Source organism: Rhinolophus sinicus, chromosome 12 (assembly GCF_057876585.1).
Source record: "Rhinolophus sinicus isolate RSI-liver-muscle chromosome 12, RSI-T2T, whole genome shotgun sequence".
Taxonomy (NCBI): domain Eukaryota; kingdom Metazoa; phylum Chordata; class Mammalia; order Chiroptera; family Rhinolophidae; genus Rhinolophus; species Rhinolophus sinicus.
Window position 1 is genome coordinate 42,062,625 of NC_142512.1, and position 68,925 is coordinate 42,131,549.

Sequence of the window (68,925 nt, forward strand, 5' to 3'; positions counted from 1 at the left end):
TCTCACACCCGGTAGACCCGCGTTCCTTCCCCACTCTCTACGCCCCGCCTGTTTGCCCTATTAGCCAATCATCGGGCTAGTGCTTGCCAGTCTGGGCCAATCCCGGACACGTTTACTTTGAGCGGGAAAGGCTCAAAAGCTGCAGGAGAGCGAGGGCCGCTAACCGCCCATTCTTGGCCTTGTCTCTAGGAGGTAACAGGCCCTGGAGGCAGTTGCCCATTGGCTGGGCAGCGGGCCAATGAGGGGGTGCGAAGCGGGGGGCGGGCCTCACAAGAGGGGGCGGGGCGGGGCGGTGGCGAGTCGCGTGCCGGGGTTGGCATGTAACGGCCTGTCCCCCCCGCCCATCCTTCCCTTGCTTTGACCCCCCACTCCCCCGCCCACAGACCCGCTCCAGGCAGCGCCCGGGGCGGCGGCGGTGGCGGCAGCGGCGGGGTGCGGGCAGAGGGAGCCGGGCCTCGACGCCCCCCTCGCCCCCGTACCCCAGAAGCTGTACCTAGTCCCAGAGGGGCTAGGGGGCCCCATGGAGGTGAGAGTGGCAGACCTCTGGCCGCCCCTTCACCCCTCAGGCCTGAGGGAGGGACTTGAGGTAACCGGTGGGGACGGTCCGGGTCCGGGTGGCGGCCAGGCTTGGAGGATGGCGACGGTGAGGAGAGGCTGAGGAACGGGTGCATCCGCACATGGGGTTCTCTGAGGAGGCCGCGGCAGGGCGGGAGAGGGTAGGTCGCTGGTGAGGAGCCCCGACGGGGCGTCCGGGCCGTGCCGCCAGGACCTGCGCAGGAGCGAAGCGACAGGTCGGGTCGTAACTGGGGATCGCGGTGCGGGCTGACAGGACGGACCGGGTGGGACTAGGGACGCCCCGGCTGCCTCCGCCGCCGCCACAGCCGTCGCCTCCACGTCGGGCAGCGGCGGCGCTGAGGTGGTGGCCCGCAGGGTAGGCCTGTGTGGGCGGGTGAGGGCGGCGCCTCTGCGTCGACCCGCAGACAGCCTGAGGGCAGGGAATCCCAGCGACCGAAGCGCAGGCTCCAAATTAGCGTCGTCGGGGATTCCGAATTGTGCTAGGGGAACAGTCGAGGGGAACAGTCATCCGCCGGCCGTTTCGGCCGTGACTTCGCACTGCGTGATGTCTCTCTCTGGTTTCCTGTTCGTGCAGCCCAAGGTAGCGTTCCGTGGAGGTGCGAATCGCTGCTGGAACCTCAGTGCCGACGCCAGCAGATTAACGGATGTGTTCAACAGCGTGATGCTGACCGGCTCCACTTCCTTCTATGATTCCTACAAATCTCAGGTGCATTAATCAATTGCCCTGTGTTTGAGGATTTATTCTGAATCAGATCCGTTTACCCGAGCCGATTCATATTGGTGTTTAAATTGCTCCATTTAGAACCAAAAAGCCGTAACAGTTTGAATAGTTTTTACATAATACATGTTTTGCTTTAAAAATAATAAGCTTTTTCACTGATTCTTGCTTTCATCTTGTGTTCAGCATCACATGATGCCAGATATGTAAGAAAATCCATATTTTCTTACTGAGACCTTAAAATACTTTTTCCTTCAAACATTTATTGTTAAATACAAGATTTTTGTCCCTCCTTTATTATCTGTCTTTAACAATGTCTTACATTATGTGCTACCTTTTACCTCACCTAAAACATTTAATTTTGTTAGGCATGTTAAATTATTAGTCTTAGGGCAATGTAAGTCATTTTTACTTGAAATCATTTAAGCAGGACATCAATGTTGATATTGTTATTATATATTAACAATATCCTGAAATAAATTATTTAATACACACTACAATCTTGTATTGTGCTCACTGTACAGACTGAGAAACTGAGGCTCACAGAGCTTGTTTTGTGCTCTAAGTGACAAAGACCAAGTGGAACCCAGATTTTTCACAGCCAAGACCAGCATTCCACTGCTCTCTGTAATGTTAACATCGCTACTAAAATTTACTTGAATTTAATTTCAGTTGTTTTAAGTATATCAAGGATATAAGTGATGCATTTTGAAGTTACCCAGACTAATTAATATGCCAACCCCAAGTATTTGCATATTTAATTTCCATAAATGTTTTAACTGAAAAGGATCCAGGTATTTATGTTTGAATCCACCACATTACTTTAGTTGCTTGTTTTATCCTAGAACCTGAAATTTAAATCAATCTTTTAAAAGGATTCATTTTTTTATTGAAAACTTATTTTTAAATGTGAAATATATTTGAAAAAATACTCCCAATATATATTTAGTTTCCAACACTATTTACCTCCTTATTACATAATCTGAAAATGCTCCTTTTGTTTAAGCAAATATTTCAAGAAGATGAACAATTATTTATGTCGCTTTGGATACTTCACACCTAAAAAAGAGTCAAGGTGGGCCTATGATAAAAACTTCAGAATTAAAAGAAAAAATTATGAAAGGTTCTAAAGGTAAAAGCTTTTGTAAAAGTTCTAACATCTGGAAAGGTAGTTTTTAGTGGCACTCTTAGCAAAATTTCTTTTGTGCCTCAGTTTCCCCAGCTTTAGACTAGTCATCATAATATAAGCTATAAACAAGAAAGTTGTATAGTTCAAACAATCACCATAACCACAATTTAAGCAAATGGTTGTAAAATATTTGAGATTCTTGGAGATTGGATAATTGGAAGGTGTTAATTTTCATATTTTATTGCTATAGTATAAGCTCAGTGTCATATATTTTAAATGTTGTTTTTCAATTATGTCTATGAAGAACAAAAATTTAGGAATACTTTGATCTAAGTATGTCTTCTCTCAGTGTATAAATTTTGACCAATAATAAAAGCAATTAGAAAAATTTTTTAGCCAGTATTATATCTCTTCTGTATTTATAAGAAAATATAATTTCTACTGTGTTATGTTTGGATATTATCGTTATTACATCTCAGGTTTTAGTAGTTCCTATTTGCACAGTTAAAAATACTTTCAGACGTCTTTAAAGAAGCATTTTTCTAGAATAAAATACATCTAAACGCTTAATCTTTTTTATTTGTTGTTTATTAAATTCATTCTACTATTTAAAGTATTTTTAAATTTTTCAGTGTACCTCAATCCATTTTGTAAGGAGGCAGGATTTTAAATAATTCATTAAAATCTTAAAATTCAAATGTTTTACTGCATTTACTCAAAGTTCATTATAGAAGTGTCATAAGAAAAAAATGAACTAGTATTTTTCTTCTAATTGAAGTAATATCTTTAAAATTTCTGAAAAGATCATAACATTTTATATATCATCTCATTTTGCAATCTCTTGGAAACAGAGACTGAAAATTAAAGATACTGTTTTAAAAGGTCCTAGAGTAGAATTAAGAAGACCTTGAGTTTGGGTTTTAGTTTTGTTAGCTATTGGCTCACTAACTTATAGCCTCAGTTTTCTCACTTTTAAAATAGAATACCCGTATCACAAGGTTGACTGAATACAATAACATATATGGAATTTCTTTGAAATTCTATATAAATGTACATTAACTTTTTTAACAGATTGAATGCATTAAGACTGAGTTTTGTAAATGATTTATTAAAAGTAACATTGATAGTTTCCACATTATGCTCCTCTGTTCAAAAAATTAAAACTGCAAAAATTGTAGGTGTTTTATACTAGGGATAAGCAAGAAGTATCCCCCAAGGGCTACATCTGCCAAGAGCCTGTTTTTATAAACAAAATTTTATTGGAATACAACCCTGTCCATTTATTTACATATTGTCTGTAGTTGCTTTGGTGCTACAACAACAGAGTTGAAGAGTTTCAACAGAGACCGTAGCAGCCAGCAAACCCTAAAATATTTATCTGGCCCTTTACAGAAAAATTTGCCAACCCCTAGCGTAAAGTAAGCTTAAGTAAGTCTAGATTTGATTTTGTCTCCCAGCTCTTACGCATGTGTTATTTCCTCCTATTTTGTATTATATCACTAATATTCTGTAATAAATATAGTATTGATGTGTCTAATTTTTTTAAAATTTCAGAGTGAAGACAATGTTGACTTAAGGCAGACCTATACTCCACTTTCTTCATCTACAGAATATTCAAGTTCTGTAGATTCTTCACTTTTGTATGCACCATGGTCTACTTATGGAGATGATATTAAACAGCCTTCTAATTCTCAGATCAATGTAAAAAACAGGTAAATTAATAAATTATATTTCTCTGGCTAAGTAAAGTGTTTTTAGTTTGATTATATAGGATTAGCTCTTTGTTCCCTAGATCAGCATTTTAATTTTTATACTATGGCATTATAATGTTATGTTTATCAAACTTTTAGGAAACCCTCAACTGGGAAGTCATGTGTATATAATTGTTAGCTTATTACTTTTTTTTTATTCATTAGAGACAACCCTTAGTGAGTAAATCTTAAGTTCTCTTTTGAAAGATATATAAATGAGTCACAATTTTTAGATTTTTTTTCATCCAATTCTAAATTTTTTTCCTTCACACGTACACAATAAACAGGATTTTATCAAACATAAGATACTTTTAATTATTGTTCTGCTCAATTCCACCAATAATAAGGGCCTACTCGAATCAGATTCTCTCCTACTGGGAATATTAGCATTAACATGGCAAATATTATCCCTGCCTTTATAGATCTTACAATAATGATGATGATGATGACTTGCTAGGCACTGCAAGTATAGTGAGATTAAAAAGAGGAAGTATAAAATATTATGGGAGCCTATTGCAAAGAGAAGTCTAAGGGACTGACATCTACATTTATTTTAATTATACACAAGGGAGCAGTTGATAGAGGCTGATGTGTGTTTAGTATAAGCAGGAAATAATTCTTTTAAAAATCTTATTTAAAAATTGTTAAAATTTTTAATTTTTTTGTAAATTCTCTATAAAATAGTGATTTTAGAAAGACTAACATAATTTTATAAAAAGCAAAAGTATTTTTTAAGTTGATACATGTTCATTGAAAAATTAAGACTTTACAGAAATATATAAGGGAAAGTAGAAGTCTACCTTAACACTGCCTCCTCATCTCCCAGTAACAACTATTAATAGTTTAGTATATATTACATTGAATATTTTTCTAGATATATACTAATATGCTATTATACAGAAAAACTTTATATTGAATATTTGTGAGATAACATGTAGTAGAAAAAGCATTAGACTTGTTGGCAGACCATTTTGTTTAGCACGTATAAAGTTTGGCAAATCATACACCCTTGCAAAATACAAGTTTCTTAATATCATAAATGATCATTCATTCAACAGCTGAATGATTACTAATACTTGCCCTTCTTGTGTTATGAAATGTTTGAGTTTCGTGCAAATATAAGGTATTATTTCTAAAATCTTCTAATATTATGAAATGTTAGAAATAAAATATGAGAAAACAAGAAGTTACAATTTAAAACAACATATTACTTCTAGGAACAAATCACTCCAAATCCACAGGAGGTAAAAAGGCACCAATTTTCCATCATTTGCTTTTTACATTTTGTATTATTTAGACAGTATTAGTAAGTCACCAGGTAGAATTTCAGGTACATGGAACTCCAGTGATCTCTTTGGCAAAGATTTAGGGATAGCCCCCAAATATGTTACTTTTAAGGAACTGCAATATCACTGTAGTATTGACAATAACCATATCACATTTCACTTTTTAATCCAGCATTTAGTATAAAGAGACACAAAAAGAGAGCAATGGGTCCATCTGGTTTTCAAATCACAATGAAAAAAACTGAGCAACTGTTGATGGAATGATGTATAATAGAACCAGACATGCTCTCAAGAGCAGCCAAGGTACTAAGTATCATAGGTCAGAGATTTATATTTTGGTCACCTAAAATGAATAGCATGTGTTTTGGAAAAATAAGAGGTAAGCATACATTGTGAACTAGACATAGGATTTGAAATGAGGAGAAATATTTATGTAGCATAGACAGTATGCTAAAGGAGAAATTATTCTTGAGTTCTTGTTCCCTCTTTATTTGAAATGATGGTATAGATTCAATCCAAATATTTTATAGAAAAATAATGGTAGAATAACTCTGGAAATAAAAATCAATATATTGTATTTCATTGTGAGTAAAATAACTTACATGTAATATTTATTTGTAGGATTCAAACAGAAAGAAATGACTATGGCAGTGAAACAGACTTATATGGACTTGTGTCTAACATTTTGGAAGAACAAGATAAGTCACAGCCATATTTTGCTGATGGGTTAGTATATTATATAAGCTATATAGTGTACAGTAAACTTTCAAATTCACATATAGTAGATTACCCTATTAACTTTTATTTTTACTTAATAAAGGATCATCTGACAGTAGACATCTTAATTCAAATATCTGTTTTTTGGAGCCTTGATTTGTTAAGGTCCTTGCCATACAATTGAAAGTTTCAATCTAAGGTTTGATTTGCTATTAAGAACTTTCATTTGGAAAATTACTCTTGCATAATTCAGAGCTATTTCCCATGAGTTCATGAGCTAAAATTTGGCTTAAAGAGTATAAATTCCAAGGAGCTTTTATATCTATATCCCAAAGAATAAAACTATCGTTTCTGCTTTCCAGAAATCCATGTGGATTTTATTCACTGGTAAAAAATGTTTAAATATGCTTTAATTGTTTTATTTGGGTATGAAAGCCATATTACCCAAATGCCATATTTCATAAATAGGGAAATATGTAGCACACATGTAACCAATTAAAATATTTTAATTTCAATAATAGTTTGAGCAAAATACATCTTTTTTCATTGAAAAAATTGTGGTCAACACCACTTGTATTATGTTAATAACCTAATTAAAGGAAAAACTTGTTTTCTGCTTACAATAGATGAAAAATTTATGTAAGATCATGCAGTCATCAGCCTCAGGCCTTAGTTAGTGACTCTTGGCAAAGTATAGTGAAGACATGTTAAGATTAAAATACATCATTTATAGAGCAAATAGCACATTTCAAGTGATAGATAATTATTTGGATGTCAATTATTTGGTAGCTTATAAGGCAAGGTTGGAAAGGATTAGAGAATGGTGAGGGGGGTAACATAAATGTTTTTGAAAACCTTTCCTTCTCCACTGAGGAGATAAAGTCTTAAAACCTAAGTTGTAATTAAATATATTTACTTGTTCTAGGACCTGCTCCTCCAATTTAAAGTCAGTTTGGCCATTGAACACAAGCAGATATGCAGATCACCATGACCTCTTAACAGAAACCAAAAGGCCAATAGATACAGCCATCTCTCAGCAAGCTTTTTATAGTGGTGAAACTATGTCAGCAGTGGAAAAGCAATACCTGCATAATAGTAATCTCACACCACAACAAAAAATAGATGAACTTTATCATGGATTTACTGGTTTAGACCTTGAAGAACAATGGATGTACCCTTCACGAAGCGATCATTCTAACTATTACAATATTCAGACAAATGATACAGCTAAGACAACATTCCAAGAATATCCATTTATCAAAAACTGCTTCGCACCACAAGCTGGTCTGTCTGACATCATGAAAGAATCAGGAGTTGATACTTACCCTTACGGAAGAGAGAAAATGTGTGTTAAAAGTCTTGAAGCACCATTACAGCAGAAAAGGGCAGAAATCTTTCTTTCCCAATTTAATAGATACAATGAAAATGCAGATTATTGTAGATATCCAGAATATGCTCATCCTAATAAGGCTAAGCTTAATAAGTGTTCGAATTTTAGTGTCCAAGATAGTAAAAAATTAGCCAACGGCACACCTGAAACACCAACTGTAGAAACAGATACCTACACAAAGTTATTTCAGGTTAAACCAGCAGGTCAGAAAAAAATGGAGGAGACAATACCTGACCAACAGAATTTCACATTTCCAAAAACTACACCACACCTGGCAGAAAAACAGTTTGCAAAGGAAGCAGCATTCACTGCTGATTTTGGCTTAAAATCAGAATATGGACTAAAACCTCACACAGCTTGTCCAGCTAATAATGATTTTGCTAATGTCACAGAAAAGCAACAGTTTGCTAAACCTGACCCCCCAAATTCTGAGTATTTTAAATCAGTGAATTTATTGTCAAACTCAGCAACATCTGCAGCAGGTATCAACTTAAATAGACCAACTTGGATGAATATCCAAACAAAAAATAACACTCTTATTCCTTATCGAAATCAAGGTAACTTGATGAAATTAAGTAGTCATTTAAGTGCAGCTTCAAAAGGTTCTAACCATTCTTCAGATTTCCCCCAACTATCATCCACAAATTTAAACCCAACTAGCAATTTATTTCAGAAGTATTGCCAAGAAAACCCTTCGGCATTTACTAGTCTTGATTTTAATTATAATGGTGCAGAAAGAATTCAATCTGTCAATCACATGGAAGGACTGACAAAGACTGCAGAAGAAAACCTCTTTGAATCGGTTACTGATAAAAAACTAAAGCAACCAAATGGATTTTGTGATAACTATTCAGCTCAGCAGTATGGGATCACTGAAAATGTAAACAAACATAATTTTCAAGCCAAGCCCCAGAGTGCGCATTATGATCTTCAGGAAGGTCCAAAGCATTTAGATGGTTTATCTCAAAATACATACCAAGATCTGTTGGAGGCACAGGGTCATTTTAATAGCCACAGACAGGGAAGTGGAGACAACAATATTAATAGCCGTGTGAATCACACACAGGCGTCATGCTTTTCTAATTACATGATGGGAGATTTAAGGCATAATCAGAGTTTTCAACAACTTGGTTCAAGTGGGTTTCCCCTAAGATCCACCCACCCATTTGGCCATTCAGTTGTTCCACTGTTGGAGTCTTATGATTTGTTTCCTTATGATGACTTAAGCCATTTATATCCTTATTTTAATGATATGATGTATGGTGATAATTCCTTTTCTGGTTTCGTGCCAACTCTTGGACTTCAAAGACCAATTAAAACCCGTAGTGGACCAGCCAGTGAACTTCATATTCGTCTAGAAGAGTGCTATGAACAATGGCGAGCATTAGAAAAGGAGAGAAAAAAGGTAACACAAAGCTATCCATTTAGAAGTAACTTAAGAAGATAGGCAGCGTGTCCCTCTGCCTATCTTCATTTTGTTTACCTTAGTGTAGTTTGAGTACTTGCCTTATTTCCAAGCCGAATTCTCTAATAAGTAGTATTTGTTAAGTCCACGACTATAAGAAATTAATTAGGTGACTTAGACTAAGAAAGCTTGTGATTTAAAAAAAAAATTACTTATGTAAAGTTCATTTTGCCTATGAAGTAGACTTTTTCCTTAATGGGTTAAAAGTTAATTTCTTTGAATTTTTAAAGTATTAAACTGTTGGGAGTGTTCAAGTATTTTATTTATTAAGTATGACAGAAAAATACTGTGGGACTGTGGTTTGTATTTGCTGCCTTTTGATACCAAAACAGTTTTTAAGGGAGTAATTTTCAATTTATTGCTTAGGCCTATGAGAAATATTCACAATTGAATCATATTTGGAAAATTCAGCACCTAAAAATTATAATATTTTACAGACTGAATTGGCCCTTGCCAAGAATTACCCAGGAAAAAAAGTATCCAGTACTAACAATACTCCAATTCCAAGGCTGACTTCCAATCCATCTAGAGTTGATCGCTTAATTGTGGATGAACTTCGAGAACAAGCCAGGGTAAGCTATAAAAACATCCAATAGTGGATTTTTAAATTGCTTAATAAGATTTTAAAACATTTCAACAAGTCAGAGTTTTAAAGGATTTTTAAATCACATTTATCTGTAACTCTCTGAAATATATTCTTTTCCATGTTTGGTCCTAGAACTATGATTAATATTTAGGAAAGGGAAAATAGCCCCCCTCATTCATTTAAAAAGTAAGTTTAGTAACTTAAATGGTTCCCCTTCAAACCCAAATTGGCAGTGGAGCTAATCCTCAACAGAAAGAAATTTTTTAAAGCAAAAACCATTTTGAATATTATTTATAGGGAAAGTCCCATTTCTTTGTCACAAGCATTTGTTTTCTAGCTTGATGAGCAAGCTGTGCTTGCATTATAAAGATGATAAATTAACAGGGAATTACCATATTTAATTTTCTTAACCCTGCACTCATGTAATTCAACAAACATTAAGTATACACAGCAGTGTATTAAATACTGACAAACAAGTATGTAGGTATGCATAATTTTATAAAATAGCCTTGTTTTGGAAAAGTAGTATATCATTTCAAATCAAACGTAAAGAATCCTGACGTTAAGTCCTTTTGTAATTTAACGAATTATTATTCCTATTATCTCTTATAATTTCAGAATTTTCTAATCAACTATAATAAATTCTTTTTTCTTTTTTGACCTTCCTCTCTTAAAAAGTGAAACTATTTTCCAAAAAGAATCTGATGAAAATGTCTGAGAAAAAGCATGCAGTGAAATATAATGCTTCTGTGATTGAATAATTTTTGGAATTATAAAAATCAACATAACAGTCTATTTTATTGAACATCAGTTTCTTACTTTTACCATACTGTCTTTAAAATATAGATATGAACTACTTCAGTGGAAAAAGATTGATTTTACCTAGCTTTCAGCCTTAGGTGGGATTCTTTTATCAAATTTGTAAATTTGTACAGTGGAATTTATCAATGGTATAGTCAGATACTGATATGGGTTACAACCAGATGTTATGTTAATAAAAACTTCAGTCTTTTATGATTTTTTCTTAAAACTGTTCCAAGTTAAAATTCCTTTTTCTTAATAATACATTTCTCAGCAATAAATTAAAGGATTGAAAACTGTGGATATTGGATTAGAAAGTGCAAATTAGTAGACACAATATAGTTATGGGGATATAAAATACAGTATGGGGAATATAATCAACAATGTTGTAAAGATTATGAGTATGTAAGGTGCCAGATGGGCACTGGACTTATCAAGGGGATCACTTCATGGACTGTACAGATGCATGACCAATGTGCTGTATACCTGAAGCTAAAGTAGAATAATATTGTATGTCAACTATAAATACATATGGTCACGGGAGGTGGAGTATATATAAGATAGTCAATGGTATTGTTAACAGTTATGTAAGATGTCACTGGGGTAGCAGCTTGAGGGAGGGGGGTTATCACTTTGTGAGGGGTGTAAATGTCTATTATGTTGCTTTGTATACCTGAAACTAATAAAAAGACTGTGGATGTTAAGAAATACACTTTTACCAGCTTTGGTTATGCATCCCATCAATTTAGGTTATGTTTATAGCTGTTACAATAATTTTGTTTTATGTATATTTAGCAACATTAGATCAATAATACAGAGGGCAAAAATATTTTCATATGTACTACTCTCTAGGTTGCTAGTTAAAAAATATTTTTAAAGTTTATTAAAAATCACCAGTGCAAATTTCTTTATACTGATCAGTTATTCAAAATGATTATTTTAAAAATATGTAATTGATAGTTCACTGGAGTTATTTTTAATATCTTTTTTTTCTTTTGTTGTTTTGTTATCCCTTCAAGGATCTAGGTGGTTGTACAGTTGGGAGCAAAATATTTAATACTTGTACACTTTTGTTTTCTCCATGGGCCTGAACCAGCATATACTTATTCCAAAGAAACTTAATATGTATGAGTGTGAGGGTAGAGGTGTTCATTCAGGTGCCTTTAGCTTCTTAATAGAGAGGTATTTTCCTAGTCTCTTCAATCACTAAACACCAAGTGCTTATGCGAATTTTAAATCATTTAGTTCCCAAAGGAAATTATTCAAAAAGTTCTTTCCTCTACCTTTCAAGATTAGAATTTGAAACAAGTTAGGTATATACAACTATGAAACATTCTCCTTACTGATCTAATATATCAGTGCCCTTTTTAAAGCTTAATTAACCAGAAGATTGAGAGACTTCCTAATTTTTCTTAGTTCTGATAATCGTAGGATTCATTCTGTATTATTTCAACATAAATTTAAAAAAGTATTTTCTGGATTAGGGATGCCTTAAAACTACAACTAGGCAATATCATTATCTGAATATTTGTGATTTCCAAAAAGAAAACATTGGAGGCCAAGAGAAGACTTGCTGAGGTCAGGATTAATCAGTGTAGGACTTCTCCCCTTTAGCTTAATTTTTTTTCCCTTTAGATTATAATACCTCCTCACAACACTATTTGCAGGCTACTCTGCCAAAAACAGTGTCGGATCTATATTTGCATTTACTGTTAATGACATAGGAATGTTTGAATGTTTGACTTTTTCATTGTTGCTTTTTCTCATTAATTGGTTACCTGAAAGATTTTAGAATTAATATACAAGTAGGTACTGAAGACTGACTTTCCATCTTTGTTTCCTCCAGCATGATATCAGGACACAGTATTGAAGATATGTTTTTACCTAAGTTAATGACAAGGCTATGTGGTTACATGCCCTTATCAAAATTTAAAATGTTTCCCTCAGGTTGTGACTTTACTAGGCAAAATGGAACGTCTTCGAAGCTCTCCCCTTCATGCCAATATCTCTACTGCTCTTGATAGACACTTGGAGTCCATTCACATTGTACAGTCACGTAGAAAGGATGAAATTGTTAATGCTTCAAATCGACAAAGGCAAGGAGTTCCTAGATGCCAAGATGACAGAGGTACAAATATTAATGCAAATTCTTCTGATAAGGCAATGAGATAGTTTGAATGTTAATAAAATCAGATTCTAAGGTTAAAAGGTTAGAGTGCTATAATTTACACTTATCTAAAGAATAAATTGGTAAATGCTGCCGACATAATCTACTCCAAAAGTACCTTGATCTATCCATTTAATTATAGTAACTCTGTCAAAGTCTGTGTTCTACCCAAAGCATAGTTGTCATACAAGTCAGAAATAAAGTATTAACACTTTTAAATATTACGTCAAGTACTTTGGTTAGCTCAGTCAATACCCATCCTTCGTTTATAAAAATAATGTTTGATCATTTAGTAGCACAGCACTGGGTCTTAAGAATTAAGGGTTACTTAAATGGTATCTAATGTGAACTGGCCCTGAATGTTTCTTTTATAGATGTTTTTGCCCTTGCTTCAGCAATTAAAGAGATGTGTGTGGCTACTCGGAAAGCACGCACTACCCTGTGGTGTGCACTGCAGATGACCTTGCCAAAAACAGCCAGTACAGCTGGCCAAACAGATGTGGAGAAGTCTTTACAAGATATAGTAAACTGTGAAGATAAAGTCCATGAAAGCATAAATAGTAGCAATCCAGTGAACCAGAGAGGTGACGCAAACAAACATTAAGGAAATGAAATGCCAGCAGAAAGACTAAAAAGCTGATAAGTAAATGTATCAAGACATGCTAAAAAACTTTAATGAACTTGTCAAACTTGAAAATTTCAGTACATTAATTTTCTTTCAGATTTAAAGTTAGTACCTTAATGAAGTCTAACTTCTATTTAAAAACCTTCTGTTTGGAATGAATCAGATACAGTTTAAAGTGAACTCAAAGGTAAACTTGACTACGAGTTCTGAGTAGTCAAAGATAAGTTTAAGTAAATATTTCCTAACAGCTAAAATATTGCTTAAACCCATTCTGCAGTGCAGGTAAATGCAAAAGTGAAATTCTTCTAGAAGATAAGTTTCATTTAGGTCTGCCTTAGTAAGTATAATTCCAAATAATGACTCTAAATGACTGTAACCCAATTATGGCTACAGTCTAGTAAGCAAGACAAGTTTCGATTGTGATATAAAAGTGTTTTCCTTATATAACTTGATAATACCTAGGAAACAAAGGAAAACAAAGATGAACCCAATATTCATGTAAAATTTTAATATTTAAAATACTACCATATTTATAAATTTGAAATCTTAGTGCCTAAATATATGGAGGGAAATGCAGCTGATTCTCCTAAATTAGTGATAAAAGTGCCAGTGTAAAAACCATGCAAGTTACTGAATATAAAACCTGTTCAAATCATTTGTGTACATTCTTAAAATTTAATTACACTATCAATTATTAAATAATTCCAATTTTAAAGTATTTAAATTGAATCAAAACATTTCCTTTTTCGGGATCTTTTAGACTTGATGCACAGTAACTAAAATAATGACTTGTTTCAGTACCCTTAGTTTGCTGCCTTTTATGAGGGTATCACGAAGTTCTAAAATGTATTTTTTTAAGGTTAATCTTTAGTTTGCAATTGGTTAGTGTATATTTTATGTAGTTGTGTTCATTAGTTTGCTTCTGTATTTTTTTAAAAGAGCTCTTGTAAGCTTGGCTTTTTCTGTTTCTCATCACTTAATAATATCTTTGTATGGAACCCGAGTAATTTATTCATTAATATGAAATGTTGGTATTATGTGACTCAGAAGATCTTGGGTTTTAACATTTCTAGCATGAGTTAAACTATAATATAATGTACTGATGAAATTTATTTGAACTATCCTTGACTAGAAACACTGATGTTTTAAATGTTGGTGTTTTTCCTAGTTTTAGAAATCCTGGTATTAAAAAAAAAAAAAAAAAAGTGTAATCACACCACATAAATTTTCTTTAGATGATGTGCAGAAGAAACTGATTGAGAATGCAGGAGTAACTGTAGGGAGAAACATTTTGATCACTGATATACCTTAGAACTACCCAAATGAATTACATTGAGGGTAGTCAAATAAAATAGATCACCCCACCAGTCACTGCATAGAAAGTGGTTAAGTTTGACATAAGACATGTTGGATGTTATGAAAACAAATATTGTACTGAATTTAGTCTCTCAGGAAAAAAAATAAATTACTTTGTTGAAAATATTTGGTTTCCATTTTTTGCATGTTTGTATTATTTCTAACCTTAAGATTCATTCATGTCAGAAAGCCAGACAAATTTCACGTAACTGATAAGAACTGGTGCTAAGTTTTAAATTTCATTACTAATTAACATGTAAGTAATAATGTTGGTAAAGCAATGCCATTCAGATATGCTTGGATCTAACCTTACCTCCTTCAAAGATGAAATTTTTGCTCTGCCTTTATGCTAATCCAGGCAAACCAGGATGAAAATTCAGAAATGAAACACTAGTCCATGAACAAAAACCAAACACAAAAATTCCTTGAAATTTTGTTAATCACATCACCCTGTAGATAATTCTCAAATTGGTTCATTGTCCCTTTCTATGGTATACCCTCTAATGGATGGTTTCTTATGTACTCGTATTTCTGAATTACATAAAAGCATTATAAAATTAACATCACACAAGATTTGTGGTAGAACTGATAAAACTACTGCTCTCATCATTTCTAATCCAAAAGAATTTGGCATACTCCCATTTTTTTAAATAGTAAAAGCACTTTATATAAACGTGGTTGAAAATTACCTTGAATTATATCAGTGTCCTTTTCACTCGAATAATCTTTTACTATGAAGTTTTAGAGTTGAATAATGCTATGAATAATGCAGTGAATAATGTTATGACTGAAATCCCAATCTGGCTTAAAGTCATCATACCATAGATGATGTGGTTGTTTAAAATTTGCCCTTTGCAATACTGAACATTTTAGACATAAAGGATTTATTAGCACCTAAGTTACCTAATGAGTTGATCCTTTTTTTCTGTTTAAACATTAGTTCAAGTGTACACTTAACTACAACATACAGGATAGAGTCCCAGAAGAAAGAATTGACTACTGTTACAGCAGATTGAAGTACCCTTCAGAGGTCCATGGATATAACCTGACTGTTTCAAAGACCCAAATAAAGAAAACAAAAATCCAAAATCAGGGGTTAGTAAATTAAAATAGGCTCTCTCGTACACTATCATAGTCACAGCCTGTTGCCACTGTCACATAAAGAACTAAGTAAGACTCCAACAGTACTTCAAAGAACTTCAAAGCAAATTTACTGACTACGCAAAAAACAAGGTAATCTTTCTGATCTCCTAATACCCAACCTCACAGGCAGAGAATTGATAGATTTCAGGAAGAGGTTCTACTAGTAAAAGATTAGGGCTAATCAAAACAAAGCATAAAGTAAAATTTAACACATTCCTAAGAGACTATCCACACACAATTCATTTCTATGGATAGCTGGAAGGAATCAGAATAAATCAGAAGACACTGATTTAAATAAAGTTTATTTTTTAAAAAGGTGGTTTTAAAAAATTTTTTGCAATGCCACGGTTATAGGAGTGTTGATAAAGGTAACACATCTTTTCCTTAACCATGCTTCTGTTTACCTTCTGCACAAAGGTAAAATCTCTAATGGTATAAAACAGACGTCGGCAAGCTTTTTCTCTGAAGGGCCAGATAGTAAATATTTTAGGCTTTATAAGCAACATAAGGTCTCTGTCATATTCTTTCTTTCACAATCCTTTAAAAATGTAAAATCCATTGTTAGCTCGCACCACACAGAAACAGACTGAGCCAAATGTGACTTGCAGGCAGTAATTTGCTAACCCCTGGTATACAGTATCTACTTTGTCTTGTCAGAGAAATTGCTCTCTGTAGGCTTCTTGAAAGACTGTTGCCTAAAGTAGAGAAAGGACTTATTTAAAATTGAATGTGACAGAAAGTAGAAATGGAGAGTTCCTGCTCACTTTTGACTCTCCCAAGCAATTTTCCCATTTACTTAGTCAATTATATTGTTGAGCTCCTACTATGTACACTCTTAAATATCTTTGTGTTAGCAGAGATTTCCAGTGTTTCTTCCTTAAAAGGGTGGTTCCTCTAGTTTCTCTAAACCTGTAATTATCAGGTCTTTATACTCATATGCTTTAGGGCCAACCAGCATTCAAATCTCCACTAGCAATTGAGGATTCATGATTATAAAAAATGAATCTAGCTAACAATGATATCCTTGCACACAATACTGACACACATCCTTAAACTCACAACCTAGACGAGGAAAAATGTAACTATCTCCACTTAAAAAGATACTTCTTTTCCTCCCATAAGCTGAACTTTAAAAATTTTTTTTCTCAAGTCTAGAACATCCATCAAATAATTTCTTCTCATTTTCCTAGTTTGTTGCCATGTAACATAAAATCTGGATCCAGGTAGGGCTCTCCATTAGCTTTCCATTCCAGCTGTAAAATAACACATTTAGGGGTGAATATTACTTCTGAAGCAATTTACACTCCCACATTTCATTTCAGGGAAGGAGTGGTCATGATTCTGCTCCTTTAGGATAGAAACTGTAACTTAGCTTTCTGAATATTCCTGCTGTTTATCCAAGGTGAGGGAAGACTTTTGAAAGTGGCCAAAAGTTGCACAGGATTTCAGTACTAAAATATATAAAGGTTGCCCCCATTCCAGATCTTCGGAACAGGCATCAACAATAACCTGATTACCCACACCACAAGAGACATGGCACAGTTTGTAATTAGAAGTGTTTGTCATTTTCCTTTTGACCATGTAAACAAAAGTGTAAATGCCTCGGGAAATCACTCTGCAATGTTCTCTCATTTCTCTTAAATAACGCATGTGCACAACCAGCTCTCCCTTTGATCAGTTCATGAGGAGAAAGGATAGAGTGGACTGAGGTTATCGCTTTCGCTCCCCTCTTTGTGTCCTTTTCTTTTCCTTTTCCTTGCGCTCCTGCTTGGCTAGTTTGTCCTTCTCCCTCTGTAGCTTGTCCTGTTCCTTCTTCCTTTGGGACTCATCCCGAAGCGAGTCTCGCTCCAGCTTTCGGGCATTGAGGACATCTTCCACATTGGTGTTTCGGAACAGAGCTACAGTGAGTTAAGGGATGAGGGCAGAGGTCACCCAGGTCCCAGCTACTGCTCTCTTTCCTCATTCTTGCTGTCCCCTCTACGTGCTGAGTGTTGAATACTCTCTACCTACTCCTAGTTTGTTTTTGTTTTTTAAATCCTTACATTTATCTTTGGTCTAATGGGAAATCCTAAAACTACCATTACAAAAGTTTAAAACTAACCCCCAGGATAAAAATCTCATTCAGACTTATCTAAACATTTTATGAAAATGAAATTTCATTCCAGAATAAGTGCTTACATCATTCCATGGCAGACTATTGTTGGAGTATCTAAGCTAGTTTTAGTGAATAGAATATTAATATAACTGGCAAAACTTTTATGTAATAGGCACGGTTAAAATGCCTGAAGAGTAAAATAAGTTGTTTAACGTTACTAAACTTTATTTCAATTTGTTTTCCTACACCTCTAAAGCTTAAGTGAAAACCATGTTCTGACAAACACAAACTCTGAATTTATAAAAGATATAAAATAGTAAGTTTAGTCAGTTAGAAAACTACCTAGCCAAAAACTTTACCCTTCATTTCTTACAACTTTAAAAACAACCTGTTAAGCTCCTCTCTACTCTTAAAACATCTTATTTCTGCTTCAGTCCTTTAAAAATAACGATGTCTCCCTAAAATTACCATCCCTCTTCTCTGATAATCTACCACACTTCTCACCTTTATGGAGGTGGATTTCTAAATCCACTTTCTCTGGGAAGCTTCTCATAAGTGACTTTGCTCAGCTCATGTTTCAATCTGTCCATATTTTTAGCTTCAAAATATTTGGTTTGTGTTCTCTTTCCAACAAATTATAAGGTCTTTGAGGACAAAGACCAAAACTGCAATATTATTTTAATTGCTTCCACAGTGCTGGGAAAGCCAGGGCTATCCACGGAGAATACAGATTCCTACTTCCCTGAGCAATCCTTCCTCTAAGCTAACCTTTTCACAATACATGTTAATGTGCTTTCTTTGGGGAAAGTTCTTGCTAAATTGACTAGTTAGGGCTGTCCTAGAAATGGGGCTCACAATACCGGCCTGACATGAATTCCTGAAAGTACAGGGAGCCCCCAGCAATGACAGCAAAGTAAAAAGTGATCCTGAAGAGGATTCTACAAAGAAACACATGGGGATGGACACAAAGAAGGATACACTTGTGAGAACCAATGTTCAGAGTGGTGGCCCCTGAATCATCCTTCTCATCTGCTTCGGTGAGTGATGTTAAGGAAAGTCAGATGAAAAACAAAGGTTAGCATATCCCAACCCGGTATCAGAAAACATTCACTAAACTGATGGGTCAGACAAGCGCAGTGAATGGAAGGACTCTGCTAGGGGCGTGGTAGTAAAGCCAAGAATCATCTTTAGAAGTCTCAACTTGAGGAAGATTGTTCAGAGCTTCTGTAAAATCCTTTTCTCTTGGAGGCTGAAAAGAAACTTAAGCTGGTCTGGGCAGACTGCCACATTACCTGGAAGCCAGCGGACAGTGAAATGACCTGTGAAACAGTGGTTCTCAAAGTGTGGTTCCCAGAACTCCCTGAGAACTTACTAGAAATGCACATTCTTGGGTGTCACCCTGGACCTAATAAATCAGAAACTCTGGGAGGTAGAGCCTGGCAATCTGTGTTTCTACAAGTCCTCCAGAGAACCACTGCTTAACATACTCTTTTCTAGCCTGAGAAATGAGATTTTGTAATTGGAACCATAGCTATGCCAACCCTGGCAAGAAAAATCATGAGGGAAAACTATAAGAGAAGTTGGTCCAAAAGAGCCTAAGAATTCTTTCCTAAACTAGTGCTTAGACAGCTGACATTTCTGGTATGATGTCCACGCCATTCAAGTGGGCTCAGGAAACGAAGCATTTCCTAAAGAAACGTCAATGTCACAGGGAAGTAAACCTACTTCTAGCAACACTTTTCTTTTTACACAGTCCTCACTCAAATTCCAGATTTCTGGTGTTGCTTGGGGGTCCAGTCTCACTTTTAATTATGTGGTCACCAGAGTATTTAAAAAAAAAGAAGATTCAAATGAAACTGCTTCAAATTTGGGAATCCTTCACCCCAAAATTTCGAGGTTCTAGTTCTGATTTTGCCACGAATTCTATGAATGTCTCTGGTCACCCATTCATCTCTTTGTGCCTTAGTTCTTTATCAACTGAGAAAGAATATAAAGATGGTTGTACGCAACACGGTACTGCATAGAATGGTCAAGAATCACAGCTCTATCTTGTTTTCTGAAAATATAAATGGTCCATTACTAAGGCATTGTTTGTTTTACACTTAAGTTTTCAGGAACATTCTGATTACTTGCACATGTTGAAAATGTTAGTCTAGTATCAACTCTTCCAACATTATTCCTCATACCCATGAAGGGCCACAGATCACTGCCGTTTTAGAAGAGAAAATCAAAGCTCACTGTAAAGCAGTAAACAGTTTTGGCTTGAGCCTCTGGGAATGGTGCCGAGACTCCGAAAAGGATATTCCTCTTCATCTGTCACGTCAGCATACTGGGCCAGGAGGGCAGCTTTTCTCTGCTTCTCCTCTTCTGATACCATCTTGGGCTTCACCACAATCTGTGCCTGTTTCTCAATTAAAGTGGCAATGGCCTGTACCTCATCTGGGAGGTGGTGGAAAGGGAGGGAGGGACAACAAGGTTGTATGAGAAAAAACAAGCTCACCACATCACTAGTCCACCTAGACAGTGCTCGAAGTAAAAGAAAGGGCATCTGCTGACTCCTTAGAGCCCTGGGGTTCAAAGGAGGTACCTCGAGGGCCAATGAGAAAGGCAAGGAAAGGCCATGCAGGCCAGGCTTTAGGTCTTGTATCATCTTCAATCAGAGGAGCTCTGCTTTTACTTGTTTTACATATTGAAGTTCTGCTCTTAAAAACAAAAAAAGGTGAAAAGCACTGCATTACAACTGTAGGAAATTAAGCCTCCAAACATGCAACTGTCTTCTCGCTCAACCCAGAAACCTAAAAAGGAATCTAGAATCAACTTAAGCTGGTCCCTTTCATGTTGCTAATTGTACCAGGTGAAATCTTAAGATTATTTTAAAATAAAATCAACTATTAAGTTCTCCATTCTCCCAGAAAAGACGCAATAGTGTCAAGTAGCAGGTCTCTTGCCTGGCTGCACATTAGCATCATCTTGGGGAGCATCTAACATAATACCAATACTTGGGCCCCCACCCCAAAGATGTTTATATAATTGGCTCATGGTGTGGCTCAGGGACTGGCATTTTTAAAAGTACATCAAGTGACTCTAATGTACAGTCAAGACTGAGAACTATCAGTGTAGAATAAATTTTATTAATGTTTGTTTTTCATGATTTGAGTTTTCTGCATCCGAATGGTGAGTATATTCACTCACTTCTCTTTCATTTTAAAGGGTGACGGCTTTAGCTGAATAAAGGAAAAGACCAATCATAATTTGTGTTGTGAAACGAGAATATGAAAAAGGTCAGAGGTGGGAAAATATAGTTGACCGTTCCCCCCCCCCCGCCCCCACACCTACAATGCAACTCTACAAGGGGCAGTGGGAAAAGGATGAAAAAGAAAAAAGCAAAACCACAGTGAAAATAACTGTGGTCAGCTGAAGTGGAAAAGGGGAAAAGGAAACTAATATTCAGTTGAAAAGTTAAAGTAAGCTGCTGGGTGTTTGCCAGTTTAAACTATCTTAGGGAAAATGAGTATCCGACTGAGAAAACTAAAAACTGTCACCCTGACAGCTGTAAAGTAAAGGTTGTTGGAAAAGGCACTGGAGGTTAGACATCAAAACTCCAACTCTACCTTCTTTTTTCACTTTGGTAACAACATTCTGAGTCTCTGTCCATCGTTCCACAATCTCCTTGCAGATGTTAAGGAGGGAATCTTCTTCCTAGTTGGAAAAGTAGACTAATTAATTTCCTGAGAGGGCCCTCAATTTGAACCAAACCTATGCAGAGGGCACAGCTCTCCCTGCTGGTGAGAAGAAATCACCAGAGGGTTTGGGAGCCACGGAATAGAGTATGTCTCTCTTCTGAGGCTCTGGTTGCAGAAATAATCCTGTGTGAGATTCCCAGAATCCATCCTGGCAAGCTTCAGGGAAAGGATTCCCACCAAGTCAGGGCAGTCTTCCTCACTCTTTTGGAGCAAAAATCTGTTACCTGAGTCCAAACCCTCCTCTGTGAAATCTTCCTCTGCCGATATACTCAACTTACTACATTCTCCAAGGTTGATCACTTTCATGCTAAGAAACTATTAATAGGGTCCAGCCAGGTGGCCCAGGTGGTTGGAGCACTGTGCTTCTAATGCCGAGATTGCCAGTTTGATTCCCACATGGGCCAGTGAGCTGCGCCCTCTACAGCTAAGATTGTGAACAACAGCTCAACATGGAGCTGGGCTGTGGTGAGCAGCCGGTGGCCAGCAGCCAGTGTGAGCGGCTGTCAGCCAGCGTGAGCGGAGGGCAGCCGAGAGCTGCTGTGAGCTGCTGTGAGCAGCCAACTGACCCCCTCAGCCGTGGAGCGCAAGACTCATAATACCAGCATGGGCCAGGGAGCTGTGTCCTACACAACTAGACAGAAACAATGGCTTGAACCAGAGTTGGGGGAAGGAGGAGGCGGAAGAAAGGGGAGGAAAAAAGAAACTTAATAGTTTAAGGCAAAATTCATGCCTGCCTTTATCAGCAGGCATACAGCTCCAAATAATGACACCATGAAAATAATAGATCAGGGAACTGGTACCGATGGGTACCAAAATTACTTCAACCTTTTTTTTTCATAGAGTATTTAGAAACTTCTCAGTTGGAAATAAAAACTAATGTAAATTGCTTGCCTCCAACTCTTTCTCCCTATAACCTGCAATGTCAGGGTCCAAGAAAATAATGTATGCCACTGGGTTGTATTTCTACTGAAGTTATGAGCTGCATCACAAGCTGTGTTAAAGTTTTCCCAATATAGGTCAATCTCACCAGAGCAGGCTCTGGGACAAAAAGGGGTCCCTTACCAGTAGGTCCTGGGACACCTGTCCTAGTGTTATATTTCAACCATGTGCCCAATCAATAAACACCTAGTGTTAGTGGAGATGAAGGCAGAAGAAATGATCAGGAAAAGTGGACAATTTGGTGACACAGCTCAAAGTACACATTTCTGAATTCCTGAATCTGGCTTTAAGAGGCTAAGTGTCAAGATTATCTCTCTTCTTTAAAAACTGATCTCTTATTCCTACATCTACTCCCCCCACAACACACACAACAATGGTCACTGCATTTCTAAATAATATAAAGGATAAAGCACAATATTTGCTTCTGTTCTGCCTAAGCATCACAAGACCTCTACCGCAAGCTTACCTTTTTGGACACCTACCTCCAAAATAGGAACCGAGAGGGTACTTCCTGCAGGCTTTAGACATGGGACAGCCCTGGGCATTGCTCTTGAAAGGCACAGACATCCTAGAACGCTTTATTCCCCTCCTTCCCCAACCCCGCCGCCATGAACAGTGTCAATGGATGGGAATGAAATTGGTCGTTAGACGTTTATGATAAAACTCTCATTTAGACATTTCAACGCCTTTAGAAGAATACTCACCCACGGGCATGAGAGAGGGCCTTGACCCCCGAAATAAGGGAAAGCCCTTTCTTTCTATGCACCTGCACATTCCGGCTTCCCAAAACCCTGGATGGGGAGCAACTCTCTTCCCCCGCGGCCCAGAGCTCAGAAGAGTATCCTTCTCCCAGGTGAGACCACTAATCTTCTGGGGCACCGGGTAGAGGAAAGGGGATACAAAGTACTGACAGGAGCTGGCAAGAGGCTAAAGGAATGAGTTTGGGCTTACCAGGAAAGCAGAGAGGATACTCTGCAGAGCGTCCAGCTTCTCTTCTTCCTCCTCCTCCTGCAGAATACCCAGGATGTAGGAGCCGTAAACGGCTCGGTCCACTCCCAGCGCCTCCAACCGTCCGTCCAGCCAGGATCCAAAGCCGCTGCCCCCGCCATCGCCTTCGCCCGAGGAAGCCGCGTCCACTTCACTGGGCGCCGCCATCTTGGGGTCAGGGTCCTGCCAGCCTCTAGGGCGCCTACCGCAGTGCCTGACGGGCCGCGCCACGGGCCAACTGCGCATGCTCAGAGAGAGAACCCAGGCCGGGACGCTTCTGGCTTGAGCCGGGTGAAACTCTACTGAGTGCCCTTGGCGTTTTTGACCTTGCGAATAGAGTGCGTCGTGGCTTGCGCACCGTCAAGTGGTCTCTCAGGGACACTGACGGGTGACTGTTCGTAACAGAATCTTTTTTACAGTTGGGGAAGTTCTGACAGCTTTAGTAAACTTGGCGAAAGTCACGCGGCTGATAACTAAACAGTACTGGAACTCAACTTCGATTCCAGCGCTTCGGCCCACTTCGTCGAGCTGCCCTTACGCGCACCCTCGTGTGATACTAAGCCACCCACTCGCACACAGCTTTCAAGCAGGGACCTGCTGACTCTGTCCAGAGTACCCACCGTTGCTATCGCCTTTCCAAACTCCTCCCCTATCAAAACTCAAACTTCAGAAAACCTTCCTTGATTCTCCACCACTAAGGTGTGCTGCAGTTGCTTCTGTTCGCTTAGCATGATGTACTTAACGCAATACCGGACACATGATAGGTGTTCAATAAATGCACAGGCAACCTCAAGTCATTTCTTTCATTCATTCTTTCAACATTTACACAGGAATATCTTTGAGGCGCCTTCTTTATCTTTTGCCAGGCCCTGTACTAAGAGCTTTTGATGCTTTGTCTCTTGTAACCCTTCCAACAATCCTGTGAGGAGATGCTTTTATTGTCCCTTTATTGAAGATAAGGAAACTGAGACCCAGAGTCACACAACAACAGAGAGCCTAACCAGAGGCAAGAGCTGGTACACAACAGCCAGCGCTTCAGCTGACTTTCCAAAACACTGGGCTGAAATGAATTACCTAAGAACCTGGGTTGGCTTTCCCTGAACTGCAGAGGAGGGTGGCAGGTCACTGGCCTGACTCCTTCCTTCATTCACTAAATATTGAGTACCTACAGCGTGGCATTGCTCTTAAACACTGAAGATACAAAAATGTATGTCACAAAATCTCTGCCCTCAAAGGGTCTTCAGTCCAGTGAGAACAGACATGTTTAAAAATAATAACATGAAATAAATGTGATAATGGAGCTTTGGCTAATGGAGGTTGCAGAAGGATGCCTAGAAGATTAAATTAACGTTGGAGTGGGGTTGGAAGCTGTGGAGATGGGGGACTCAGAAAGTCTTCTGAAGGGAGATGATGCTTACACTTTTTTGAAGAATAAATAAGAATTCTTAAGGCAAAAAGACTGGAAGAGAAAGGGAGCAGATCCAGATGGAAACTATGTGCAAAGTTTTGGTAGGGGCCCTCCAGAGAATCGTGTTTAGCTTGGGCAACAGAGTTCAGATGGAAGATATTCAGGTGATGGCCACAAAAAGAAGGGGAAAGCCTTGTCTACCTTGCAAAGGGCCTTTTTCGAGAGTTCTCTACCCTTATTATCGTTGAGATAATAATGTAAATGAGTGGACATGGACTACTATAAAGCTCAGTAGAAATACAGGATAGTGTGAATACTCGCCCCATGACTTCTGTGTTCTCACTGAATTAGAATGTGACAGTAATGGAGCCAGAAGCCAGAGTCAGCCCCCAAAGACTTGCCCCAGTTTCAAATCCTCAGATGTATCTATTAAACCAGTGGCTGTCTTGCAGGTGGGGGCTTGTCAGTTGAGAGAAGTGGGAGCCATCATAACTCAAGAATCATAGTTTGAGGTCAGTGCAGTGGCCCCACAACCAGAAAAGTTGTACTAAATTATGTTAGGGTTTTTTTGTTTGTTTTATTCTTTTACTTTTTATTTTGAAATAATTACAGGCTCACTGGACGTTGCAAAAATAGTGCATAGAGACCTGTGCACCTTCACCCAGTTCCCCCCAATGGTAACATCTTACATAACTATAGTATAATATCGAAATCAGGAAATAGACACTAGTACAATTCACAAAAGTTTTTTGAAGGAATCGCAAGCTTCTCACAAAACAGTGAAGCCTCTTCAGACCCTGCATTAAAAAAAATATCCTCATTGGCTACTTTGTTACAAAAGTAATCTCTCATGGTTCAAAACAGCATTCATACTACTAGACAAATGACAGCTTACAGAAAAAAATCAAAATGGCTTTTTACACTACAAAAAGATGCTGTAGCATTTGTAATTGTAAAAATATGCAAATTAAACTTGTGATAAGATACCATGTTTGCTTCTCAGGTCAAAAAGTCTGACAATACACTGTGTTGAGCTGTGATTGGGTAACAGGCACTGGAAAATGTTGGAGCAGGAAGTAAATCGGTACAATCTTGTTGCAGGGCAATTTGAAAAGACCCAGCATTTCTACTTCTAGGAATTTATTATAATGCATAGTCTATGCAGAATGACATATTTATAAGGATATTCGTTGCAGTGATGTTTATTGTAGTGAAAGGATGGTAATAGTCTACATCTATAGGAGACTGGCTCAAAAACGCTACAGAAAGAAGTATTGTGCAGCTGTAAAAATGGAGGAAACTCCTTATGTACTGATGTGTGACAAAATTCAAGATATGTTTAAAAAGTAAGCTCAGAACAATATGTAATGTTTGCTACCATTTGTATTTAAAAAGAAGATGGGCAGGAGGGATTACATATAGATACATGTCCTTGCATGTGCATGATATATCTCTGGAAAGATACACAGGGATGTGAGGATGGTTGTTACTGAGCAGGAAAACTCAGGGAAATTAGTTTTAAAGCATCTTGTTTTAAAGGTATGAGTTATTTGTTATATTTATCTATCTTCCATCTTTTCTTTTCTTTTTTAAAGAAATAAAGCCTACTTGAAACATTTACTCCAGTCTCATTTTCCTCCCTCTGTCCCCAGAGGTAACCACTATTCCTGGATTTGGTGTTTATCTTCCTCTTGAATGTTTTGAAACATAGTACTTATTGCTACATATGTAATACATATTACGATATATGTGTGTATGTATCCATCCATATGTATGTATCCATAAACAATATATAACTTTTTTTGCATGTTGGACTTTTTGTGCTTTTTTCACTTTTTTGTGTGTTCTCTTTTCACTTAAGATTGTTTAAAATATTTACCCATGTTGATACATGTAGCTCTTATCCATTCATTTAAACCACTGTATAGTATTCCATTGCTTGAATATGCCCCAGTTGGTACTTTCCTCTGCTGATGGACGTTTAATTTTTTTCCAGATTTCTGAACAGTGCTTCAATTCACATTCTTATATATGTCTCCTTGCCCACCTTTGGGAAAGTTTCTCTAGGCCAGTGAGCATCAGATATATTTTTGCCACATACTCTTAGCAGTAAAAATATTTTCACCATGCACCCCTAATGTATGAGTATATATTTATTTATAAATTAAATATGTGAACCAATATATCAAATTAGTATGTCCATCATAAGATGTACAAAAAGACAACGATAAAAAGTAAAGTAAATAATATATAGCAAATATTTATTTATTTGTTTTATAAAAATCCTTAGTGAAAATAATGTGGTTGAATATGTTTTATTACTTTCCCCCCTCCTTATATATTATTTTTAATGGTGGTAAAATGCACATGACATAAAATTTACCATTTTAACCATTTTTAAGCATACACTTCAGTAGTGTCAAGGATTCATTACTGGCAAGGGTTTTTCTTGAACTTCAGTGATTTTTTCACTGTCGGCTAGCCGACTCCCTCTGGATGCTGATTGGATTTTCATTGAACCTGAGAGTTTGTACCTGGAGTGTTCACCTGGGTATGAGTCATTAGGATTCTTTGTAATCTTAATGTTGCTTCTTTGAAGGAATTTTGTTAAACCCTAGTTCACTTTGGGAGGCATTAGGAAAATCCAGATAGCATAACCTGTAAATGCATTTATCTGGGCATATGTAAATTGCATAGAACACTGAAAAATAAGCACACCATGGAGCACAGAAAGAAAACACAGACACAACCCCTCCAAATAGGAAGCCCCCCTTGCCCCTTACCCAGATAACTAATTTACTACGTAATCCAGGATGTCTGACAGGAGAGACCCACGGAGGGCGCCAGTATCAATCTGCTTACTAAAGATTAGTCAAGTTTACTTGGTTTTCTTGTAGAGAAAAACAAATTTAAATTCTAATACTTCCTTTTAGCACTTTGGTCATTATACTGTGCCTGAGGGATGCACACCTCTTTGGAGACCAGAACATCCCTAGAAACAGAATTGCTGGGTTGAAGGGAATGTACTGAATATCATCAAATGGCTCTCCCAAGCACTTTGCTCCAGTTTACATTCCCACCCTTTTCTTCAAACTTTTATTGAAACTTGGTTTTAATATACTTTATTTTTTTGCCAGCCAAAAGGGTGGGAAATGACATCTAATTGTTGTTTAATTTGCGTCTTCCTAATTACTAGTGAGTATGAGCATTTTTTATGTTTATTAGCCATTAAAATGTCCTCAATTTGGGATTGCCTGTTTATATCTCTTGTGGATTTTTCTTTTGGGTTATTTGTCTTTTCCATACTGATTTGTAGGAGTATACTTTTACTTTTTTTCTATTTTATTAATTTCTATTTATATTGCTGACTATCTGCAATTTGGGGTACACTTTGTTCATTTTCTAATTTCTCTAGGTGAACACTTAGCTGATTCATTTTCGATCTGTCTTGTTTTCTAATATAGAGTATACGCTTAAGGTCATATTTACCTCTAGGTATTTTAGCTGGATGTTATTTTTTAAAAAGGAATCTCACAACTTTTGATATGTAGTTTTTCATTGTTGCATTTCTAAATATATTACAATTTCCATTGTTTTATTCTCCTATTATGAATTCTTTAGAAGTATGGTTTTAAATTTCCATAAGTATGCATTTTGTTTTATTCCTTTTTTGAAAAAAAATATCTTCTTCTTATTGAGTTCTAACTTCATTATATTCTGGTCATAGGATATGTTCTGTATGATATTGATTCTTTGATACTTTAGTGGCCTGGTGTAAGTCAAATTTTATAATGTTCCATATGTACTTGAAAATAATATTTGTTTTCTAATATTTGTATATTGAAGTTTGTTAGTTATATCACTTAATCTTTTATATGTTACTGATTTTGTTTTATGTTTGTTCCCTCTGTCATACTTTTTAGGGGAAAAGTATATTAAAATGTCTCACTATATTTGTACATTTTTCAGCCTTCCCTTGTATTTCTGCTTTAAATATTTTGATGCTTTGTTGTTAAATTCATATAAATACTAGGTTATTATAGTTCTTGGTGAATTGTTTATCATCAAGCAATGACACCTGTATCCCTTAAAGTCTGTTTTGTCAGATTTTAAAATCCCTGTATCAATTTTCTTTCTCCATTTTGCCTTAAATTGGGAGGCAGCAGAGAGCAATGTTAAGAGCATGGCCTTGGAAGTCAGACTGCCTGGGTTCGAATCCCAGTGCTAATACACCCTGGCAGTGTGACTTCAAGCAAGATATAACCTCAGTATTCCCACGTGTAAAATGGACGTAGTTATTACCTACCTCCTAGGATTGTTCTGGGGATTACACTCATTACTATTTTTAAAGCACTTTGAACATCATAGAAAGCACTCCATCTGTATTTGTAAAATAAAATAAATACATCTGCATCCCTTTTCTGTGTCATTATTTCACAGGTATAAACACCATACGGCCAGTAGATACTGAAATGCTGCAGTAGATACCTTTATTACATAAGTCATATCACATATGTGTGAGTATATCTGCAGAATAACAATTAGACATGGGGTTGCTGGGTGGAAAAATATGTACATTTGTAATTTTGCTAGATAGCGCCAAATTGCCTTATACAGGAGGCTGTACTAGCAAAATTGATCTTTTCCAGTCTGTTAAGTGAAAAATGGTATTTTGGTATAGATTTAATTTGCATTTCTATTACTTTAAATGAGGTTGAGCATATTTGAATGCTCTTTGTATTTCCTTGTCTGTGAATGTTCTCTTTCGCTTACCCATTTTCATTTGGGTTGTTGGTCTTTTCTGTATCTCTCTGTACAAATTTTTAAGGAAATTAGCCCTTGTTCTGTGCTATGAGCTGGATTTTCTTTTCTTTTTTTTTTTTTTTTTTTAAATTCTAAGCACTTCCCTTCAGGAATCAAGAAATATGGTGAGAAAGAAAATTTTGAATTATTATCTCAAAATATTTTCTGCCACATAGTAAAAGCTGCCTTTTTCTGGTCGTTGACTTTGTGCTAAACACATCTTTAATCTTTAAAACCTCACTACTTGGTAGAAAATATTATCTTCATTTTACAAATAAAAAACTGAAGATCCAAGAAATTCATTCATTCATTCAACAAATAATCATCAAGCACCTACTCTGTTCTTTACTTTAGGGATATAACAGTGAGTAAAACAGAAAAGGTCTTTGTTCTTATAGGCTTACATTGCCGGGGGGAAGGGGGAATATGGAGATTAAACAAGTAAACAAATAAGATATGTTCTGATAGTGGGAAGTGCTGGGAAGGAAATAAACCGGAGTGGTGTACCTGGCAAGGAATGGGGGAGCCACTGTTAGGTTGAGTGGTCTCAGAAGTCCTATCTGAAAAAGTGAGATTTGATCTGATGCCTAAAAGGAAACAGAAGATCTGGGAAGTGGAACTGTTAGTGCAAAGGCCCTGAGGCAGGAAAGAGCTAGGCTTGTTCAACACAGAGAAGTTTGGTCTGAGGAACAAACAGGGAAAGCCACCAGGAGTTTTTGAAAAGAAAGGTAATTTGATCCGATTATATTTGCATCAGTCAGGATAGGCTAGGTTAGCAATTCTGAAAGTTTTGGTTTCAGGCCCTTTTCCATTTTTAAAAATTGAGGATCCCAAACAGCTTTTTTGTTTATGTATTAATTATCTGTTGTTGTGTACAAGTCACCCCCAAATTGAATGACTTAACACAACAATAATCATTTATTTTTCTCTGGATTCCTGTGGACCTGGAATTTGGGAGCAGCTTGGCTGGGATTTTCCGACTTGGGATCTCATGAGGTTGCAGTCATCTGAAAGCTTGACTAGGGTTGCAGGATCTGCTTGCAAGATGCCTCAATTACTCGAGCGCTGGCTGTTAACAGGAAGCCTCAGTTTGTCTGTACGGTGAACTTATTCACAGTGTGTTCATGTCATGAATGCTGGCTTCCCCCGTAACTGGCCATCCAGGAAACAGCAATACAAATGTTGAAATATCTTTTATGACCCAGCCTCAGAAACCGTACATTGTCATTTCCTCCTTATTCTATCGGTCCATAGCCCTATTTGATGTGGGCATGAATGCCAAGAATCCAGGATCATTCCAGACCCTCTTGGACACTGGCCACCACAATGTGGGTACATGTATTCTTAAATTTATATTTATACAAATATATGGTGATGGAAGGAGAACTGACTCTGGGTGGTGAACACACAATGTGATATATAGATGATATAATACAGAATTGTACACTTAAGCCTATGTAACTTTACTAACAATTGCCACCCCAAAAAACTTAAAAAAAAAAAAAAATCACTAAAACTAATCCCAAACTTGCGGAAGGATTCGCTGAAGTAATATTGTCCTTCTAGGGCTCCCGTAGGGCAGTCCTGCGACTATTATATTGTTTTAGGGGCGGAGCCCACAGGAAATTTAAACCGTAGCCGCGACCGAGGGCGCCTAGAGAATGATGTTATAGTTGCAGAGCAACAGCCAGCGCTCCGGAGTCTGAAAATGCTCTTGGCGTCCGCGAATGTAATACGGCGGCCTTGAAAAACGAGTACGGAGGCCGAGAAAGAGCCGAGAATTTGGGGGAGCCGCGAAAGGGTACGGATGCCGGGAAGGGGAATAAGGAGTGAGAAGGAAAGCGGAAAAGGGTCCTAAGAGTTGTAGAGAGGATAACGGGGTCGGGTAGTAGGCACAGGAATTGGAGAGTGGGTAGGTGCAGAAGGTGGGGAGGTCAGAGGGGCCAGGAAGCGTCGCAGTTGAGATCTGAGGGTGCAGAGGGACTGAGGGGACAGGAGCCTGGAGGGAGGCACGGGCTTTGAAATGTACAAGGGGTGGCCAGGAGGCCCCGGGAGTTGAGGAAGGAGTCTGAAAGGAGGAGGAGGGACTGAGGGACAATTGCCTGGAAAGTAGCGCGGGAGTTGAGATGGGTTGTGGGTAGGGGTGTACTTACGTCTTGCTGTTGCTGGTAGCCGCGTTGGGGACTGTGCGGGATTTGGGGGGCGAGGGAGGAGATGGTGGAAGGTCGAAGGCCAGGGAAGGTGGTTCAGCTGCTGTTTTGTCCATTTTCAGGCGACGATTGCCTTGAGCTGGAGAATTCAATGGCTGAGAGTAGGCTCCGGCCTCCGGACCTAGGTAGGTAACAGATCAAAACTAGTGATGCGAGGTTCAAGTTGTTACTCCTGCCCCAGAGCCTCTTGGGAGGAAAAGGCCGAGAAATGTTAGCCTTGTTGGGGTATTCTTAGTGGATTTGTGTGTGTGGTTATGTTGAGGGATGTCATTGATCATTTAGGAATTCACGGTAAAGGTCAAACAAGAGCTTTCTGTCTGATATTACGAACAAGATTAGCAGACAGATGGGCAGTCAGTGTAGAGCTTATTAAAGCCCTATTCATGGTTATTTTTACCGTAAAATTCTTAACTTTATCAATAAACTTAAACACCCCTATCCAATTATGTAAGTATTTTAGTCACTTCCCTGGATACTTTCCCCCTCCCCCTCCCAGTATCATCTAGCTTTAGTTCTGGATTATTACAGATACACCATTTGGTTGTTGCCCTTTAAACAGTAGTATCCTTTACTAAGTTACTTACTCTTCCTTCCCATGTCTTGTTGCTTTCTTCTGGATCTATCTCTCTTTTTGCTGGAGAACTTTCTCCCAAAGTGTTTTCAACAGGGGGCTTTCGGAGGCTTGTATGCCTGAGAATATCTTTATTTCACCTTGTATTTAAATTCTTGGGTCAAAGTGTTTTTCCTTCAACACATTAAAAAACTACAGTAATTTCTTCTTGCAAAAAGTAGATGCTGTTGAGAATTGATGTCAGTCTGATTCTTGTTTCTTTGTACCTGCTTTTCACTTTAGAAAGTTTAGATTATTCTCTTTATATTTGTTCTGAAAATTCAGTATGACTATGTGTGGATTTTAGAAGGTTTTAGTAGTTTTGTATTTACATTATTATGATTATGTAAAGGTTATTCACAGCTGAGCCATATAGTAAACTATGAAATATGCTCTGTTTTCTTTGTATGGATCACTAATTCACGTCCAAACTCTTTACCAGAAGCCTTTTTTTTTTTTAACCAGAATCTTTTCTCAATACTTTCAAATTCATCAGAGAATCTGTCAGTTTCTTCTTTGTCTGGGAGACATACCTTCTGAGACCATTTGTCTTAGTACTCAGGTCTCCTCCAGCTGTGCACTAGACCTGTCCCACTGATTTCATCCTAGGATCTCCCTTCATCATTCTATGGAATTCCCTTTGCTTCTTTTCTATGTAGATTCCCTATATGCTAAACTCCATACTTTCTTCTCTTTACTTCCTGTTTTGGATAGAGTACATCTTCCAGTATACTTTCCTGAGGAAGGGTACATTCAAGGACATTTTTTGACATCTTGCAAGTCTGACAGTTCTATGCTATTTACATTCAAATAATAATTCACCTAGGTGAAGAGTTCTAGGTAGGAAATAGTTTTCCCTCAGAGTTTTGAAGACACATTCCATCTTCTCTTAGCTTCCATTGTGCCATAGTAAAAAGTCTGATGGTGTAAATATTTTCTAGCCTCCTGAATACTCCAAGGGCCTAGACTTGCCCTATCTCTGACCCACCCCTCCCCTCATCTAGCATTATTGATCTCTGGCAACAATCTTATTATTACTGACTATCTTTCTAACTTCCAAATTACTCATTATTATTATTGGTTTATATGGTCAGTGGTTGTTTAGATTTATACATATTTTTACCAGTTTTTTTGGCATTTCACTCCTTCCTGCTAGGTTCTGTTTCCTTCTTTCCAAAGTACACCTTTTGAAGTCTTTTAGTAATAATTGGTTGGTGATAAACTGTCTGGAGTTTTGTTTATTTGAAAAATGTATTTTATCCCCATTCTTGAATAGTTGCTTAGTCGGATATAAAATTCTAAGTTGACATTTATTTTCTCACAGCATTTTAAATACTTATTTTAATAAAATTATTTACTAATGTAAATACTTTATAGTCTATAGCTGATCATTCTTTTTGGCGCTCTCAGGGATCTAATCTGGCTGTCTCTTATCTCTGGTGATTCTTATCCATGGAGGCTTGTTTCCTTCGTGTATTTTATAGTGTTAAAGAGTGAGCTAATGTTTGATGATGCTTTTATCTGAGGAACTTCTGGGAACTCTGACTGAGCTGTCCACCCCTAGAGTTGTTTTGCTTTTGATTCTTAGAAGTATGCCCAAAGTGTTATTAGCTGGGATTACTTTTTACATTAATTTCTGTTTGGTGGTGGTGGTCGTAGGTTCTTAGACCAACCACATAAGTGGTATGAATTTGAATTCCAAACTCTTGGGAGGCCTGTGGTTTTGAGCTCTCAGGGAGACTTTCCTTTCACGCAGAGCCCAGGCTAAAATAGATAATATTCCTTTTTGTCTCTTCTGGTAGATGGATTATTTTCTGTTTTACCTTTTCTCCTAGATTCATGCAAGAGTTCTCAATACTTTTCTTTACCTGCTATTCCGGTTTTTATGATTCTAGTATCCTCCCTTGCTTTTTTTGAGGATATTTATCATCCTTTAAAATTCTTTTTCTGTCTGGTCCATTGCTTACAACAGATAGATAACCTATACCAAGGAAAGCATCTTTCATAGTACTTGCTTTCTTTCGTTGCCTCATATTTTCTTAAAAGCTAATGTTCGTTCACTTGAGACTATTAGCTACACTGATTGGTAATGTGCTCCTGGAAGGAAGATCCAAAGGCTTAGACCCAGTCTTATGCCCCTCCAGTGAGTTTAGGGACTGGGGGTTGGATAGAGGAGGAAAACCAGCCCATGGCAGGAACACTAACCTCACATTTGTCTTTGTATGCCCAGGGCCTAGCCGGGTGCACACCACACACAGGCTGTTGGTGAGGGTGCTTGACTTGTAGGACTCCGTCTTACCTTAAGTTTCTCACTTTGTTCCTCTTTGTTGTTTTCTAGGGGCTCAGCTAAGAGTTTCCAGTTGTCTGGGAAAATGCCAGAAAAGCTCACCAGATGCTGGGAGGCGGCAACCCTTTTCTGGAAAGTCCTTTTACTTGGATTTGCCTGCTGGCAAGAATCTCCAGTTTTTGACGGGGGCCATCCAGCAGCTGGGTGGGGTATGTAACCTGCTTCTCTCCTGTGGTACCATGTGCCTTGGCAGGTTGTAGGGTAGGAGCTGGAGATGGATTATTATCTGTGTCTTCCAGATATGAAAAGTGGTATCACTACATTTTCCAAAGCAATTTTCCGTATAAACCATTTTTTTTAAATAAAGTTAATTTGTTTGCTAATGAAAAAAATATATAATATCTGTTCATTCTTGAAATTTTGGAAAATATGGATCTGCTCCAAGTGCCAACAATTATTTTGATGTATTTATTTTCTTCTGGACTCTCTTCTCTTCTCCCTTTTCTCTTTCTTTCTTTCTTTCTTTCTTTTTCTCTCTCTTTTTTTCTTTCACGGCTTTACTGAGATAAAATTCACATACCATACAATTCACACATTTAAACTATATAATTCACTGGTTTTTAGTATATTCACAGAGATGTGCAGGTGCGATTACACAGTCAATTTTAGAACATTTTTATCACCCCAAAAAAGAAACCCATACCCATTGTCAGTTACTCCTCATTTCCTCTCAACATCCCAACCCTGGGTAACCACTTATCTACTTCAGTCTTTTTTTCCTGTGTTTTTTTTTTTAATGCTTATTTTCTGTGTAGCTATGATCATGAATACATTTTTAATTACCAGCGTTTTGCCCATAACCTTACAACATTAGCACTTTCCTATTATTATTGCCCCTCATATGCATTATTTGTATTGAGAATATAATATTCTTTTGAGTGGATTATTAATTTACTTAACTTACCCTATGGACATTTAGATTATTTCTAAATTCTAGCTCTTATAAATAACACCGGTGAACAAGTTTGGGTAAAAAGCATTTGCTGTATTTGAGTCCTTTAAAATATTTTTAAAGCAGAGTTATGTCATGTGATACTTTTAGTAAAGGGTTGACAGGGATGTCTCTTGTGTTTAGGAAATAGGATGACAGTGCTTGGTCCAAAGCGGGCAGGTAACTGGGGAAACTGCCCGAATAGGCTTGGGATGCAGAGGCTCTTTGGTTGTCAAACTAACAGAAACTCAAGGATGTAGAGACTCAGCAGTGGGGATGGACTGAATGACAATTATATACACAAACTGGCCCCAAATTACAGTTTGAACTTTTAATCTCTTCTGTCATTTAGCCTTTGCTGTATAAAAAGCCACCCTGGAATTTGGGCTTAAAACAAATGATTATTTCTTACTGTTCTGTGGATTGGCTGGATGGTTTCACTGCTGGTTTCATCAGGGCCTCACTCCTGCAGCTGCATTTGGCTGCAGGGTCAGCTGGGCTGGAAGGGCCTCACTCACGTATCTGATAGTTGGTTCCGTCTGCCTCTGTGGCTTCTCATACTCATACATTGCATGAGAAGCTTCTTTTATGCACTGTATGAATTCTATTGTGTGGATACAGTAAGTGAGACCAGCCAACATACACAGTGGTCTCAGGGCAGCCTTCCCTCCAGGGAGGTGAAGGGAGAAGCTACAAGGCCTCTTGAGGCCTAGGCTTTAGAACTCACACCCATTACTTTGCCATGTTGGGCTCTCGAAATACAAAGATGAATCAGACCCCGTCAGTGCCCATGAGGGGCTTATAGGTAAGGTGAGCAACACCTATGCAGCTGAATAGTAGCCAAACCCTTTCTGGTTTCATATTTTAGGTTTCTTTTGGTAGTGCAGTCAAGTTTACAGGTGTGGTGTCTGGATGTCCCAGTGTATCTTCATGGAAAAACCATGGCTTACCCAAGCTACCCTTTAATCCTGTCCAGCCCCTTCAGTGTGCTGTCGTTCTGTACAAACTTGAACTGGTCAAATAACTGAAAGCCTATGGCCTGGAGCATAGGCAGTTCTGGAGACAAAAACCTGTATTATATTATATTATATATAATCCCTATTATATCTCAGGATGATGTCTCCTTGGGGGCCCAGCGCAGAACTGCATTTGGTCTATTTAAAGACATTGATTCTAGAACTTCTGGCAGCCAAGATTTCCTTCCCCAAGCTCTCAGTATTGATGATTCCACATCTGCCCTTTGGTTTTCAGCCACCTCTGTGATCTGGTTTCAGGTAATTGAGGGTTTTCTGAGCAAAGAAGTAAGTTACATCGTGTCTAGCCGCAGGGAGGCGAAGACAGAGAGCAGTGGGATGAGCCACAGAGGGTGCTCCAGCCCCAGCGACGTCAGAGTGGAAATGTCGTCCATGACCGATGCCAAAGGCAGCCACAACAGGCCTTCACAGAAACCCGTAGACTCGGTAAGAACCTCATGGAGCAGGAAAGGTGTGTTCTATACACAAAGAAAGGAAGCCTCGGTGAGCCCTTTGAAGCAGTCTCTGGTTTTAGTTTCATCCAGTTTAATTGAATTTCTCATTTGAATTCTGGGGCTAAAAATATTTTATCACAACTCTGGATCTAAACACTTCACAACATGCTCCCTCCATGGTATTTCTTTTATGATGTATTGTCATCTTTTATGGGACTGCAGAGTCAGGTTCAAAAATAACACCCTGTTTCCCTGAAAATAAGACCTAGCTGGACAATCAGTTCTAATGCATCTTTTGGAGCAAAAATTAATATAAGACCTGTTATTACATTATATTATATCACATCATGTCATATCATATCATATCATATCATATCATATCATATCATATCACATTATAAGAGCATGCCTCATTGCTCTTCTCTTCCCATCAGGTGCCTATGAGCAGAGGGAAAGAGCTTCTACAGAAGGCCATCAGAAACCAGGTGAGCTGAGGGAGACAGGTGGAGGTGAATGTCTCTGACACACGGAGGGTGAAGTGGCAGGAGGAGGAGTTACGGAGATCTTGTGAGAAGAGTCATTAAAGTGACATCAAGATGGGTGCATTGGCTGTGATGAGAGAAGATGACTTGTTAGACGTGGGCTGCAGGGCGGGAAAAGTCTGCAGCCAGCATAGCTCCCTGCTCCACCGTGGTGATGGGTATTTATTGCTGCATGCTGAGAGCTTTCCTCAGAGGACCTTCCAACAGACAGCTCTCTTCTAAGCTGGTGTTCCTTCCTAGTTACAAAGTGGCCGGAGCAGAGCGCGCATGTGGATAGACCAGCAGTCCATCACCGCCTGACGTGGCCTGTGTGGAGGGTGGGGGTCTCCCTGGGGGTGGGGGTAGACTCTTCCACAACATCCCTCCATGTGGATGACCCAGAGCTCCCAGACAGGACAACCTGTCTCTGTAGTGTTCAGGTTTTGTGACGTGTCATTCTCCTACCTGACGGCTTTGTCTTTTCCAGGGAAGCAGCAGCGGAGGAGGCAGTGGGAGCAGCAGCAGCCTCCTGACCAATGCCCGCTCCTGGGGAGTGAGGATTCTGCATGTGGATGGTACCGTTTCTGCCCGGGGTTCCTGTGGAGGGGAGAGTTGGTGACTGACAGGGAACGTCCGCTTTTAGAGGGATCACAGTTGTGGAAGCTGGCTGGAAGCTAGGTGGACTAGGTTACTATGTCGATCCACAAAGGTGGGAGGGTGTGGAGACCAGCAGTAATGAGAGCAGAGTGTCAGTACTGGAAGGTGCCATTCCGTTTAACCTGCTCAACAGCATTTCCGCAAGCTGGTGTCATGATCTGGTTTTACAAATAGGGAAATAATCCTAATATCCACTAATGACCACTTATCAGGTATTTACTCTGTGCTAAGAGTTACCTCATTTAATCCTCACCGCAGCCCTCTGCCTAGCATACAAAGGAGGAAATTGAGCCTGAGAGGGATTAAGTAAATTATCCACGGGCTCACCAGGAGTGAGTATTGTGGCCCAACCTGGTTTGGCCCAACTGAAATCCACATTCTTTCTTTTCTATAGGGTTGCCTCACACTGTCACCACCTGTCTGCAGGTTGTAATAAATTTACACTAGAATAGCTGTCCTGAATCGGCTGGCAATGACTGGCCCCCCAACTCCAGTTTGAGTCTGCGGGTTTTCTCTGATCCATGAAGGGGGCTGGTCCAGATCCAGCTTGCGATCTTCCAGTGGTTAGAGAACTATGTGGGAAGGTGCAGGTCTGGGGTGTGTGGGGGTTCCATCGTCACTGGAAAATCAGCCATGTCTGACTTGAAGTAGTTTCCTGCCTTCCTGTGTGTTAGAGAAGCTCCAGCATGTATAACCCCTGTTGGGTCTTCCCTCCTAAGGATACATCTGAGTAACTCAGATGGCTTGGCCTGCCCCACAGAAACAGCTCTTTAGTGGTACCTTAAAGCCCTTTGTGAGCCATAAGGCACCTCGAGTTGTATTCAGTGCTACAAAAGAGTGTGGAGCCAGTTCAGGTCCTTTCCCAGAGATGGAGGACCCAGCCCTTTCTTTTATTATCAGCAAGTGCAGAAGTGCCACATAGCCAGAAGGTGGCAGGCCAGGCTGGTGTGATCCAATGTGGCAGGCCGGGTGAGACTTTTGAGTCCCCCAGCCCCAGGAAGGGCCTTTGCTGGGGAAATGAGCGGGAGCCTTTCGCCACAGCCCTCTGTTTTCTCCACAGAAATGATGATGCACGTGCAGCAACTCTCTCTAGATGCTTTCTGTGTGAAGAAACAAGGGCCAAAGAAGCCAGAGGTAGGTCATCCTGCCGAACCGAAGGGAAATAAATGGATGGTTTGCAAACTGTGAAGTCTGTTACTACTTTACTAAATCTATGACTGCCCCCTCCTCCCGCCGATGGCCATCCTGGAAAGAGAAAGAGGAATGTAGCCTCTTAGTTAGCTCACCCCTGGTGTCCACAACCTGGCCTCTCTCCCCCGCCCCACCCACCCCCGTGCTACCTGCAATCTTCCCGTGATGCACTGAGGCATTCACTGCAGCCAGGGTCATGGACTGCCTGTGGGTAGTCCTGGCCTAGATAAGACGTAAATGCGCATGGCCTGCTGGCCAGGCTGCCTTTCTGGGGACAACTCTTGGCCTGGGAATGAGCCTGCAGATAGCATGGGTGGGGGCAGGGGTGTGCAGTCTGAAAGAGCTGCCATATTCCAAATTCTGGTTTGGCTTTTCCTTCCTTTGCTGGAGTCAGAACTGTGTGTACCACATCAAGAGAGCCTGGGCTAATTTAAAGCCACAGTGCCTTCACCCAGCCTGACTCTGAGGAAGGACTAAGCCCTGCTGGTTCACCCAGGGCCTGGCACCCAGGAGCAGGACCAACAGCAGTAGCAGAGCACATCCATACCTGATGAAGCGCGTGGCCTCGGTGCCCCTCGCTTCACACCGTATGGTCTGGGGGTCTTTTGCTGCTGCTAAATAGATTTGCGTGGTCACAGTTGGAAAAGGTAATACAGTGAAAGTTTCTGCCCTCTACCTTCTGTTCCGCAGCCGTCACGCTCCCTCCCTGAGATAACAGTGTGAGTAGTTCCTCAGGTATCCTTCCAGGACTCATGCATTTACAAGATGTGTCAAAAATTCCCCCTTTTATGCAAATGCACGGTATTTTCACTTTGCATTGTTCACTTAATCTATTTTGTAGATAATTGGGAGTCTTGGAGTGAGTTCTGGGTGCAGTCGGCTCATTGGAGAGGGGATGTGGAAGGCTTCTTTGGGTTGTCTTGCCCTGGACGTGTGGCCTGGAGGAGGGCTAGCCGTCCCGTGGGCTCACTGGATCACGCATCCCGCCCCCAGCCCCCAACTCTGATTTCTTCATTTTCTACCATTTAGTTTTTAGTATTAGCTTTGTTTGACCTTGGCCTGAATGTTGGTTTTCACCAACAGTCAGGTTACACAAGATAGGGCACAGGAAAGCAAAAGGCATTGTCTTCACGCTTGTCCTGTACACTGACCTGGAATGGCCTTGTATTTACAAGCTACCATTCAGTGAGCACCTGCTCCGTGTTAGGTCCATTAGCTGCTTTTAATTTCATTTGCACCACATCCGATGAGGTGGTGAGTGCTCCTCACATCACAGGCCGTGCAGCTCCAGTTCCCGCCCAGGCCTGTGGGTGCCACAGTTCTTGCTGTTGCTCCGCCCTGCATTCCCTGCACAAAGTCAGCTTGAGATTCACACGCAATGCGCACCCCTCATCATGTCCCTGGAGAAGCGGAGGGAGCCATTGTGCTCAGGTCTGCTCTAGCTCAGGGCCCAGCCGACAGGAGGAAGCCAAGTGGGGCAGACTCACAGCCACTCAGCTCACCAGCCCGGCTCCTCGACCCCCCGGGCTCCCTCACGTCCCTAACCTATTTTCCCTTTCCATTTAGGGAACATGTCCAGCAGAGTCAAGAACGCGGAAAGGTCAGTGTAGTAGCTGTTCCTCATCTAATTGCAATCCCTCCCTCCCTAAATGCTTCCCTGTGACTCCTTCTGTGGCAGCATCTGCTCACTTTTCTGCGGCAGGAAGTGAGTCCAGGTTGTGTTGCCCAGTTTGGGCTTTGGAAAGGAGAGCAGTGGGGGAGGGGCACCCATGAGCCAGTCTCGAGCTGCTGGGCTGGGGTTCTCCTTAGATCCAAGACCCCATGCGGTCACTCTGGCTCCTGTGTCCTCTGGCTATTTCTGGCCATCGATTGAAGTTCTGAATCCTTTTTCCTCTGATTCAGGAGCAGTTTGGGGTGGGCAGTTTGACAGCTGCCTACCACTTTCAGAAATGCCAAACTCCCTGAAATTGACAAACAGGCAGATTGATGGGCCCAGCTCCCGGCTTTTCTTGGACAGCAGGAGAGTTTCTCCCCCTGGATGTTTCTCCCAAAGATGCTCTTTAAGTAGCATTTATTCGTGCACAAACAGGAGCTAAGAAAAGTCACTTGGCACCTCTTGTGTTTGAAATCTGTGGGGAAATTGATTTTAATAACTGTCTCTGTTAATTAGAGAAGGAATTGCCCCCAAAAAAGTAATTAAAGGGAGCTGCTGCCGTGCAAGGAGAAAGGCTGCTAATTTTTGTTTGGGGACTGGTGGCTACCTCGAGTGGACTGGAAGCTGTGAGGTGCCAGCCTCTGTGGAGATTTGGTGGCTGTTAGTTCTGCCCAGGCTTCCAGCCCCTTTGACAGGACTTCTGGTCACCATGGGAAGGTAGAAGTGGTTCTCAATGCTTAAGAGATTTTGTACATTGTGCAAATAACTAGCTAGTAGCAGAGAATGAGTCTCTTGATTAATTGACTCCAAGTGTGTCTTCCCAGAACCCCTTTGCCCTTTTTTGTTTCCAGAATCAGATTTCACCTTTGATATTTTTTTTGTTTGTTTTTTTGCTATCCTTCTGCTAAGATCTCTAAACACTCTTCAGCTCTCTTTCTCTCTGCTCCTCCCTCCAAAAAACCCCCAGGGTCCTCAAGGAGAATTCTGCCTGGGAGTGTTTGCAGGCCCCTCAGGATTCTGAGACACCAGGAGTAAAGGTCTGGGAAGGAGCTGAGGCTTTTAGCAGAAATGGGCAGGGGCTGGGGTTTTCCCCCCAGCTAGGTTCCCAATGGTTGGTTGGCAGCCTGCAGAACCCACATGCAGAAGGGTCCTCCGTCCTGCTGAGGGATGGCACGCCTTGGAGTCCCTGCAACCTCTCCCCACAAGAGTAGAACTCTTTCTCCCAGGGTAGAGGCTAGATGAGATGGGAGTGGGTGCCTCCCCTCTGCCAAATGGAAAGGCACACCTTGGGGCAGCGTGTGTTCCAGCTCTGAGGCTCTTAGGCTTTGGCAGGGCCTTGCCTCTCTGAACATTTCCTGTGTGTGCAGTGCAGGCTCTGTGCCGGAGCAGACAGATGCTAATGTGTGCACTCTTCCTTTCCAGTGGCCAGACTGAAAGCACCATTCCTCAAAATCGAAGATGAGAGCAGGTGAGTGGGGCCTCCTCCTTCTCCCCTCACCCTGACCAGGCCCACGTGGAGGAGAGGTCCCAAGCTGAGATGCTGTCAGCCCTGCACCTTTGTCTTCCCAGAAGCTGGTTTCTCCCTGTGTCATAGAGAAGTCTCACACAGACCAAGAGGAGCCTCTGAGGCGTGCGCAGCCGGCACTCCTCTTGGTCATGAGTCAGACAGAGGTTAATGACCCTCTGTGTGAATTGCCTCCTCCGAATGCTCGGCTTTTACGAGCTCATCATGTCCCATCCAAGCTCATTATTTCTTTGCATTTTCTGCTAGGTGAATGCTGACACTTACTATCGAATCATGGCTGGGCCCAGTGCAGTCATCTTGGCTGATGTGAGGGCGCTAGGAGTGGTACTGGGATTCCCTTTACACCTGATGAAGCCTCTTGGTTTTGCTGTGCAGAACCCTTGATATGTCACGGTATCTCGTGACAACCCTGGGTGGAAAATAGCATGTGGAGAGTCCATCCTCTTTCTAGTGGGGAAACTGAGGTCAGAGAAATTAGGGACTTGTACGTTATTAATGAATCTTAGCTGAGGCTGGAATCCAGTGTCCTGACTGTCCTGCCTGGCGCTCTCGCCACTCTGCCCTGTCCACCATTAGGGCCTTTTCTTATCTAGAGCAGGAGGGTCACGTTGATGATAATCTGATGAGCCATTAGCCACCTGGGTTAGCACTGACTCTATAATAAATACCGTGTTTCCCCGGAAATAAGACCTAGCCAGACAATCGGCTCTAATGCGTCTAATGCGACCGGGTCTTATTTTACTGTAATATGAGACCAGGTCTTATGTTAATGTTTGCTCCCAAAGACACATTAGAGCTGATTGTCCGGCTAGGTCTTATTTCCGGGGAAACACGGTACTAAAGCAAAAGTCCATGTGAATCTATAATTATTTCAAAACAAAAAGTTTTTTAAAAGAGAAAAAGCCCATGTGTGCCCAGCAGAGACTCCTGGGACCAGAGTTTTCTGGGTCCCTCAACCATAGGCAGAACAGCTACAGACCCAGCCCTGGGAGCCTGGCATGCCTGCCCATCCTCCAGAGGGGCTTGGGTGCCCTTCTGGCCCCTGCACATGGTATAGAGTTGGCTTTGGGGGCCCAAAGTGAGTGGAAAGAACACGGATGGCAAGAGGTGCTGTCCTCTCCAGTTCCAGTAGGATGTAGTACACGTCCGTTATTCCCAGCCCCTTCACAACCACATAAATACAAGTAGTCACAACTCGAATGCAGTGGATGAGAGATACCGCCAGTGCCGCAGCATCTCTCATTGCACATGGCAAGCACCGGTGATGTCACTGTCACTTACGTGCCCCTAGCATCATAGGCAACGGGATATCCAAGTGGAGCTGAGGTTTCTCGTGGTTCTTTTTATGTGCTGTTCTGAAGCAGGTGCTCTTCGAAGTCCGATAGCCTTGCTATCAACTTTCCAGCCTCCTAAGCAGAAACAAAACAACACTGAAAAGAAAGACAGCGGGTACCAGGGCTGTGGAGAGCATCCCCTTCTCCTTAAGGGTCTAAGAAGCCTCATTGTTAATTTCAGTCCTGGGGCCACAGGGCTCTCACCACGCCCCCCAGGAATGCCTGACGCTGCCAGGAGCACAGGCCATGGTACCAAACATGGGGTGCCCACAGTTTATGAGCAGGGTTTGCTGAGTGTCCACACCACCAGATCTGGCTCTGAAAGTCTCTTGAATGTGAGCAACTTGAGGCAGACCACCAAAACTACTCAGTATGGATCTGACTACCAGAACCTGCACTGCGCCTCTTTTCCATTCAGAACCACCCCTCAGATGGCGCAGGGGAGCCAAAGTGTTCCTTTTCATGGAGCAGGAAAGTCATAGCTCTAGTGTAAACATCCTTGCCTTTAGATTCTGCTCAAGTCCTCAATGGTTGTTTAGGGTCAAGAAACAAAATGGAAAGGTGGGAAGAACTAGACGTGCCTTCCAGTGGCCACTCACTGGGCCACTCACTAGGTCTTGGGTGAGTCCCAAAACCCTTTGGGCTTCGTTTCCTCCACTTGTTGCACTCGGGGTGGCTATAGGATTTAGCTGAGGCTTGAAAAATCGACGGGGAGAACATAAGTATTCATTTAAACCTAGCAAGGGTGATGCGTTTGAGATCCTAAAAGATGTGTGGGTGAGCCCACTTTATCAGGATTGGGACTCTAGGGGTTGGGCTGCTCCCCCTCCCATCCTTTCCCTTCCCCTCTGTAGTCAAAGTGGAAGTTTTCTGTGTTTCAGGAAGTTTCGTCCTTTCCACCATCAGTTTAAATCCTTTCCTGAAATTTCTTTTCTGGGACCCAAAGCTGCAAGTCCCTTTGAGGCTCCGACGACCACGGGCAGCTCGCACCGTACCAGGTGGGTCTTTCTGGTTCCTGAACAACAAGGGCTGGTTACAGGCCAAATTCCACTTGGGGGCCTGCTGGTCAGATTTGGGAATGGCCATGTGTTAGCTCCTTAGGCGAAGTCTATTCTGGGAACTTCGCCCAGGGAAGAGAGACATGAGGAGTGTAAGAGTGTTCATCCATCTTATTCAGTGTTCTCCGTTCCTACTGAAGAATTTGACTTGTGTCCAGAGGACAATCGGCTGGTTTCTAAAACTCCGAGCTGTAACCACCTTCATCAGAATCCCCTGGGGTCCCATTAAAAATGCAGGTTCCTGGACTCCACTCCACACCTACAGAATCACAGTCTCTGCTGATGGAACCCCAAAAGCTGCATCCTCCCAAACTCCCCGGGTGATGTGATACACATCAAAATTTGAGGCCTTTGGGCTAACCGTGAGGAATAGCTAAGGTTATTAGTTATCTGGGGACCTCCTGCATTGTGTGGCCCAAAGTGGCTTGTAGGCTTGTTGGTATTCCTACTTGTCAGATCTGTGAGAATGTGAGCTTTTACTGACCAAAGTGCAGAAGAAACACCGCTCGGGTGATAACCTACGTGCCTTCTCAGACCTTCTTGAACTTCTGGGCCACAGGGTTAGTTCATAAAGCAGGAGAATAGGACAGGACAGACTCTCAGCCTGAGAGTTCCCAGGGCCAAGGAGGGCCTGCGGGTTCCACCCGCAGACAGAGGTGGCGGGGTCAGAAAATAGTGCAAATGGGAGGAAAAACAGAAGGGAATGTGGCAGTAGATGGGGAAGGGAGGAAGGAGACAATTGGCAGAGGTGAAGTCCGAGTGCCCTTCACCTTTCCCCAGAGGCACAGGGGATACCATAGAATGCCAGCCAAGGGGCAGGGGGCTCGGGGCTAGGAGATGGTGCTAGGCCTGGGGTGGCTTCAGGATCGCAGAGGAGCGAGAGGTTGTAAAGGGAAGCTGAAGCAATGAAGCTTGGTGTCTACACATGAGGAGCATGGAGATGTGTGGTGTGTGTGTGTGTGTGTGTGTGTGTGTGTGTGTGTGTGTGTGTGTGTGTAGAAAATCTGTGGGAGAGAATGTTTAATTTTTTTAAATTTTAAAATTATTATTTTGGTTCAAAATTCAAGTGTTACAAAGGGCTTGAAGTGGAAAGTCTATATCCCCCACCCACCCTCTAATCTTCAGCTCGTGGGTCTGTCTCCAGAGACTGTGCACTTCTGTGCGCAGAAGTACGTCGTGTACCTCTCGTTCCTCTTGTTACATAAAGAGAAGCTTAACATTCACTGTGCTGGATCTTGCTTTTCCCTTACTACATCCTACATTCATTTCCTATTAGTACCTAAAAAGCATCGTCATTCCTTTCTATGGCTGCAGGGTATTCCACTGCCTGGATTTTTTATTTAACCAGTCTCTTACTGATGGATGCTTAGATTATTTCCAGTTTTTTTGCTACTATAAACAATGCTGCAGTGAATAGTCACGTTCAGAGAAAATTTGATTGTTCAAGTACATTTGTGAAATAAATTCCTAAAAGTGGAAATGCTGGGTCAGAGGGCGCCTGCACTTACAATTTTGATAAACGTGGCCAAACTGCTTTTCACGGAGGGGGTGCTGGTGAACACTCTGACCCGCCTGTTTCCCCACCCCCTTGGCTCGTGCTGTCAGCTGTCAGAATTGGTGACTCCTGCCAATCTGATAGGTTACAAACCATATCTCAGTGTGATTCTAATTTTGATTCCTTATTATGAACGAGGTTAAGTATGTTTTCATATGTTTTTGGATCATATGACTCTCTTTGTGTACACCTTCTGCATACTGTTTACCCATTCCTCTATTTGGTTATTGATCATTTCTTAGGGATCTGTCAGGGGCCCTTCATGTAGTAGGGAAATGAGCCCTTTGCTGTGTTATTAGTTATAAATGTTACCGCCCCCACACCTAGTTTGTAGTTGGTCTTTTAACTTTGCTTATGTTTTCTGTCATGCGTTTTTTAAAACTGCGTGTAGTTGAAGTGATCAGCTCTTTTGGGTTTTGTGTCATACTTAGAAAGTCCTTAAAGGGGAATGTTTTGGATTTGTTGAGTTGGTTGGGACAGCCAAATATTAATAGCAATGCCCTATAGGCCATTAGAAGACATAGGAACTGAAATTCAGACGAGAAGTCAGGTTTGAGAAAAAGATGTGAAAGTCTTCAGTGAACATGGCAGCTGTGCAAGGGACAAGTAGTAAGCAGAAGGGAGAAGCCAGACTGAACCAAGGGAAGGGGACATCGACAGTGGAGGGGGTCAAAGGCAGGACAGTCCCCCCTGCTGTTGATGCCTTTTCCCTTTCATTTCACACATCAAGTGAACGTGGGCTTCGGTATGAGCACAGAGCTGCACTTGTCCTTCTAAGGATTCTTGCTGCTGCCACCCCCATTCCCACCTGTGGTTTGAGATGTGTGGGTAGGGAAAGGACAGAGCTAGGACAGGGTGCCCGCGGGGAGGTCTCATCTTCCTTCTTGCCTCTCCTGCCACCTTTGGACGAGTGGTGCTGAGTGGAGCAGGCCTGCCTGTGCCTGCTCAGCTCTGTCCATTGCCCCCTGGCCTGGGCCCCAGGCCCTGGAGCAGCAGTTCCTGCTCTGAGAGCCCCAGCAGTGACCACTTTGTCCCACCTTGTGCCCTCCCCAGAGAACCCAAGGACCGAGAACCAAGCCCACAATCAGTGGCTCGCACCATGCCCAGGAGGAAGAAAGGCTACTGCGAGTGCTGCCAAGAGGCCTTTGAGGAGCTCCATGGGGTGAGCCCCTTCCCCGCTAAGCAGCTTCTCCCCGGGCTGTTTTGAGCGAGCCTTTCCCGCCTAGTCTCTCCACCCTGGTGTGGCTGGGAGGTCTGCGGGCACCCTGCCCTGGCCGTCTAATGCCCTGTGCCTCCTCTCACCCCCGGACAGCATCTCCAGAGTGCCCAGCACCAGGGCTTTGCCCTAGAAGCCCACCCGTATGCACAAGTCGATCGGATCATTGCCCAGCTCAGCCACAGCTTTGCAGACATCCCTTTCCAGGCCAGCCGCCCCAGGTGAGCGCCGCGGTGCAGCCCTGCCAGGGGTGACAAGCACAGCTGCAGTCACTTTTCTGTTACCACCCTCTCCAGGTGGGAAGGAACCTCAGGTTGGTGACAGCATGGACCAAGCTATGGTATTTTTCTCTTTCCTCCCCTTTCTGTTATGTTTGATTTAGAGATAAAGTCAGAGGGTGGGGAGAGACCTCTGTTTGTGGCTTTAGCCGATTGGGACTGGGCCCAGACCAGAGCGTGGCTACCTTCCTCACACATGGGCATTGCCACAGTTATGGGGGCTGAGGAAGCAGCTCGGCATACCTCTGGTCATGTGCCTGTCTGGCCTTCTCAAGTGGGGAGAGGGGTTCCTGGGTCCCTCCCAGGTGAGTGAAGAGCGAGGTCTTTCTGCCTCTCTAGAAATTACTCCCAGAAAGGATTGCAGGGGTTTCAGTGGAATTCCAGGGCTCAGTGAGCTTCCCGCTGCTGCCCACCAAGGAGCTGTAGCTTTACCTCTCACCCCAAGTCTGTACCTTGGGGTGACTCCCTGGGCTCAGCTTGGACAGCCAGGCTCCGTGCTACTTCCTGCAGCCGCCAAAGAGCACAGCTTCCTCTCTGAACTTACTCAATGGAACAGCCTCTAACCTGTCCCTCTGGCAAGCCCCGACCACAGGCCACAGAGAGGCTCAAACAGTGCTGGCCACTACTGCAGGATCATACCCCAAAATCAGGCCTTTCACAGGGCCCCAGAGTGGGCAGCTCTCTTCAGCAACCGAAAACCCAGAAAGGTAGTACCATGCATGCTCCACCACCTCCCCACCTTGCCCTCAGCCTGCTGGGGAGGATCCCAGCTTGCCCCCTGCTCTGGAGTTGAGGCCTATGACATACAGTATATTTCTGTCCTCACAGGCAGCCAGGCTCGCCGGCTTCGGATCATGACCCTCTGTGTCCTGAGACTGTGCCTCGCAGCCAGCCCTCCGATGCCGGGGCATCATCTTCCAGGATGAGGGAGAAAGACGACCACCAGGCCCCAGGCATCCTGGAACAGGATGGGATAGTGGGTGGCATGAAGGCACCAGCTGAACACATGGGGGCTGGCAAGACACCTGGACCAGCAGCAAGCTGCCAAGAGCTGGGGGGGTCGGTTGGTACCACTGTGGACCCCCCAGGGACACCGGTGTCCAATAGCCCTGCTTGCCATTGCCTCCTGACCAACTCCAGTTTTGCGGACCTCTCCTCTGACACAGACCTGGCACGTGTTGGCCACAAAAGGAAGGTTCAGTTCTCTAGTGGCAATGCCGAAAAGAGGCCAGGGGTGCCCTGGCCACAGGCCTCATTCTTTGCCCCAAGAGGCCCCCGTCCCTGTGGCACCGGGCCAACCAATAGCAGACATCTTTCTTTTCCCCTTCCAGGCCATGAACCCAAGCCTCTGGCCTCCCTCCTGCCCTCTTGCCACCCACAGACCAGCCTCTCCTCCTCCGACCCCTCCCTCTCGCAACCCACAGACAGGCCATCAGAGCTCTGGGCCACACAGCCCCCCTGGCCGGGAGGAGGATATTCCCCAGGACCTGAGGATTCTGAGTGTGCAGCCCCTGGCTCTGTCTCCCAGCAGGCTGACCAGCTTCCCAGCTGCCCCGCAGGTCCAGGCCAGCTGTCAGCCCACCTGCATTCAGCTGTGGGCATGCAACCCCCAGGAAGACCTGTGGAGAGCCAGGCTACCTCTCTCCCCCACTGTCTGCCAGCCAGTAGGGGAGCCAGCTGCTCCCGATGGTTGTGGGGCCCCCAGCCTCTCCCAGTCCCTTGCCTCCCCGTCTCCCAGCCCCAGCCCAGCACCAACAGAGAACTGCTCCTGTGAGTCCCTGAGGGCACACAGCTCTTCATGGGGCCAGACAGCTCCTGACTCAGGGCCAGGTACACAGGTAGAAGTTATGCCTCTGCTAAGTGTTAACACACCCAGCCAGGCAGACCCATACGGAGGAGCAGTGCCCCAGTGGAGCCAGAAGGAGTCCCAGGGCCTGGCCTTTGAAGTCCAAGGGAACAGCAGTTGTCATGGCCAAGCTCTGTGGGTCGACAGAGCCAGTCCTTCCACCCACACAGTCTTCAAGTAGGATGGAGAGTCTGGGCTTGGGGGCTGCCCTCCTACTCCTACCTCCAGCCATGTTCCTGACCCGGCCGTGATCTGTGATGGGCTTGTCCATCACTTGCCAGGAGGCCAAGGCAAGGTTGGCATAGGGGGGAGTCACAAGCTGGAGCAGCAGAAGCCCTGGCCCCGCTTCCTGTCCCTCCGCAGGCACTTGCCTCGGGTTAGTTATCAGTGTTCCCTACCACCAGCCTCCTTTCCCACAAGCATGTGGCTCTCCTGCTTTCCAAAATGCCTTGTTTGTGTCCCCTCTTCCCCCCCCCCCCCCCCCCCCCGCGCTGTGCACTCATCCTCAGGAACATACGAAGCAGAGGAGGGGCTCGGCTGCTGCACTTGCAGAGCTCCCCCCCTGCACTTAGTGGGGGCCCAGCACTGACCTTTCCCCTGAGCCCAGGATACGGCCAGAGCCCCCTCGGGGAACAGACCCCTGTCTGCTCTTCCCTGCCTCAGTCCGGGGTTCTGTTCCAGGGTCAGTGGCTCACGTGCCAACTTCTCCATCACTCTCTTTCCTCCCTCCCCAAGGACCTCCCCCCATTTCTTTCAGCCAAGCCATTAATCTGGAGACAGATAGGTTTGCTATCGATTCTTTGGCCACTTTTTTTTTTTATTACATTTTGTACTGTGGTTCTATTCATCCTTCTGTGCCTGTGTGTTTGTCTCTTTAAATGTTGAAGCTACCAGAAGCCTGGTGCTATTCTGTGACTCCTTTTGGAGGAAGAAAGGGGGGGCCTAGCTGTGGGTGAGGACCTGAGTTGTTAGTTTGGAAATAGAGCAACTGTGTGTATAAGCCTCAGAGGTCATGTTTGGCCTTTTTATGCCATTCCTGTTAAACTTCACAATTAATTTGGTTTAGGAACTAAATAAAGTTGTTAATGACAAATAGCAAAGAAATGGGGCTGGAGTCCAGTGTGCCAGGCCTTCATCTGCCCTCCAGTTACCCAAGCAGGGCTGAGGGCCCAGCTGACATGGACAGAATAGTTGGATGGGGGCCTCCGGCAAGTGGGAGAGCATGTGAATGCCACCACCCTCCAGAGGCCTGGCCCCTGTGGGCTGAGGGCAGGTAGGGCTGCGTCTGTCCAGTTTCAGGTCACTCACTTGGTCCTACTGTCCACTGAATGGCGGCCTGCAGAAGGCATGTTCGCCACCCACTCCCAAGAAAAGGCCTTTGCTCTGACTAGGTCCCTAGGAAGGGCCCTCTTCCCTTCCCTGGGGCCTAGACAGTGACTTCCTTCTGTGCCCTGGTGTGACATGGGGATGCCTCGTCCCCCAGTGCCTTTCCCATAAGGCTGCCTCTCTGGATGAAAAGTTCCCCTCACCCTCTTCTCGGGCCTTTCCGATACCCTCACGTGCTGCTCACTCTGACGCACCAGGTTCTGACACCCTCGTCACCATCTGCCCAGCACCTCACAGCCGACTGTGGGGCCCTCCCCTCTCATCTCAATGGTTGTGACCTTGGATATCACATCTCAGCTAGGTCACCACAGGCACATCTCTGTTCCGGCCTCCAGGATATATTTATAAATTCAGACGAGGCCCAGAGCAGAGGGTGCTGCCTGACATTGGGCCCCTTGGCATAGGGACGGGTAAAACCTACTCCCTCCCTCTCAGCAGATGACTTTAACTCAGGCTCAGCAGGCTCTGCCTCCTCTTGCTCTCAGTCCCCCTTCAACATCTGACTCAAAGGAAGCACTTTCCTTCCTCCCCAAGTCCACCATCCCTGTGCTTTCCAGCCGGCCCCACCAGCCTTGTCAATCTCCTCTCAGATTCACCACCTCTCCTTCCCTCTGCCTGAAAAACTCCATCCTGGAAAACACTTGCATTGATCCTGTAGCTTGAGGAATGCTCCCTCCTGTTCTCTGGCTGCTTCCTGCAGCCTGCAGCCAAGGTCTCCAGGATCTACAGCCACTGCCTCCATGGCGTCCGCACCTCCTTCCCCCTCCAAACCTCACCATGGAGGCACTCTGCTGGGATTCTGTCCCAAGGTCACCACAATTCAGGTTCCTTTGCTCCTGTCCCACATTCTTGAAACCTGGCTCCCCAACTCCCAGTGACTCCAGCTTAGCCTGGTTCCCCTCTCTGCAGCCTCCGCCCTCTTTACTCATTCAGCACAGGCCTGAGGTGTCTGCCCTCCGTTGCTCCCAGAGCCCTAAACAGCCCTCCCGCCCTCACTGCTTCTCCAGACGAGGGCCTGGGATCCTTGTTATCAGGTCTGCGCCAGGGTCTTTCACTTCTTTGCCGTTGTGCTCTGAATCGGTAGCTCCCCGTCTGACTCCCTTCCGAATTCTAGTCTTCACCTGTGCTAGGTGGGAACGCAGGCGACCTAGCCACCACCCCAGCTCACATTGTGACTTGGAGCAAGTCCCTTTACTACTCTGAGCTTCGGTTTTCTTACCTGAGTGAGGGGCTTGGATGAGATGATTTCAAGGGCCCTTCCTTTCAATAATAAAATACAATGACCAACAAAACCCCTCCTATCCTGCTGCCATCACAGACCAACTTACCTAGGAACTCATTCCTGGTCCAAGACTGGCTCCTTTGCTCTGTCACGTCTCTCCCAGCATTCTCTAATTCCTGTCGCCTCAGCCATTCCAACCAGTCCCAGGTCCTCCTGTTCACTCTCCCTGCTGACCATCCCCCCTTATCTCTTCCCCGCCTCCTCATTCTCTCCACCACCTCCTTCCCCCGAACCCCATCCAGCCACACTGATCCGCTTGTGTCTGACCACCGTAGGCAATCCAGCCCCAGGATCTTTGCTCTGGGTCCCTGCCCCTCAAGAAGAGCAAGAATGCCCCACTCTTCAAGTTTATATTCCATATTCTCCATGAACACTGTAAGCCTTCAGGCCACAGTGGCCTGAGTTCAAATCAGATTCTGCCACTTTGTGACCTTTGATAAACTCCTGAAACTCAGTTTTCTTAATCTGAAAAATGGAGGTAATAGTAGGTGCTGCCTCACCAGGAAATCACAAGAATTAAATCAGATATTTGTGAGGTACTGGGCACAGCTTGGCACATTGTAAACACTCAATTAACTAACGTATTACCACCCCATCCCCACCTCCCCACCCCCCACACACACCTGTGATGCCAACTTCCTGGACATTTCGATTACGCTCATTTTCACTAATCTTCCACCTGTGACAGCTCTCTGACCCGCACCCCCACCTCAGTGTAAATTTGTGGATGAAGCTGCTAAGGGGTTCTGTGAGTCACCCCATCCCTAGGCCCCCTTTATTCTCAAGGCCAGTTCCCAGAACTCCAGGAAGATCCCTTGTGTGGGGGAGAAGTGACAGTGGGATGGGTGCTGCACCCCTTCTCCCCCCATAGCATGTTAGGCCCCTGGGAGCATGGCTACATTTGTGCACTCTAAACCTCTCAAAGGATGGGTGTCCCGGCATTCTGACACCCCAGGTGCCTCCAACCCCTCCCTGAAGCGAGGCATCAGAGCTTCAGGGATTCTAGAAGGGGGCCACTTGGGCAACAGAGAGGGAGGAGTACAAGGCTCCCCTCAGGGGAATACTCAGGTGATAAGAGCAGTTCTCTCCTGGTGGAAAGGACGGACACTGGGCTGGGATCCAGGCGGAAGCACAATGAACTCCTGTCCCAATGCTGTGGGCTTTTCCACTGCTCCCCAGTCCTCAACATTATGGCAACAGTCTCTCCACATGCTGGGTAGAGAGGGCCCCAAGGTCCCCAAACCTTAAAGGAGTCCCTTGGGTCCTGGACAAGGGCCAGGAGGCTGGCTTTCTCCCCAGCACCTTACGGTCAACACAAGTGGCGCAAGCTCAGGATGAGTGAGCCCTTTCTATGCACCAGGCACTGCTCTGGGACCCCAGCTCGTTGCTGGGAGCCCTGAGTCCTGCTCTTACCCACCATTCCACCCTGCCCCCTTGTCTGGCCTCACAGACTGGGCACAGGACCTGGACATCCTCCCTTGGCAGGAATCACTGCCCATCACTCTGCCCCAGAACTGGGGCAGCCGATACCCCTCCCTTACCTGCAGCCGCTGGGACTTGGTCTTGGCCTCATATCAGCCCAGCTTGACCCCTGTGCAGGAAAATTGGAGGGAAGAATTGGCAGAAGGGCTGGAAGAACTGCAGGAGAAGGAGGCCCCAGACTTCCTAGTGGTGGGGGCTCTTGAGGGATGGCTAGGGACCAGAGCCCAACAGCTCCTTCAGTAGGGGTGACCCTGAGGGTGGCATCAAGACAGCAGGAACCGTGGCCACTGTTTTCCAGAGTCCCCAGGGACTCCTGCGGAAAAACAAGCAATGCACAGAAGGGAGCAAAGGGGCCTGCCACCTCCATCTCGGTGGGATTGAGTTGGGATTCCCCCAGGGACCCGTTGTTTGGGGAGAGGCTGCTGCTACAGCCCCTGACCTCAGGAGAGAAGGTGGGGGAGGGAATTGAAGCCGGCTTCCTGCTTGGCAGAGGCATGCAGCTCATAGCAGAGCTGACCAGGAGGACAAGATGGGGGAAACAGCATTGGCCTCGGGAGTGGGGTGTGGTCAAGGGAGGGTCGACGTCCAGCTGGGACTGCTCAGAGCTGGGGAACCCAGGAAGATGAGGCACGGTTGGGGGTCGAGGGGCCATACAATTGAGCCTCCACTGGAGCTGGCCCAGAATGCCACCAGAGAGAAGTCACTCTGGGGTCCAGGAAGGTCCACAATAGGAAACCTGAGAAACCAGGGCCACACAAGTGGGAGGAATGTGCCTCAGACTTGGAGGCCTGGGCACAGATTAGGCTTGTCCTGTGGTCTTGGGCACTTGGTGGGGTGGGTGGGGGATCCAGGCTCCCTCAGGCCCAGGGCACCGCACTGTGAAATGACAAATCCCGCCTATCCTTTTGGGAGGTATATCAGATCAGGGTTCACTAACGTGGGCCTGTAACATGGCACAGATGGGGCAAGACAGACACACACTGATGGTGTGTGTGTAGGGTGAGGGGGCATGGGATTGATGGACCAGATGGAAGGCAGAGGTGGGGGAAAATGTGGCGAGAGAGGAGTGGGACCCTGGATATGGGATGCACTTCTCACTGACCAGCTGTGTGACTTTGGAAAGCTTGAGTAGCCTCTCAGAGCCTCAGTTTCCCCATCTGTAAAACGAGGAGCACAATTTCTCCCTCCTGGGCTAATTGTGGGATTCCAGGCAGTATGACATAGGTCTTTATCCCGCTCGCCTCCTCGCCCCTACACCCTGGAAGACGTTTCCAAGATGTCTCCAGAGTGAAGGAACAATTGGGTCAGCCTTGCTGAGCTTCTGGGTCTGGAATGGCAGGTGGTTGGAGGGGAAGAGTCACCCGTTCCCAGCATTGATGTCAGCGCCTTCCGGGAAATCACCTTCTCACCTCTCCTGGGCCTAAAATAGAGCTGGGGGTGGGGGGTGGGGGGCGCTGTCATGAGCCAGAGGCAACTCCCCCAACCCTGGTGGAAGCCCTGGGTCCCCAGGGAAGCAGAGGACCCAGTAAGGGGTTCCCTGCCTCCACTCCTGTTAGTGACCTGTGGTCTCCAAGGGTGGGTTCAAGGAGGTTTTGGCTTTGGGCACAAGGTCAGGGTGGGGCCTCACCAGGGGTGCCCACACCCTACCACCCCCCACCCTATTGAGGTCTCTGGCTCCTGGGATTTGGTAGCAGAGGTCAGAAATCCCTGCCCCAGTCTGGGGACCCATGTTGCCCAGGAGACTAGGAGCTAGGCTGGAGGGGCCCAGCTCCAGGGTATGTTGGGGGGTCAGGTGGTTTGGAGACAGGGCAACCTAGTCTGGCCTGAGAGGGAAGCTGGGGGGCTCCACAGGTATTTTCTGCTCCTCAAAGATTTGACTTGGCTATTTTACATGATGTTTAGGGAGAAGGATTGTGGTGCCCACTGTGAAGGACTCAGGAGGCCAGAGACCCCTCCTGGAGGGGTCAGGTGACAGCAAATCCTGCAGCCCTCCTGGAGTCAGGAGCCTCTTGGGCTGGAAAAGGAGCCTGCAGGATGGAAAGGGATCTGGACCAAAGGTGTGGGAGGACGCCACAGTAATCTGCTCCGGGCAGTGGGCGAGAGATCCCAGAGGCGCCCAGAGGGGCGTTAGGCAAACGAGCCTCTGCCCCTCCGTCCAGTCCCTGGCCCCCAGCCTTCTCAGCTCAGAAAGCCTTCGGTCGACCAGGGCTGGGTCCGGGGAATCCCTATCCTGGGTATCACGACCCAGGGGCGAACATGGGTCGGGCAGCCACGCCCCCAACACCTCGATAGCACGGGTCCCCAGATGGGCGGGCACCAGGTCAGAGCCCGGGGTCCTTGTGTATCCTCCGTGCCTCCCGCTACAAATCTGCCGGTCCTCGGCGCTCCACAGGCAAGAGGTGGCCAGGGAGGGGGTCCCGAGATGGGGACCCGGTGCGCCCCGCCCTGCACCTGCCGAGGGAGACAGAGGTGGTGCGAGAAGGCCGGCCCTGGGGCGGCGCCTCTTTTGTCCTCACGTCTCGGCGGCCCCGGCCCTGCCCCGCTGGTGGGGCCCCGGGGGCGGGGGCGGGCCCTCGGCTCACGTGCTCGCCGCTCGGCTCTTAACCCGGCCCGCCGCCCCGCCGGGATGGCCGCGGCCGGAGCGCGCTAAGCCGGGCGCCCTCCCTGCCGCCGCTAGCCTCGCCCCCCGCCCGGCGGGCGCCCCCGCCTGCAGCTCCGCAGCCGGCGCCCCCGCCCGCGTCCCGCCTCCGCCCGCGCCGCGCCGCTCAGCTGCAGCCCCCGGACCGGGAGGATTATGAACGAGCCATGAGGCGGCTGCGGCGCTGGGCGATCGCAGCGCTGCTGCTGCTGCCGCTGCTCCCCCCGCCCGGTGAGTGACCCCCGCCCGCTCGCCCTGCCCCCGCCCCGGGTTTTGCGGCGGTTTCCGCTGCAGCCACATTTTCCTGCAGTGTTCTGGGTGCCAGCGGGTCCAGAGCGCGGGAGGGTGGGGGCGGGGGAGGAGGGAGAGTGCGGACACCCACCTGTCCCCATCTGGCCCGCCCCACCGCGGCCATCCCCCTGCCGCTGGCCGGCGGACTCTGCAGGTCTCTGCGGGTTTTGGGGGGGTGGAGGGAGTCGTGACGGTAGTGCAAGAGTGGAGCTCCTGGCCCCCTCCCCATCCCATCAGACTCTTCCCTCTGCAGGGCAGCATATCTCCCATCCAGACCCCCCCAGGGTTCCAAGGGCCACACCAGAGTGGGGGGTGGGGGGTGCCCACCCCATTCCCAAGTCTCTTGCCCCAAGGTGGGCATTGCCTGCAGCAGTGGCCTTGTCTCCCCAGGTCTTGGGACCCCGGGTGCTGCTGGAGCTCTGCACTGGAGGGTATCACCCCACTTGTGGGGCCCGGAAGCCCCTGAGGTCACAGAGCCCAGCCGCCTGGTGGGGGAGAGCTCCGGTGGAGAGGTTCGAAAGCAGCAGTTGGACACCAGGGTCCGTCAGGAGCCACCCGGTCGACCGGTGAGTGGGGCAGAGTGGGGAGGCCAGGGGGCTGAAGCAGGCCTTAAAGCCCAAGGGAGGTGGGGGGGGGGGCAGCCAGGGGTTGGGTGCCTCCCAGGCCACTGGCTCCCGCTGCTTCCCCCTTTGTACAATGGGCTACCAAGTGGGTGCTGGAGACCACTAGTGGGAACACCCCCACCTGCCCCACTCCAGGGCCCCTCCATCATGGTGGGGTTCCTCTGCCCTCAGTGGACCGTCATGCCCAGTATTCAGTCCAACCTTGGTCAGCCTTCTGCCGGCCCTCACGGTTCTCCTCCCAAAGCAAGTGGTTCTGCTCCAGATGGGGCTTGGGTAGGGCAATAGAGGCAGGGAGAAGCAGCTGAGCCCAGTCAGGGATTAGGGTTCCTGGGTTCTCGCCACAGCCACCCTTAGTGGGCTTCTTGGGAACAGCTTAGTGCTTGTTCCTGCCTCAGTTTCCCCCATGCACTGATAGGTTTGTTGTTCTCCTTCCTGTCCTCGCTGAGGATGGGGCCTTGGAAAAAGGTTCTGGGCCCCCAAGCTCACCCACAAATGCCGCCCACCCCCTGTCCCTTTCAGCTGCCAGGCCCCTCCTGCTTCCCAGAGGAAGGTTAGGAATGAAGGAGATTAATTGCAATTAATAATTAATTAATATCATGTGAATAATAATCATCCAGATGGAATATTCATTCAGCACGCCTCGGCTCTCCAGGAGCTCGAAGCTGAAAGTTAGCCAGGCCAACGGGGGCGATGGAGGGAGGGATGGCGAAGGCCTGGCAGAAGTAGGAGATGTAGAGGAGAGACTCGGCGGAGGTTTCAATCAAGGTCTGGGAAGTTGGGGCAGCTGGGAGTGGTGGGAGGTATATTGGGCTGGGCAGAGGGAGGAAGGAGGGAAACGGAGGCTAACGTTGCAGACATCTGTCAGACTGGCATCTGGCCTTGCCTAATGTACTTGGTTAAAAGCCCTTAGGGGGGGTGGAGGGGGCTGTGGGGGGTGCAGGGGGGGCACTCGGGAAATGGAGTGGAGCAGGAAGGCAGCATGCATAATAGATGGACCATCACTCAGGGCTGTGCAGAGGGGGGTGGGGGTGGTTAATGGTCCTGAGCAGGCAATTCTGGGTGGGTTGGGGGTGGGGGCGACGGTGGGAGTGTGGGAGATGCCTTCAGTACCTGCCCAGGCTCCCTGGGAGGCACCTAGTAGATGGGCAGTAGGGATGGTCCCAGGGCCAGAGCAGGGGTGTCCTGGCTGAGTGTGGCCCTTAGATCGGCTTTCTTCTCTGGTGTCCCCCCACCTGTAAACTATGCACCCCAGGGCTATGTTGTCTGGGAGTTGACAGCCTGGCCTCATTGCCAGGACTCCTGGCCAGTGCTTTAGGGATGTACAGATAGGAGGATGAGGTGATGCTGTAGGTGGGGTCAGAGGGGAGGGAAAAGCACAGAGCCAGGTAGGGAGGAAGAGTGAGTGCGCCTTCAGCCTGTGCTTCCTGAAACGGGGTGTGTTCTGGGGGATGGTGGTACCTGTGACACTGGAGAGAGCAGGACGGGTGCAATTGGACTGGATGGGCTGGATGTTCAAAGGAGAGGGGAATCTCTTCGGGTCATTTTGCTGGGTAAGTGGGTGGCATGTGTGCATGTTTGATGTATATGAACGACAGAGTCTGAATATGCCCAAGGGAGTGCCTGAGGAGGTGGGTGTGGAAGGTTCTGTGGATCTGTGAGGCAGTGGTCACTTCCAGTCGGGGGTCTCTCTGAGACTGAGCCTTCCTAGGGACCTCACTGCAGCCTCCCCAGGGGACTTACTCAACCTCAGATTCCCCTTAGGTGGAATTCTCACAACTCCGTAAGGCAGGTAACTTTTGTCTGCCCATTTTGCAGGTGAGCAAACTGTAGTTCAGACAGATTAGGTAATTTGCCCAAAATCAATCAGATCTTAAGCAGTGGAGTAATTTTCTCCAAGGCCAGGTACTTCCCACAGCACCATTCTTATCCAGTAACTCTGTGAATTTTGGCACAGGGGGCATGTCCCCAACCCCACCCAGTACAAGGTGAAAGGCCAAGGGGGACTAAAAGACATGTCCAGAATATTTCCCCCTGACTGGAAGGAGACTTTGCAACCCTCTACCTCCCATCTGGCACTTCTTCCTGGAGCACTTCTGGCCTCGGAACCTCTGGGCTGATGGTGGAGACAGTACAGCATTGAGCCCAAGTGTCCCAAGGATGTACCCCACCCTGGCACTCTTGAGCTTTGTCCAAAATTATTTCACTGGTTTGGGACCTGAGGCAGAGCAAGGTGATGGGTCAGCAACAAGATCTCCATCTGCTTTGGCGAGTGTGGGGGCACATGATGGTGGGTAGGGCCTGGGTGGTGGGCCTGGGGGCTAACCTGCTCTGGCTTTGGGCTGGTCACAGCACCTTTCTGAGCCTATCCTAAAATCAGGATGATGATAATATTAATCTCAGCCCCACTCACTACCATGAGGTGGTGACAGGAAAGGGCTTTGTGTATGAGGACTCCTGGCTTCTGTGAGGGGCAGTGAGGGAAAGGGAGGGTGGTCAGGAAGGAATTAGAAGCTAGAGAAATTAGTTTACTGAGCCCTCACTTGTGGCAGGCACTATTCTGCCTTTATATCATCTTCATCACAATTCTGGGAGGTGGGGCTATTATCATTCCCATTTCACAGGTGGGATAAGAGGCACAGAGAGGTGAAGTAACTACCCTAGGTCACACAGCATTTAAGTAGCAGAATCAAGATTGATACCCAGAGCAGCACTCTTAACCAGTGAACTCCCTGCTTCTTGCTTAGAGATATAGTGAAGAGGGGCACAGGGACCCTTTGTCCTCTTTGTCACTGCTCTCAACACCTCACTTCTGTCCAGTTTGGAAACAGGCTGGACCCAAAGCTCACAGAGGTGGGGGAGCTTCTGGAAGTGCGGAAACCTGGGGTTACAGGGAACCTGCAGCTGAGGGCTGAGACAGAAGGACTAACAGGACCACAGTGTCCCGTGGGGCTGGTTGTTCACTGTACAAGGGTGCCAGGGCAAGTGGGCTGAATGCAACCGGTGGGCTCATGAAGCTGCATGTGTTCTGAGGGGACCTTTTTTAAATCCATACAAAGCTGTTGTGTGGGTTATGCCTGCACATGGGAAACTCAGACTCCTTCTGAACCAAGGAGAGGGTAGGATGTGGGTAAGAAAACAGGGCAGGTGGGTGTAGGGTCTCAGGCCCAGAAGACAGACCCTCATCTGAGCCAGCTAGGGGAGGGGACCTCAGTCACTGGACCGAGTTCCTATGAGAACCGCCCAGACCAGCATTTACTGGAGATGCCACCCTGGAAGCCCTCGGTTGAGGATGCATGCTACAGTGTTTGTGTGTTTTTCCTGCATAGGGGTGGGGGACAATTGGGCAAGGCTGAGTCCCCAATTCTTGCAAGATGGCAGCCAGGGGCAAGGAGCCACAGGATCTGTGTCTGGAGCCCTAGTACCCCACTAGGGCCAAGGCCACAGTGGTCTCTACAGCCAAGGTTGCAGTGCTGTCCTAGGATGGGAGGCAGGAGAGGGTCCTGGGAGGGAGGCCGGTGGCTGGAAGCCAGGGCTAGGGTTTGTGCTGGGTTCAGCTTGCTCCAGTGAGGGCTACAAACAGAGCCTGCATGAGGCTGTGCAGAGAAAGAGTTCACGCAGGAAGCTAAACTTCTACCTGAAAGGCTGCACATGTGGCTTCAGTGTGGAACAACCTCAGTGGGTCCCGGCGCCACTGCTACTGACTGAGTGGCTTGGGCAAGCCACCGATGTCTTCCCCATTCATAAAATGGGGATAATAGTAGTCTCGACTTCACCTCAGCCGCTGCAAGGATCAGAGGAGATGACGTGTGTACCAGTGTCCGGCCGAGGATCTAGTAAGCCTAGGTGTTCTGTGAGGACTGCCTTCCCTCCTGAGGGTCAGGGCCAGGTGCTGGCATGAGGGCTGGGTGTCAGAAACAGGAACTGGGGCATTTGGGGTTACCTGTCAGGTTCTGGGTGGGGTTGGGGGGACAAAGTGGAGAGGAGTCTTGAGGCCTCCCAGCCAGACTCTGGCGTGTGGGCTCCACCTCCTTAAGCACCCCTGCTGGCTGCCTAGAGGGACCCAGCTGCCCAGAGTCTGTTCTTAGAGGGACTAATGACCCTGTAAGGAAGTGACTCTGTCCTAAAAAATTTAGGTCAGCTCCCATTATCAAAAAGTCATCCAACTATTCTCACTGTCTGGGTCTCCCACTGCCCTGCTGGTAAGTGGAGTCTCATCGAATCTTGGGGCATACGGGGCTGGGGGAGTTGGCTGCTGGGGGGAGGGGATTTCTCCCAGGTGGGGCCCTGCCTCTGCCCTATCTGCTGCAACCGGCTCACGCAGTTTATCTCGTTCCTCAAAGCTGGACCATTTACCCTTCCTTCTTCATGTATTATTACGTATTATTACTAATCTTTGTGACAATAACATGTTAAAAGGGGCTTTCACTTAATCCTCATGACAACCCCATTTCACCAATGAGGAAACTGAGGCTCAGAGAGGTTAAGCAGCTGACTCAGGACTTCTGATGGCTTTCCAGTCAACATGAGTGTTGAGCCCTGGCAGGGAAAACAGCAGGGGTTGCCGTGCCCCAGGGGACTAACGGTTGCCCATGTGAAAAGCTGAATCAGGACGTCAAGAACTGGGGGCCTAAGGGCCCGGGAGCAGAAAGGGACAAAGCCTCTGAGGGTTGGTGGGTGCAGACTTTGCCACTGAGGGTGAGGAGATGGTCTTAGGAGAAAATGGAGGTTTGGGGAAAGAGATTCAGGGCAACTATAGGAGGGCAGTGCCTGGATGCTTGAATTTTCTAGGGCGTTTGGGAACTCTAAAGACCTTTAGTCTCCCCCTTCCCAAGACTGATTCTGCGGGTCTGGGGGAGAGGCCTGGCCTCTGTTCTTGTGATTCTGGGACTTCAGCAGTATCTTTGCCTCCTTCGCTCTGCACCCGTATCTGGTCAGGTCTGCCACAAGGTGCAAGCAGGTGCCTGGGGAGTGGGCAGGCCAGCGACAGGGAAGCCTGGGGGAGGGCACTGTCAGCCCAGCCAGATGGCCACTGCTGCCATGGTAGACGGAAATTCCAGCCAGAGGGTGAGAATTGACCCCACACCTCCCCAGCATGACCCTGGGACAGTCACCTCCAAGTGTCTTTCCCTGAGCCTTGGCCTGGCATTTGTAAAATGAGCACTAGATGTCCTGGGCGGGTTAAGATCAAATGAGCTGGAGCACGTGACAGCTGGATGGCTGGGGAGCAAGAGGCAAGAGCAGGACACAGGGTCGAGGCCCGGCTGGCCAGTCGGTCACCAGCTGCACTGAGCTGGGTGCAGAGGAGGGCAGGTGACAGGAGGGGCTCCCAAGGGACGGGCGAGAGGTAATTGGGAAGGTCAGGGGCAGGTCAGGGGTAGGAGGCAGGCCAGGCAAGGAGCAGTTTGGCTTTGATAGAACACAGGCCTAAAGCTTGGCTGGGGAGTGGGTCTTAGGACTCTGGTGCCAACAGAAGCCCCCTCCTCAGATGCCTGGGGTACAGAAGTCCTGGGGACGAGGTGGGTTTGCCTGTTCTTTGTCAACCTTTAGACAGGGGGTGTCCCCCTGTGCCCTCCCACGGTCGGGCCAGGCCAGGCCAATCCACCCAGCTATTTGGGCTCCCTCCCCTTCCTGCCACTGCCTTTGGTAGGTACAGGAAGTGATGGGGTCGAAAAGGACCGGGTGTCTACTCTCCTACGATTCCCCAGAGTAGGGGTGGGGGGGTGGGGGGTGGGGGGTGGGGGGTGGGGGAGTGAGGGGGGCAGCTTTCTTTGCACAGAGAGGGGAGAGGCCAGCTAGGTTAGCTCGCTGATTTCCTGAGGGCCAACTCTGCCAGAACCGTCCAGGCCCAGGACGACCCCCACCACACAAGCCAACCTCACAGCCTTGCATCTGGGCTCATCTTACCCTTTTCAGTGGAATCATCTGAGGCTCAGAGAGGTTGCTGGATCGTCCCTGAGGCTACACAGACTGAGAGAGTGGAATCAGGGCCAAGGGTCTGGACAGGCTGCTCCTTTGCTTAGCCAGTGTGGGGGTGGGGACGGGCTTATCAGTGGGGTGGGGGTTGGGGGCAGAAAGAACAAGCAGAATCAGACCTGAGGGCAGGGAGGTGCAGAGGTGGTCCAGGCTGGGTTGGGTGGGAAAAGCAGAACTAGTCTAAGCCCAGGAAGGGAGATGGAGGGAAGGGATGGTCCAGGCCAACGGTGGGGTGGGTGTAGAGCTAGTCCAGGTTCAGGGACGGGATAGCAGAGATGGTCTAGGTCATAGGGGGGAGAGGGAAACTGTGACTCCTTGTCCTTGAATTTTCATTTGAGTCTGGTTGATGCTCTAGGGCAGGGGGGTCCAAACTGCGGCCCGCGGGCCAAGTGCGGCCTGCAATCCTTTAATTGACCCGCAGCAAATTCCAAAAATATATTTACTTTACTTAAATAAACCAGGTGAGGAAATACGTACTTCACCTCAAGTGAGTGGCCCGGCTGTTTGTATTTTAACGCATATGGCCCTTGGTAAAAAACGTTGAAAAAAGTTTGGACACCCCTGCTCTAGGGGCTCAGGACAGAGCTTGGAGCCCCAGTCAGCCTGGAATGGGGTAAGTCAGTGTCCTGGAGGCTCAGAGGGCTACCTACCTAGGCTCTGGCCCTCTACCCCACCTAACCCCCTCTCCTAGGGCCTCTCATGGACACTGGGCCATTTTAAATCTTATCTCACCTTTGGGGTGAGAAGGCCCTGGAAGCTGATTCCCTAGGCTTGAATCCCAGCTCTGCCATATCTTAGCTGTGTGACCTTAGGCAAGTTAGCTGCCCTCTCTGTGCCTTTGTTCCCCCATCTATCAAATGGGGATAACAGTAGCATCTTTCCCACTGGGTCATTGTGAAGATCAGATATGATAGTACTTGTAAAGCATTTAGAGCAGTGTTGGGGACGTAACTGCTCAGTAGAGAGTAGAAATCTAGGTGGTTGACGAAGCCAACTAGCACCCAGCTATGGGATTTCATGACCTTGAGGCTCCCTTCCATCCTGCAACCTGCTCCCCCCAAAAGAAAGGCACAAACAAATTCTGCCCAGCCCAGTGGTGGGACCCTCATCTGGTGGCCTTCATTTAAGTCTTCTTAAATGGACAGGGGTAGGAAGAAGGTTCCATTCCCTCTCAGGTCTCTCCCGTGCTTCCTCGTCTTTTTTAGGACCTGAGGCTTGGGATGTGGACACGGGAGCCGAGAAGACCAACTCCCCCTCAAACTAACCTCTCCTGCTCCTTCTTCTTTTGGGGTGGCTTTCCCTCCAGACACACTAGCTTCAGGTCTGGAGTTCCCCCGACCCAGGCCAGGGAGGGCAGCCATCTTGCTCAGGCCTAGTACGTTGCCACGACAACCTGGATCCTCCCAGCCCAACTGCAAAGGCCCCTCTGAAAAATTTATCAGGAAAACTTCCTTGTTTAAAAATTAACCATGAGATTGAAATATTAAAGATGAGCTGCTTTGGGCAAGGCAGAGAGCAATGGACTTGGGGGGAGAGGAGCCAAGTTCTTTCCTCCCGACAGGATGGCATCTGCCCATCGCCCCAGCTTCCAGGGGCTTCACGATCAGTTCCAACCCACTCCACCCCTGTCTGCAGAGTCCGACGCCATCTCCTTAGATTGAGGCTGGGGCCAGGGTACAGGAATAGGAAGGAAGGCTCTTGCTTTAGCAGGTTCCTTGGGTCACACTGCACCCCATCTCCTTTTTGGCCCTTTCACATACTACTTCTTAGGGCCTCCCTTTAGTCCAACAGAAAGGAGGGCCTGGCCCGAGGCATTGGCAGACTGAGCTGCCCCTTTCCATTCCTGCTGCTCCCGAAGACTGGCCCCAGAGAGGCTAGGCTGGCACCTGCCCCTTTCGCTGCTCACTGTGCCCTGACCCCACCCCTGGGAAAGGAACAGGGTCTTGGAGAAAGATGAGTTTATGCAAAGCATCTTCCCCCAAATCGATGGTCTGCACAGCTACTGGGCTGGGCCCCTCCCCTCCCCAGGGCTACTCCCTCTTCTGGAGCTTCCAGGATTCCCCAATTCCCACCTACAGGCTTCCCCAGGTTGACTCCCCCTCTGCTTTTCCCCCACCCCCAGCCTGTCCACCTGGCCCAGGTGAGTTTCGTCATCCCAGCCTTCAACACCAACTTCACTCTGGACCTCGAGCTGAACCAGTGAGTGTGGTCTTGAACCTGGGAGGAAGGGCTACAGGTGGGTGGGCAAGGCAGGGCCTGGACTTGGCTGGCGTGGAGGGGTGCTTCGGCTGGGGCAGGGGACCTGGATCTGGGCCGGGGGCGGGGAATCCAAGCCTGACTCCTCCCCACCAGTGACCTCTCCTTCTTCCTGCCCACACTGTTTCAGTCACCTCCTGTCCTCACAATACGTGGAACGCCATTTCAGCCGGGAGGGGAGAACCCAGCACAGTACCGTGAGTGTGTTTGGAAGGGGACAGGGGAGGTGGAATGAAGGGACAGGTGACCACTGGCGATGGGCCCGGGGTATACTTTACACTTGGGATGGGCCTGGACCCTCGGGACCCTCCATCTCTCGCCACCTTGGAGGCTCTGAGTCGAAGGGTGTGGAGCCCTGAGCTCCCCTCACCTAGCTCCAGAGGCCTGACCCCAGCCAGCCTCTCTGCCTGGCATAGAGGTACTCAAGTACCCTTACTGCTCCATGCCCAGACATTCCGGGAGAGGGCAGTTGGGGAAATGCCCTTTTGCTCAGCATCAAGGTCCTGGGACTTCTGGCTGCCTGGGACACGAGGGTCCCAGCCATGGAGGCCCAGGGGCCCAACAAAGATGAATGAGTATCTATAAATAGCCCCCCCCCCAGCCTGTTCAAGAACTGGAGCACAAGTAATTCTGCCAGATGTGGGGGGAGGGGGTGCTGGTCCCCTCTAACCGGTGAGCCGGGCCCGGAGGACATGCTGTTCACAGTTCCTCAGCCACAGACCACCTATCCAGGGGTGGTCCATGGAAGTAGTGGTCTGTGAAGAAACCTTGTGTGAAATCGCATGTGCATGCTGGGGGAGAGTCCACAGCCTTCATCTGATTAAGTGAGCTAATCCACGGTAAGTGCTTAGAACAGAATGGCACGTAGTAGGTGTTATATGCATGCTAGCTATTCTTCTCAAAGGAGTCTGGGATCCCTGCACCACCCCCAACAAATGGTTAAGAACCACTGGTGCAGTCCAATGTCCTCATTTTCTAAGTGAGGGGAAGGAGGTCCAGAGAGGGCTAGGAACTTGCCCAAGGTAAAACAGCAAATTAGGAGCACAACCAGAGTAAAGCCAGGCTGCAGATTTCCAAGTGTACCCAGGACTGCAGCCACCTTCATACAGGGCAACTTCAGTGGCTCTTACCCATCCTGCTGCCCTCATGCCATTGTGAGGGGCATGTTTGCTCATGTGCTGCTGTTCCTCCAGGGTGCTGGAGACCACTGCTACTACCAGGGGAAACTCCGAGGAAACCCCCGCTCCTTTGCTGCCCTCTCCACCTGCCAGGGACTGCAGTGAGTATGGGGAGGGGCTGGATGGCTGAGCAAAGCCTCCAGCCCCAGGCCTGGGGACTGTGGGGAGCGCCTCTCTTTCTGCAGTGGGGTCTTCTCTGATGGAACCTTCACCTACATCGTGGAGCCCCGAGAGATGACTGGGCCTCGGAAAGCCCCCCAGGTGAGCCTTCATGGTCCCCTCTGACAGTCCTGCTCATTCTGATGGCTGTCACTGCCTCCTTCTCCTCCCTCGGTAACCTCAGCCTCACTGCCCTCCTCAGTGACCCCAGCTCCAATGTCCCCTCTGTCCCCCAAGTAACCTCTCATCGGGCTCCAGTGTCCTTTGCCCCTATCTCTCAGGGCACCCCCAGATCTTGACCCCGGAATCTGAGCATCTGGGAGATCAGATCCGACATGGGAGCTCTGGCCAGTTCTGGGTCACCCTGGGGTGGGGTGGGGGTAAGGACTGGAGCTGTCCCCCCACAGCTGGGCTCAGAATAGACCTGGTAAGCTCTCTAAGAACTAACTTCCCCTCATTGCAGGGACCACTTCCCCACCTCATTTATCGGACCCCTCTCCTCCCAGCCCCCCTCGGATGCAGGGAACCAGGTAAGGGAGAGGAAGCGGGGCTGGGGAGGGAGCTGGTTGTACCCTCTTTCACCTGCCCCTTTCCAAACCAGGCTGCCTGTTCACTGCCCCTATCCATCCTGCTCCTCTGAACCGGCCGAGGCTGAGAAAGAAAAGGCAGGTACGGGGCCCGCACAGACCTCGGGCTGCAGAGACCTCAGGCTGTGGTCCAGAGCAGGAGGACACCCCCATCCATGGCTGGGGCAAAGGAAGACTCTAATGGATGTGGCTGGGGGCCAGGGAACCATCTCTGGGAGGAAGCGCCCCACTCCATTTCCTAATGCCCGCATCTACATATGTCCCCATGGTGGGCTAACGGGAGCTGCCAGCCCTACTACCAAGGCTGGAGAGGGATGGGACACATGCCAGTGAGGGGCTGGCATTGTCCCTGGCTGGAGTCCGGCCTCCCCAGTCTGACCACGGCTTGGCCACAATGCCAGGCATGGAGGGGACCGATTCCAAGTGCCCCCCCACCCCCCCAGGTCCGCCGGGGCTACCCTACAGTGCACAGTGAGACGAAGTACGTGGAGCTGATCGTTATCAATGACCACCAGCTGGTAAGTTCCCAGGCTGGGGACAACTGGGAGGAGAGGCTGGAAGCAGCCTTGCCCTCCACCCATTCTTCTCCTAGTTTGAGCAGATGCGACAGTCAGTGGTCCTCACCAGCAACTTTGCCAAGTCCGTGGTGAACCTGGCAGATGTGGTAAGCCGCCCTCTCTTCCTCTCCCTCTCCTCCCAAGCGCCCACCCAGCCGCACACATCCTTGGGGTGAGCTCTTGAGGGCATTATCAGCCACTGACCCCCACTTCCTGGAGGTATAGACTTCAGCCCTACCCCCCACACCCACTCCCACCCTCCAGCCTTCTCCCCATCTTCTCCCATCTGGGCCCAGATGTACAAGGAGCAGCTCAATACCCGAATCGTGCTGGTTGCTATGGAAACGTGGGCAGATGGGGACAAGATCAAGGTGCAGGATGACCTCCTGGAGACCCTGGCCCGGCTCATGGTCTACCGGCGGGAGGG

General features: G+C 45.8%; 4 protein-coding genes and 1 long non-coding RNA gene across 10 annotated transcripts in view; 3 read left to right on the forward strand and 2 right to left on the reverse strand.

The window, feature by feature from the left end:
• Window positions 1-677: 677 nt before the first annotated feature.
• On the forward strand, window positions 678-13,190 carry MEIOC (meiosis specific with coiled-coil domain). Its single transcript, XM_088801843.1, has 8 exons — window positions 678-716; window positions 830-1,282; window positions 3,978-4,135; window positions 6,082-6,186; window positions 8,876-8,972; window positions 9,470-9,604; window positions 12,367-12,547; window positions 12,961-13,190. Exons 1-8 carry the CDS (start codon window positions 678-680, stop codon window positions 13,188-13,190), a joined length of 1,398 nt encoding a protein of 465 aa, XP_088657969.1.
• Window positions 13,191-15,995: 2,805 nt separating this feature from the next.
• On the reverse strand, window positions 15,996-23,680 carry CCDC43 (coiled-coil domain containing 43). Its single transcript, XM_019752313.3, has 5 exons — window positions 23,439-23,680; window positions 21,417-21,504; window positions 20,109-20,244; window positions 18,784-18,842; window positions 15,996-17,608 (listed from the first exon to the last, which is right to left on the reverse strand). Exons 1-5 carry the CDS (start codon window positions 23,640-23,642, stop codon window positions 17,421-17,423), a joined length of 675 nt encoding a protein of 224 aa, XP_019607872.3. The 5' UTR covers window positions 23,643-23,680; the 3' UTR covers window positions 15,996-17,420.
• A 7,520-nt stretch (window positions 23,681-31,200) lies between these two features.
• DBF4B (DBF4B-CDC7 kinase regulatory subunit) lies at window positions 31,201-51,190 on the forward strand. Of its 3 annotated transcripts, none has more exons than XM_019752330.3 (13): window positions 31,201-31,486; window positions 31,958-32,020; window positions 34,844-35,001; window positions 37,058-37,243; window positions 37,686-37,736; window positions 38,260-38,347; window positions 39,490-39,563; window positions 41,187-41,220; window positions 42,697-42,742; window positions 45,015-45,131; window positions 47,800-47,908; window positions 48,059-48,183; window positions 49,069-51,190. In XM_019752330.3, the coding sequence occupies exons 2-13, from the start codon at window positions 31,987-31,989 to the stop codon at window positions 50,012-50,014; spliced, it is 1,968 nt and encodes a 655-aa protein (XP_019607889.3). In that variant the 5' UTR covers window positions 31,201-31,486; window positions 31,958-31,986; the 3' UTR covers window positions 50,015-51,190. The 3 variants fall into 3 exon arrangements, with proteins under 3 accessions (XP_019607889.3, XP_019607890.3, XP_019607891.3); XM_019752331.3 differs by lacking the exon at window positions 31,201-31,486 and adding an exon at window positions 31,500-31,597; XM_019752332.3 differs by lacking the exon at window positions 31,201-31,486 and adding an exon at window positions 31,635-31,794.
• LOC141568870 (uncharacterized) lies at window positions 37,731-44,247 on the reverse strand. Its single transcript, XR_012492105.2, has 3 exons — window positions 44,081-44,247; window positions 38,238-38,369; window positions 37,731-37,860 (listed from the first exon to the last, which is right to left on the reverse strand). It is a non-coding gene; the product is annotated as an uncharacterized LOC141568870 (long non-coding RNA).
• Window positions 51,191-56,831: 5,641 nt separating the features above from the next.
• ADAM11 (ADAM metallopeptidase domain 11) overlaps window positions 56,832-68,925 on the forward strand; it is a 19,683-nt gene continuing 7,589 nt past the window's right edge. The window contains exons 1-11 of one of the 4 annotated variants that reach the window (XM_074319576.2): window positions 56,832-57,105; window positions 57,556-57,731; window positions 65,884-65,960; window positions 66,148-66,214; window positions 67,211-67,296; window positions 67,381-67,456; window positions 67,818-67,884; window positions 67,956-68,023; window positions 68,385-68,459; window positions 68,534-68,605; window positions 68,795-68,925. The exon at window positions 68,795-68,925 is cut by the window's right edge and continues 36 nt beyond it. In XM_074319576.2, the coding sequence (XP_074175677.1) occupies window positions 57,042-57,105; window positions 57,556-57,731; window positions 65,884-65,960; window positions 66,148-66,214; window positions 67,211-67,296; window positions 67,381-67,456; window positions 67,818-67,884; window positions 67,956-68,023; window positions 68,385-68,459; window positions 68,534-68,605; window positions 68,795-68,925 (959 nt within the window). In that variant the 5' untranslated portion in view covers window positions 56,832-57,041. Of the gene's footprint in view, window positions 57,106-57,555; window positions 57,732-59,196; window positions 59,339-65,883; window positions 65,961-66,147; window positions 66,215-67,210; window positions 67,297-67,380; window positions 67,457-67,817; window positions 67,885-67,955; window positions 68,024-68,384; window positions 68,460-68,533; window positions 68,606-68,794 lie in introns of those variants that run through there. The other 3 variants (XM_074319578.2, XM_088802270.1, XM_074319577.2) reach the window with 3 other exon arrangements.

Bases quoted from the DNA above. Each gene is read 5' to 3' on its own strand.
- MEIOC (XM_088801843.1), top strand. From the start codon at position 678: ATGGGGTTCTCTGAGGAGGCCGCGGCAGGGCGGGAGAGG. The intron at 717-829 runs GTAGGTCGCTGG...GCGGGCTGACAG, and splicing joins CCGCGGCAGGGCGGGAGAGG to GACGGACCGGGTGGGACTAG. The intron at 9,605-12,366 runs GTAAGCTATAAA...TGTTTCCCTCAG, and splicing joins AACTTCGAGAACAAGCCAGG to GTTGTGACTTTACTAGGCAA.
- CCDC43 (XM_019752313.3), bottom strand. From the start codon at position 23,642: ATGGCGGCGCCCAGTGAAGTGGACGCGGCTTCCTCGGGCGAAGGCGAT. The intron at 20,245-21,416 runs GTAGAGTTGGAG...ACCACCTCCCAG, and splicing joins TACCAAAGTGAAAAAAGAAG to ATGAGGTACAGGCCATTGCC. The intron at 17,609-18,783 runs GTATCCTTCTTT...AACTCACTGTAG, and splicing joins GAACATTGGTTCTCACAAGT to CTCTGTTCCGAAACACCAAT.
- DBF4B (XM_019752330.3), top strand. From the start codon at position 31,987: ATGGCTGAGAGTAGGCTCCGGCCTCCGGACCTAG. The intron at 32,021-34,843 runs GTAGGTAACAGA...GTTGTTTTCTAG, and splicing joins GCTCCGGCCTCCGGACCTAG to GGGCTCAGCTAAGAGTTTCC. The intron at 47,909-48,058 runs GTGAGCCCCTTC...ACCCCCGGACAG, and splicing joins CCTTTGAGGAGCTCCATGGG to CATCTCCAGAGTGCCCAGCA.